Here is a 71078-nt window from a genome sequence, read left to right as displayed (position 1 = left end):
TCATCTCTTTTGGATCAGCCGTATAGATAATATCGTTATCTTGCTTGACGATTTCACCACCCCAGAAGGTGTTCACGTTTACGCAGTATGCTGCCATTTTTCTGTGTGTGATTTTGGGTGTTTGTGTGCTTCTGTATTTCTTGAAGAGTTTCAAATTGGGTTTACTATGATGGTTGTTGTGTTTAGCTGTGATTCAATATACATGGGGAGCTGCAACATATAAAGAGAAATCCTGCACACCCTTCCACTATATCTTGCTGCAAAAAACAGGCTGGCTAGTTGAATAATTGATGCTTCACAAGTGTAATAATGCATTGGATGTGACCATACGTACACACCCTTCAAGAAAAATCTAATCAACTTGTAATGCATGCACAGAAGAACAGTAGCTGCAATTTATTAGGATGTGATACGTATCCAATATTACACACTCTCACTTGAAAAAATTTGTTACATATTGCCCATCTAACATACTCAATTATTATTTCAAATCAGGACATTTGTGATCAATAAAATAATCACAATTGAATATTTACGAAATAACACAATCACTTTATAGTGTTTATGATTTTTTACTAAATAAAATAATCACAATTTTTAGTTTTTTAAATTTTTTAATAAATAAAATAAACTCATTTTTTTAATTTTTTTAAAAAAAAACATGTTGTGTGCGCCCCGACCGGGGGCACGTGTGGCTATTCACCACAATGTGTTCGCCCCAGGCAGGGGCCATTTTTTTCTTATGTGTCCGCCTGAGATATAAATATTTAGGGTGGCTAGAGCATCTCCAAGAGGCTCTCTAAATGAGCTCTTAACTTCAAATTTAAAGAGCAAAACGAAAATTAGAGCTCCAATGAATTTCTAGAAACTCTTTAAAAATTTAAGAGTGCTCATCATCTCTCCTCTTTTTTAAAGAGCATGTAAGAGCTCTTAACTTTTTTTCATGAATATAATATTGATTTCTCTCCAACTTTACCTCCAACATTTCTTTTTCTTTTTTTTACTTTTTTCTCTTATTTATATGAATAAAATATTAATAAGGAGCAAATATAAAGAGGAGTATTGGAGTTGAAATCTTTTTCAATATCTTAACTCACTAGGAGTCAAATATTATATTTATATTATATTTTAAAGAGTGATTAAAGAGCACCATCGGAGATGCTCTTAGTTCTGTAAAACGAATAAAAAGTATGGTTAGTTTTGTAAAATACTTGTTCAGGGTGGTTAAAATCGGAAGGAGCCCCTTTTTGGGCATCGGGTGTTATCCGGGACTTTAATTGGGTTGAGAATTGAGCCCCGTTTATTGTGCGTGTATAAAAAAAATACACAGAGTTCAGTTTGCCCTAGCCGTTTAAACTTGTTCCGTATCATCTCTCAGCTCTGCATAAACTCAACTTATCTCCGGTTAGAGAGAGATGGGGAGAGAGATGACACCGAAGCAACAATCACCGATGTCCTACACAGTGGAGCAGCTCGTCGCCGTCAATCCTTACAATCCTGATATTCTCCCTGATCTCGAAAACTATGTCAATGAACAGGCACTCTCTCTCTCCCTCTCCCTCTCTCTCTCTCCCTCTCCCTCCCTCCCCCCACACTCTCCTCTCTCTCTCTCTCTCTCTCTCTCTCTATTTATTTATATAATTGTTGCCTAATTTGTGCTAATTGTGATATTATAAGAAACATGTTATGTTACTGATGTTAAATTGTTGATATATCTGATTGATTGTTGATGAATTTCATTTGTTGTGGATAAGATAATTTAGAAAAAAAAAATGTGAGATTTATGTTAAGAATCGATGTGCAAGATATGAGATTGTTGGATCCAAATCGGTCTTTATTAAACTTAGAGAATGTATAGTTTGATCTTTACGTGAAATGTATCAAATCTGTTCTCTGTCATGAGAGCTTATTTTAATTATTTGACTTGATTTAGGTGAATTACTTAGGTTATATGACTTCATTAATGCTATAATTTGATGTTTATGAGAATTTTGTTTGTGATAACACGTGGCTAAGCATAATAGCACAATATTGTGAGACCAGAGTATGAGTCATTAACAAATTTTAGTTATCGATTATGTTTCATTGTGAATTTGGATATTTTAAAAATGTTGTTAAGATTATTTGAAATTTTGCTACTGTTGTGAATAAACTGTAAGTACTTGTATATATATCAAATTACTAAAGATTATTATTTTATTTATTTATTTTACTTATGGGCTAAACCTAAACACCTTAGCCCAAATGATTATGATCTATCAGTTATCAATGTGGGAGGAAGATCTGAGTAGCACTGAAATAAATTTTTCACAGTAGTTATACTGGTAGCTATGTTACTCGGAAAAGTGTCCAAATTTGATACGTGTCCGAGCGTCGGAGTCCGCAATATTTTGAAAATTTTATATGTTCTTTTTTATCTAAAATAAGTGTTTGAGTGTCTATCTCTATGTCTGAGTGTCGAGTATCCGACACGGGTACTCGAAGCCAAATGAAGAGTCCGGATAATGTAGCCGGTTAGTAAATATACATTATGTTATTGCCATTCTAACACCACATAATCATATGAAACTGTCTTGTGCAATGCACAAGATAAAAATCTGAGAGATAAATTGGCAAGTGAAACTCTAATGTTGAATAGAGAATTACTTTTAGGTATAGTGCAGTTACTTGTGTTCATTTCGTTCCATATTTGGCCCTCGTGCATTTTATGATTTTTTTTAAAAAAATTTGGAGCTTGATTTCTCTGCTCTGCTATATAAAGTGACTGATTGATGGCGCCCTGATTTTTGGTTAACATTTTTTTGAAGATTATTATAATTATGTGAAACTGTGCAATTCTGACAAAAACATTACTTTCTGATGATGGGAATCAGGTCTCGTCACAGACATACAGTTTAGATGCCAATCTGTGCCTCCTTCGCCTTTATCAGGTAGGGCTGGCTTCTTTTCTGTTCAATATATGTGTGGTTGATCATATATGTGTATATGCAGTTACAGTATACAGTTTTAATTATTACTTTACACAGTTATTAATAAAATTACTTCCTTTTGAAATTATATTAAATAAATTTCAACTTGTTATAAATTTAGTAATTATTTTGTGATTCATGAGATGATTGGGCCTGAAAATGAGACAATTTATTAGACTTATCGTGGTTGAAACACTGAAAGTTAATTTATATAGCTAACATGAGTATTAGCCCTGTATATTTATGGGCCCAAATATAGGTACACTTAAGTAAACTCTTTTATCAGCAGTTTTTTTTATTACATTTAGATAACTATACATACAATTCCCATGCTTTTTCTTCTTTATATTCTCCAAACAGTATCTATCAAACAAAGACAGAATTGAAAATCAAATTACTGTCAAATGATAATTGAGACAGATATTATGAACAAGAAGCATGTGTGTGAAAATCTTATGGAACGTCACTTCCTGCTTTTCTGGTTGCCCCCCCCCCCCCCCCCCCCCAACACACACACACACGTTTCTGGTCGTGTCTGTTTGGGATGAACGAACTGGGTCGCCATACATGGCCATGTCCTGTGTTACTTGTAACAATGTTCCATCTTTCTGTCAATACTTGTATTTATATATGCTGATTGATTGAATTGTCTCTGAATTTTTGTCTTCCCCTTGTACAAACACTTCTAGCAAAGAATGTTACCATTTCCTTTACTGTTTAAAATACTTTTTACTATTGTTTAGTTTGAAATTGAGGAAATCCAAATATAAAATTACAATAAACTTTTTAGTAATTTGTCATTAATATTATCATTTTGTTACTACACTATTATAGTGATACATTTATTAAAAAAAATGTTCTTGATGATACAGTTCGAACCAGACAGGATGAACACTCAAATTGTTGCCCGCATTTTGATCAAGGTCGTGATACTTCCCATAGCTAATATCTTTCAGTTTATAATGGATTTGATCTGCATCTGATACTCATTATATATCTGTTCCTGAGCAGGCTCTCATGGCAATGCCAGCCCCAGATTTCAGCCTTTGCCTCTTCTTGATTCCAGAAAGAGTGGTACGTACTGAATTTTTTTTGTAATTCTAATTGTTAATTTGGCACTGTTTTGTTATATTTGGTTGTATAAAAGATACTTTAGGCCGAAAAATATCACTGCGATGTTACTTATCAGGGCCGTTTGTTCGCGTAATTTATGATGCAACACTAAAGTATAATTGTTTCTCTTGATTATTGAGTTAATACTAGAGTATATTTTTTACTCTTGGATCAAGTACCCAATGAGGACTATTTGTATTCAGAACAGAACAATCTTAATGCCATTTGGTTAGGTATGGCTGTCCATTGTCATAAGCTCACTTGTAAACAGTGCAGGGAAATAAGATAAAGAGATAGGCAAGGGTTTGTTAATTTGCTCACAGAATATTTACTATCCCCTGGATTTTCGAAGGCCTGTAAGAAATATAAAGCGTCTGGACTAAGCATTATTCAAGAAAATATCTCAAATTCAAATTTCATTAATTAGAAAAGACAATTGTCAAGATATAATATTATTACGGCCTTAACTTTAGAAGTTTCTATATTCCCACCTCATAATAAATTACTATTAGTTCTTTTAGTAAAATTGCTATAATAGTATCCTGATTTTTTTGTGTTTGTATATATCAGCAAATGGAGGATCAGTTTAAAACTCTAATTGTTCTCTCGCACTATCTTGAGGTCAGTTTAGATTCTTTCTTAATTATGATACAGCGAATTCCGGATTGATAAAAAATACTAATTTATTGGATTTCGGCATATTATTACTCACTGTTCTAATATTTAATAACTTCCTTTGCAGACTGCGAGATTCCGTCAATTCTGGGATGAGGCAGCCAAGAGCCGCCAGATAGTAGAAGTCGTTCCAGGTAAAATGAATTGCAGAGTAGTGGCTTTTTAACTAGTTATATTGCTTAATTTATTTCCGACCCCCGCCCCCAGGCCAACCCCGCCCAAAATAAGCAGAAGTATGTATCTAAAATATAGGCCTCGTTTTGTTCCTTTGTTGACCTTGTAGTTTCAAAGTGGTTCCTTTTTCTCCTTTCAATGGCATATTATATGTTTGTAATGTTAATACATAAATGTATGTGATTATGATATGTAATGTAGGTTTTGAACAAGCAGTTCAAGAGTATGCTATTCATGTATTGTCCCTGACTTACCAAAAGATTCCGAGGACTATACTTGCCGAGGTATGTTTTGCTTTCTTGTGACGTACATATTTACTTTATGAATTTTTTCCAGATTGAGGAACAATTAAATATAAATAATATTGTCCACAAAGTTCATGTCCTATATAACAAGTGTATCTACTACCTTCAATGACATCAGGTTGAACAAATTAAAGATGACAAGATATCAAAAGTTTTTGTAATATTGGTTGTAGTCATTGACAAGCTCCGAAATTCTGCTGGAATTTAACTTTATTTAATAATATCTGAATTTTTTTAAGTCTTCTTGAAGCAATAAGTGAAATTTTGTAAATTGAAAGTTCTCTGATAAATGGGAAAATATCTTTTTTAAGCTTGTGGAACTTTTAAACCAAGGATCAATTCTGTTGCTTGTCAACTCACTAAGGAATGTGGGGCATGTTGCAGGCAATTAACTTTGAAGGCCCTGCTCTGGACAAATTTATTGAGCATCAGGTGGCAACTTCTGGTTGGCTCCTTGAGAAAGGTCATGACAAGAGTCAACTTATTGTCTTACCTTGTAATGAGTTTAACCATCCAGAGCTGAAGAAGAACACTGCAGATAGCATCCCCTTGCAGCACATTACTCGTATTTTTCCCATTCTTAGTTAAGTTTGAGACTGCGCAGTTATGAACTCCTGATTTCTAATGTTAAAGCAGAAGCTTGTCAAAAATTGATTATGTACTCTACATCTTGTGATGTACCTACTAGTGGATTTATTTGCATCTGGACCAAATTTTATTTCTCTCAGTTACTTGCTAATTCTTAGCGTTGGGCAATATTGAAACTGTCCTTTCCAGTAGTTCTGCGGCTGTTTTTTTGTTGCAGTTTTTATTGTTGGAAGAACTATTTGGTATGGTTTCAGCAACTACCCCAATCAAATGAGTTGGCCTACTCGTTATCAAACGGGGTCAGGGGTACTTTCAAGAAGAGATGTATCAAGGTGCTGGGCCAGCCGAAAATCTTTATCTGATGATGATTTTTGAAGTGCTTATGCTTGAGTTTTCTTGGCATTAGGAGTGGACATGCGCCCACCTGCACCCATCTTTTCTTGCGAAAAACAGGCAACTCTTTCTTCACCTTTGTAGTGTGTTTAGTTGATGAATAAAAGATATTTGTAGTAGGAAGATTTTGAAGTAGAAACAATGGGGAGCCTAAGACGCCCGCCAGACGAGTCTGAATAAAAGAGTAGGAAATTAAGTGGCGTGCTGGCGTACAATTATTTGGCTTTGAGTCGCAATATACACTGTTTTAACATGCACATCTTTTAGATATGTTCATCCTCATTCTAAGCATTTTCTTAATCTAAAACTACCAGAAGTAGAAGGTGACATGGCACTGTTAGAGTGACGACAGAAGGATAGACATAAGCAAGAATTTTCTGAATGTCCCTGTGGCTATTACAACTCCCTGCTTCAATAGAACAGAATACCAGACCATTTATGGACAATAGGAATCATCTTCCCTGACACATGGGTTTTGATTATATCTTCATATTAACTAGTATCTCCACATTTATTTATTAGAGTTAAGTTTCATGTAGTCCACATATTTACTGTAGTACCGTAGATCACGTATGTTCTGCAACTATAGAATGACATAAAAACATTGCAAAATGTATGAAACTTGTTATTTTGTGAAATGGGTTAATGCTCTATTTGGTCACTGTACTGGAGCAAAACTTTCACTTGGCCTACCGAGTCAAAAAACATTTCAGTCAAATAATTGTACCATTTAAAACTTTCAATTAGGCTATTCCGTCAATTTCTGTTAAAAATTTAACAGAACAAATCTCCACTCCCTTCATCTTCTCTCTACCTCTCATACTCCACCTCTGCACCCATCTGCAATCAGTTGTTATTGTGCCATAAAAGAAGCTACATGACTAATACTATATGGAACAGTCTGCTTAAGAAAGTCAGGTGGGTTGAAAATCAGTAGTAACTAAAAATTGATTTTGTTGTCACGATTCAGACCAAAACTCACTCACCCCTCTTTCATTACACATGGGGATTTGAACAAGAACCATGGGGAAGTAACCATTAGCACCATCACCAGGTTCAAGATCATCAGCCCCGTGTTTTAAAACATGCTTAATCTCTCGCTTCTCTCTCTAACCACACGCACTCTACACTTAGACAAACCCACCACCACTTCTCTAACCACACGCACTCTACACTTAGACAAACCCACCACCACTACTGTCACAGTTCCAGCCGCCACAAACTCAACCACAACACCGCCACCAACAAGAACCCTAATTTACACCCGCAAATTTGAAAAAAATATGCAATTCCGTTAAAATTAACGTTTGCCGTTAAAGTCAAAGACATGATTAACGGCGCTGAAATGTTTTTTAAACTTAGTTACCTTATTGAAAGTTTTTAGGTCGTTTATTATTTAAATGAAAACTTTTTTGACTCGGTAGGCCAACTGAAAGTTTTGGTCCAGTACAGTGACCAAATAGAGCATTAACCCTTTTGTGAAATACATTCTATAAATATCACTATTTCATGAAAAATATTGAAAATCATTTATGTTCGAGAAGTAGAACACATATGTTCTGTAATATGTAAATATGTTCTGCAAACTTAACATGTTTTGTAGAATAATGTGTTTTTCACTATTTAACTTGTAGAATGTTTAGGATTGTCAAAATTTTTAACAAAATAATGATGTTTATAGAACATGATTTGCAAAAACATTTTGCAATGTTTTTATGTCATTTTATAGTCGCAGAACATACGTGGTCTACGGTACTACAGTAAATACGTGGACTACATGGAACTTTGTTCTTATTTATTAATATCGATCTTATATATTCTTCCGCAATCTTCTTTACATATCTTTCTTGGGACGTCTCTGATAAACTAGAACTTTTTTTCTTGTAGTTTCACCATTAGCTGTATAACAGGCACTAAATGTGACTCAATAATTTCCCAATATTATTTGATTACTGTTTTGTGGTCGCGATCTGCACAAAACACAGGTTGATTAGTTTAAACAACGAGGAGCACATGCGACTTGAAACATCTGCATCCCAACTACTACTGCTAATGGAACGAGTATATAGGCAGAGTAAAATTTATTTGTTATGCTATCTAGTTTTTGTGATGCGATGTTAGCTTGTTAGCCACATTAATCAGTGAGTCTGCTTGAGACCTATATAATTTGCCAGCTCTAGTTTGATCATAAAATAACACTACTAATTTGTGGTTGTCTGGAAAAGGAATAGAACAATAGTGAGGTAGGATGAGATTAGTAGTGTTATTGGATGATTGGAGACCGTAAGTTCTGCAATATGCTCTGCTCATGTTTCTTAATTATTAGTAAGCACAACATATTGCAGAGAATATATTGGAAAAAAAAAACATATTGCATAATACAGTCTCTGGCCAGTATTCCACTCGAATAAATATAAACCCCAATTTCTTAATATTTTATATAATAACTCAATTTCTTAATATTAAAAGTTTGGTCGGTCGGTACTTGGGCCAAAATACGGGCCTATCTATATAACTAATTATTTTTTTTAATTTAGGCCAAATTACGGGCCTATCTATATAACCAATTAATAATTCTCTTAAAATCGTCGGTACTTGGGTCAAAATACGGGCCTATCTATATAACTAATTATTCTTTTTAATTTGGGCCAAATTACGGGCCTATCTATATAACCAATTAATAATTCTTTTAAAATCGAAACAATAAAAGTTTGATATATCAGTATTTGGGCCAAAAATACGGGCCTATCTATATAACCAATTATTCTGGACCTATCTATATAACCAATTATCTTTTTTAATTTGGGCTAAAGTACGGGCCTATCGATGTAACCAATTAATCCTTTTAATTGAAATATATTACCTTTTTTATATTTCTAACTAAAAAACTTAATCTTCTAAAATAACATTAAGAAACATGGTAATTACTTTTTTTAACTAAAATATATTATCTTTTCATAAATTTTCTAACTAAAAAATTAATCTTTTACAATTAATACGGACATGGGCGACATATTTATACGTAAAGATGTGAGTCAAAAGTCTAAACGTCAAATAATAAAAAATAGAGAGAGTATTATTATATTGGTCGGGCGGTCGGTACTTGCACCGAAGTACGGGCCTATCTATATATAAAACCAATTATTCTTTTTAATTAAAATAAATTATCTTTATATATTTATTAGCTAAAAGAACTCAATCTTCTAAAATAATATCGAGCAACATAGTAATTGTCTTTTTAATCAAAATGGGTTATCATTTTTAGATTTTCTAACTAAAAAATCGAGTTTTTACAATTAACACGGACGTCATATATATTAAAAATATAATATCATTAAATATAATTATTAATAAATAACATGTGATATTATTAAACCAAAAATACATTAATAACATTATTTTTAAATACTCTAATGATCTCACATTAAAAGAAATATTACAAATATGTCATATACTATATATTATTACAATATTAATAAAGCCGAAATAAAAAGTTCACTTGGTCGGTCAGTTAGTAAAGTTGGTGAATGGGTTGGTATTCGACCCACGGAACTCTTGAATGTATAACATGTTATACTATATTTTTTTTATCATTTATTAAACCAAAACATTAAATTCAAATTAGTATGATGGGTCGGTATTTGGTTTCATGCGTCTCTTTAAACTATAATATGTTTTATACCATATTATGAATTATTAATAACGAAATATTAAAAAGATTGATTGGTTAGTTTATATATGAGTTTATAGGCCTTCTTAAATTATAACATGCAAAAAAAAATATTTTAACATTCTCATTAAAATATATATGTTCGACCTAATATTTAATTAGCCATTTGACGGACTTAACTATGAAGAATTTATCCAACTGCTAAATAAAATATTTATTTAACCACATTATTCTATCATAATTTTATTTTTACAATGAAATTAGATAAATTTAAGATATATAAAATAAAATAACAAATATGTTAACCGCCCGTGCATTGCACGGGTTATAAGCTAGTCAATATACTTATATAAAGGAGAAGCGAGGGGCGTGTAAGTGGCGTCTCTCATATCGCTCCGTTCTATTTTTCTAATTTTCTGAAATTTTTGGATGAAAAATATTAAAAATTAGAATTACCTTTTTTAGTTTCGGGTATATTAGAAGCAAGTTTCAAAATCTGATTTTGTGTCAGATTATTTATAGAACATAGTAGTTTGAAAATTTTAATCTGATTTTGTTTCAGATTATTTAATTATGAGAAAGGGTAGCACACAAATCTCTCTGCACCTATAAATACCCATGTAGATTGTAGAGTTCTCTTGCTTGATTTTTAACTCGATGGTGCCGTTCTTCTGCAACGATAAGTGAAGGTTGTTTATATAGTATTAAAAAAAAATAAAGCTAGCTGCAAGCAAAGGTAGTTATAGATCGCTATGTGGGAGTCGACAAATTCAAACACGGGAAAAAAATATAGTCTTGACATGATATTGATAGATGATACCAATAAATTAACTATTAGTAATGTATGTTTGTTTGGTTATTCTTTTATAATATTTGTTTTGTTCATCGGACATGTTTGTTGTTGTTAATTTTTATATGATTTACTTTGTATACAGGAAAATATGATGGAGAAGCGAGAGGCGTGTAGGTGGCATCTCTCACATCACTCCGTTCTATTTTTTTAATTTTCTGGAATTCTTGGATGAAAAAATATTAAAATTTAGAACTACCTTTTTTAGTTTCGGGCATATTTAGAAGCAAGAACTCCGTTCTTTTTTAGTCTCTCTGCACCTATGAATACCCCTATAGATCGTAAGGTTTGGATCATCAAAACACAACCTCTTCTTTCTCAATACTATAACCTCACGGATTTAAGTTAGATGTTTTTGTGCACGATTAATTCAAAAAAATTGGCGGAAGGTAACAATGTAAGAACATGATTACTTTAAAAAAAAACACACAAATAAAATTAAGATTCGTCGTGTTTTAAATTGTTAATTATGTGTATTGATTTATTTTCATTTTTTAATCATGAATTATAATCCAATTTTTCAATTTTATATATTAGTCTTGGTATTACATCAAGATTTTTATAATATAAATTTATTTTATCCTACAAATATTAATTTTGAAACGTTAATATAGTTTTTATAAACAACCACAAAATTATTTTATTCTACAAATATTAATATTGAATTATTAATATAATTTTTATAGACCGCCGCAACGCGCGGCTTCTCAACTAGTTTATATAATAACTCAATTTCTTAATATTTTTTTATATAATAACTCACCACGTCAGTGTTATACAAGAACATTGTTAATCATTTCGTTTTTTATACTTCCGTTTCGTATATTTTCGTGTTTCTTATACCCGAAGATGAAACTCGTATCCGTCCATTATTAATTTCGTGTATTTAATTTGAAACCCGTATGTGATTTGGAACGTTTCGTGTATTTTTCATGTACATTACATATAAAATACATTGATATAATTTTAATCAAAAAATAGATTTAATATATATTTTCCTGTATAATTTTATTAAATGTGAATGATATATTTATACTTATATACAATTCCATACAAATTTGTTAATGTATCTACAATAAATATCTACATGTACATATAAAATATATATTTTTATATAATTATATATTTAATATATCACAACATATATATAATAAAAATTATGTACAAATATTTCGTGTATTTTCATACACCCAAAATGAAAACTCATATCCGACAAAAAAATTATGTTGTAATTTCGTGTTCGTGTGTCGAAAAACAAAACTCATATCCTTTTTTTCGTGTCGTTTCGTGTTAACTACGTGTCAAATTGCCTGGTCTAATCCTGACTAGTAAGATCGCCAACTCTAAAAATTTTAGGCTTAATTATCAAACTCATCACTCAAGTCGACAAAAAGTATCAACTTCATCACTAATCTCTACAGAATCTCACTTGACTCACTAAATTGATTTGACGGTATCAAAAACATCACTGCCCTTAACTTAGCTAACAGAATGATAAACATAGTGACAGCTGGGCAGTATAGATGGCAAGCGATGATGACAGAGCGACAAGTAGCAGAATAGAAGGCAAGGGCCCAGTTAATCGTAATTTTTCAGGGATGTTTGCAACAAACAAAGACATGGAAAAATATTTGTAATTTTTTTCAAAACTAATATATTTATCTTAATTATGTATTCAGGAATAAATGAGAAAAATGCAACAAAATATTTCAATACTTAAACAAGAAATTAAAATTATTTTGAATAAACTATTTTGTAAATAATTTACTTAGCTTAACTATATAGTTAAAATATTTCCCTTGTTCAATAATTTACCAAAATAAATTATCCAAATAAAATTTTCGTGGACAATTATCTTAACTATTTTTGGGCAATTTATTTTATGAATAATGTACTTGGCTTAAGTATATAGTTAAGATAATTTATTTCTTGGATAAATTATGTCTGAACTTTTTCAGATGTAAAATCTAAACCTCTTGTTCATGTATTGAATTATTTTGTTTCATTCTTCTCATTTATTTCCAAATATATAGTTAAGATAAATATATTAATTTTGGAAAAAAATACAAATATTTGTGCATATCTTTGTTTGGTACAAAAATCTCGGGAAAAATTAGAAATAGCTGGCCATTTGCCATCATTGTGCTAGCTGTCGCTCAATCAACCAACCATTTTTTGTCATATGTATTGTCGAGCTGTCACTCCGTTTATAAATTCGTTAGCTAAGTTAACGACAGTGATGGTTTTGATACCGTCAAATCAGTTTAGTGAGTCTAGTGAGACCCGTGCAGATCAGTGATGAAGTTGATATATTTTATCGACTTGAATGATGAGTTTGATAATTAACCCACAAATTTTACAATAAATGATTAAAATATCAAGTTAATTGATATAAATAATAATAAAACAATTTTAAATATTGTTATGAAGAAATAAATAAAAGGCCTCTTAAGTTATGTATCAGATTGAAATTATGATCGCCTGATCGGTACTACTTTAAGATCATATTTTTTGAAAAAATTATTTATCTTAAATTTAGAAAATATAATTATATAATATTTTAAAATTCGAGTACTTTCCAGCAGGGGGATGACTCACTTGTCGCAGGCTGGCAACGTGAATTTTTTTTGGGATAAGTTAAAAAATTACTCCCTCCGTCCTAATCAATTCTTTACACATTCCTTTTTGAGATATCTCATTATTTCTGTACATTCCCAAAATAGTAATTTTTTATAATATAAAACACTATTACACCCACTACATTCTCCCACTATCTCTATTCTATAATAATAAAAACATTATTATACCCACTATTTTCCTCAACTATCTCAAATCTATTATTAAAAAATATATGGGTCTCACCATTTTACCCACTTTCCATCTAACTTTATTCATTTCTTATACTTTTTCTTGATCTCCGTGTCCAATTCCAATATATATAATAATTCACTGGGACGGACGGAGTATCATCAATCATAAGAACACGTAAATAGAAGACGTAAATTTGAAAAGAAAAAAACCCCATACCGTTTAGTCGATTAAAATTGACTAAAATATAGTCGTAGATATATGAGTTCCGGTGTGCTCACCGTGGCTACACCTGCCTAAAAATGAAGCTCAAATCACTCCTCACACCACTCTTTAAAACTCCTCGAAAAGTGCTTAATCAATTAAGGAGTTTTAGCAGCGACAGAGAGTGTATGAACTACGACGTCGTAATTGTGGGCGCTGGACCCGCTGGACTCTCCGCCGCGATACGATTTAAGCAGCTGTGTAGACTGAACGACGTTGATTACTCCGTCTGTGTTGTTGAGAAAGGCGCTCAACTAGGTATGTTTGCGTTTTTCCCACCTCGGGATGAGTCAGAGTCGAACCCGTGTGTCCCGAGAAAACAGCTTGTGTTTAAATTTTATTGTCTATATGTTATAAGCATGGTATTAGAGAAATATTTTATTGATTTTGAGTATTTAGAACGTGAGCGAACTTATTATTTCGAGTTTTTGTTAATATCTTGATTATTAAAGAAATCTAGGTGATGTTTATTTGTTGCCATTTCTCTTCTTATGGAAGTTGTGCTGTGCCACTATTGAGATTGCTATGAGCTAATGGATGGAAATAACCCTAGTACTAGAATTATGCTTTAATTTTTAACTTTGGATTTATTATATAAAGTGGTTGATGTTGATCATATTTTTAGTCAAATGAGAAAGCAAAAGATGTTGTATCCGAGAACATGAAGATGACGATATTTTGTTTTAGTGGTTGTTTAAATCAAAGCAAGGAGGAGTGTTAGAATTATGGTTTGATTTTTGAATTTAGATTTTTACTTTAATAATTTGTTGATGTTGACCAAATCTTTAGTTAAATTATATTAGGATTTGTTTTGAATTAAATTTGAACAGTAGCAGTTTCTTAGAAAGATGGGCTATTTCAGTGTTGTTCTTGGCTTATATATAGCCCACCCCGATGATCATAGTTATATATATGATTTCACGTTATATCTTTCTTCTCAGTTATGCTTATATACCCAATAGAAATAAACCTACACGTAGGATGGAATATTGGAGTTTTTAACTGCTGCTGCAGATGTATATAGCACCTACATTTACCTTTAAGCATTTAAATTTTGAAGATCAGTTGACAATTTAGGATCATTTTTGGAGTCGGTGCACGTATTTTTTTGTTGATGTCGGATCTTTTGTAATTGGGAAAATAAACTCTATCAATGTTGCTAAGAATGTCTGCTTATAATTTCATTTCATTCTCTAGGTGCTCATATACTATCAGGAAATGTTTTTGAGCCACGGGCACTGGATGAACTTCTCCCACAATGGAAAAAAGACGGAGTACTTTTATAATTGTTTTTCATATTTTTAATATATTTTCCATAGGCATCACTCTCCTAAAGCATTATTAGTTGGGATGTGCATATTCAATTATGGCCTGCTGTCCAGAACTAGAAAATTATCTTCAAGGCTGGTAGATAGGAAAGTCTCATAAAATAGTTTTCCTTTTTTTTTTTTGCCAGGATAAATAGTTTTCTTAGTTGTGTTTTTCATCGAACTTAATGAGAAGGGTACATAGTTTACCTGTTACTGTAAACTTCTTACAGTATTAGCCAACCTCCTAGGTGTTGGTAACTAATTTACATAGTTTACATGTTACTGTAAACTTCTTACAGTATTAGCCAACCTCCTAGGTGTTGGTAACTAATTATTAATATGGGAAAGTATTCAAGTTTGAACAATTTTATACCAGAATCCTGCAATTGATACCTGAGTTTTTGCCTGTTGCCTGATGAAAGAAAATAATATGCTGAATTCAGTATCATAATTTCCGGAATCTAGTGTATTAGATAGATCCCTGGTGAATTTATATTTGCATGAGGTTATGAGGATTTGTAGACTGAGCTATAGCATATATGCACCATCTGTGTGCAAGACTGCATGTATATGTGAGAATTGACAGCACAGTTCTGCCCTTGAATCTGGAATCTTACTTTATGCATTTCTAGATTTAAATCCCCTTTCACTTATTTTCAGGCACCAATTGAAGTCCCTGTTTCTTCTGATAAGTTCTGGCTACTTAGCAAGAATCGTGCATTTTCTATACCAAGTCCCTTTAATAACAAAGGAAACTATGTAATAAGGTAATCATAAGATGTGCTCAATTAATTGTACATCAATATATTGGTACCACTTTCTGTGTAAATTATATATAACTGACTTGGGGAAAAGAAATAGTGAATTGTGCAATTTTTTGTAGAATGAAGCTGATGTAACTTGTTTCGGGAAATGCCGAATCACTCGTGTTATGATTCTGCATTCTAGAAGTCAGAAAGAACATTCTACAGTTCCTTGAAATCGTGCTAATTATCCTAAAAAGATATAGAACTTTTTTTTCTTTTGTAAAGAAATAAATTGAATATTTGTTCATTATTTATATATATTTTATGTCTTAGAGAACACATACTACACATCCCTAGTAGAAGACACAAATCAGAAGATATCACATATCATTTTAGAATGATCTTCTTATGATTTGGCATTCCTTTTTTATTTTTTAAATGTAATTTAGTCTTAAAAACGTGTTTAATATCATAAAATATAAATTTCATTGCATTATTCTGTATTTTGGTAAAATATGTAGAGCACCTAGAAGACTGGAACAGAGGTTCAATGAAATATCAATTTGGTAACCCTGCATGATCAAACCATATGATTGAGTAACAAACAAAACTGACTTCATATTTGGTTATAATATTAAATATGTGCTTCTTTTTTTCTTGTTTTGCTAAACTAATATGTGTATTAATTTGTATCTGAACAGCAACGATTATTAAGTGATGTTTTGGCTTTCTAAAACTTCTTTTGATGATGCAATTTTATTGTATACTTTCTGTATATAATAGTATCACAAGGTCCTTATGTCTGCCATAAATTACATATGATGCAGTTTGAGTCAGCTCGTGTGCTGGTTAGGTGCAAAGGCTGAAGAATTAGGAGTTGAAATCTACCCAGGGTTTGCTGCTAGCGAGGTATCTATTCATTTATTTTAGAATGTTTTCATCTTAGATATTTGGTTCCATGCTATAATAGGTTGTATAATGCTTAGGTTTTATATGATGCAAATAACAATGTTACTGGAATTGCGACTAATGACATGGGAATTGGCAAGGATGGTTCCAGGAAAGATACATTTCAGCGAGGTGTTGAATTAAAAGGTGGGTTCTCCAAATCTGTTATTAATTTTATTTTTCCACCATAGAAATCTCTATGTTGGGTTGCACAGGTCCCCAACTTCTCCTTTTGGAACTTTTGTGATATAGTTGCTGACTTGCTGCTACTTTCGCTACAAAATTCTGCATCCATGATGCAATGGAGTTGGTTTGTCCAAGTAGATTGCCTTTTTGGCAGTGTAGAAGAAATGCATCACCTATGTATGTGCATGCATTGACATGTATCAACGTGATTACACAATTCTAAAATCAATAAAATATTGTTTGAAAGGCACAAGAATAATTCCACAGCAGGGAGATCTGGGCTCGGGTGATGACTAAGAAGTTAAATAAGAAGTGAAAATATTCACAGTTACACACAAAAGCTGCTTTTCATAATTTGTTCTCCTGACAATGACAGTGTGTATGTACTTGTTCTTTAGAAAATGAGTATTGTACTAATAAATTGTAAATTAAATTACAGGGCGTATAAATCTTCTTGCTGAAGGATGTCGTGGCTCATTATCGGAGGTGTGCAAATAGTCTTTTATAGAAAACTAGTATATATTGCTTTCCCGTCTCTCTACTAAGTTAATTGTGAGTAAGATTACTTATAAGTACTCTCGGTGCAGAAAATAATTAGCAAGTACAACTTGAGAGATAAGGCAGAAGCACAACATCAAACTTATGCTCTAGGAATTAAAGAGGTAAAAGACATCATAACTTGATTGTTATGTTCTTTCTTCCTTAATAAAACTAAATTAATATATATATATATATACACACACACACATATATATTATATATATATATATATATATATATATACGTATTATAGAATATTCTATTCACTTGGCAGCTTAGAAGTTCTAATAAATGCTGTAAGCTTCTTCATGATTCATAAAATATATAACTATATATCCTTTTGTGCCATATTTTCAGGCTCTCTCTCTCTGCAGATTTATAGTATAAATACTGAACCTCTCCTGTACATATCAAGTTCCTAAGTTAATCCTGAATTCTTACAATTAAAACATCAACAAGTTTGTCTCTGATTTTTGTTTGAGATTTCACTTCCACTGGTATTGTTTGTTATGAGCAAGTTGCAAGGTGCATAATTTAACCGTTTGGATTGGAAAAAGTTTCTTCGTTTAGATTTCTCTAATGCAAAAATATTTTATCTTCTTGAAAAACTTATACCTGTACTCTTCACCTGCTTAGGTATGGGAAATTGATGAGAGGAAGCATAAACCTGGTTCTGTGCTTCATACACTGGGTTGGCCCTTAGATCACAATACATATGGGGGATCATTTTTGTACCATATGAAAGATAGACAGGTACAGTTCTTGTTTCTGTGCAATTATGTGTTTTTAGTTTTCCAGTTGATGTTTTTCAGGGTTTCTTCAATTATTATTTTCTTTTCTCCCAAACCCAATATTAGAAGGGGATAGTTGTATATTATAACCCCCCCCCCCCCCCCCCCCCCCCCCCCCCGCTTCTTTTATGGTTATGTTGAGCTAACAGTGGACACAGAATCCATAAGTTATGTTAGTAGTCAACAGTAGTTAATGATTAGTTCCCACAGTTTTGCCCACTTTAAATTAAATCACGTTTTGATGAATTTGTAACAGTACAAACTTTCCTCGAAACTGGTGAGATGAACTACGATATAGATTCAATCACAAATAAGAACTAACAGATGATTTTCAAACGAAAATGAGACGATTCAAAATAGAACACACACTCAACAGCTCTTTTACTAGAAAAGGTACGGATAAAACAGAATGACAGGTACTGGGTGATTCGAGAGCCCCAGTATTCTCTCCCACTACTATCGTACTCACAACTTGCATAAAAAAAGATGAACACGCCTCTATTCCTTTTCTATCTATTCTCTCGGGCCCACTACACTAATGTTACCAGCCTCTTCTATTCATAGCACAATTCCCCAAATTGCCCTTACTTTCTAATTTCTTTTCTTTCGCCTTGTATACACTTTTATTTCCTTTGACCTTTGACCAGCATGCATCACAACTGGCTATATACCCTTTTTGGATCATCTCTGGCTAACCAGGACGAGTAAAATGTTGCACCTGTTAACTGTTTTCCAACTTCATAATATATACGCTATAAGCACGTTCGTAATTACTTGATTCAAAAATGATAATTATTGTAAATAACTAATTCTTGTCAAAAATCAGTAAGTGGAAGTTATACATATTCACTTCTGCCCCAATTTTATTTAATGATAGTTTACATTTTAATTGAGCTGTTGGTACATTAGAGGAAATAAAAGGGTAAACTTTCCCCTTCTCCCTCCTGGGAGAGTATAGCATGACACAAGTGAACCATAATTATAGAGACTGAACATTTTTAAAAGCGTTCAACTTCTTACAGCACATATTTTATATAAATCCCAAGACAAATCCGGATAATTAGTACAATATTGTGAGTTAAAGAAACTTTGCACTTATTACCTACTGTTTTGTATCTAGGTCTCTATCGGACTTGTGGTTGCTTTGGACTATCACAACCCTTATATGAGTCCTTATGAGGAATTCCAGGTAATCGCAGAGCATTCGTCATTTCTGATATTTACTTTTTCCTATATTTTTTTCAAATTAATTGTAAAACATATCGAAGGACATAGATTCTTGCATCTGATGTTGCGTTCTTTCTATCATACCACAGACCCACACACTTGCTTAATATTTGCTCTTGTACTCAAAGTGATATGTGAATTGAAGTCTCTATGAAATCCTGAAGCAGAAATTTCATAATTTCTGGTTTTAACTTAAATATTAATTGTGTTTATAACTTTACTATGCTAGATACTTTCGTGTGTATCATAATTTGGGCTAAGATTTTGAATAGATTTGCTAGATATACAGAATATAATATGTGTGTCTGCATATGTAAGATATTGTTTATTATTTCTCAACAGAGTTTTTGTTTATCTGTGACCGCTATTGTTGAGAATTTGTGTATAAAAGGAATTTCCTAACTATTGGCCAAAACTTTTACTCCTAATGTGAGTTTTCTGTAATAATTATTTATGTTCGTTATATTGAATTGGAAGCTGGTCTTCCTTCTAAAGTGAAGTTGCCAGCTAGTATAATCCTATCAGCTCCTTTATTTTCATTTGCATTTCAGAAACTCAAGAACCATCCAGCCATCAGAACTCTTCTCGAAGGTGGAACTGTTCTCCAATATGGTGCACGCACTCTAAATGAAGGCGGTTTTCAGGTGCAATATAGATACTCTCTTTGGTGCTTTACAATGCTCCCAAGGAAAACCCAGAACCTATCCTAAATCCATTCCACGTCCTAAAGCATCTTTTCCAAAATAGTTCCCATGTATGATTTTATATTATTTACACCCAGATGATTAAGTACTACGTCCCCTTTTTGGCACGTCTGTCCAAATATCTAAGTACCATCATTAGTAATTACGTGAACATATACAGATCAAGAGCTGAAATTTGTAGAGACGTGCTATAATGACTGGCTGTTAGTTATTACTCTTCATGGTATTACAATTACAATGTTTTTTGAATTTCAGTCAATTCCATACCCAGTTTTCCCGGGCGGAGCAATTATTGGATGCTCAGCTGGCTTTCTTAACGTACCAAAAATAAAAGGATCTCATACTGCAATGAAATCAGGTATGGATCTGCCTGAAGATGGGTGTAGGTTTAAGTTGAATATCTTTGTATTTGAAGTGCACCTTTTTTGGGAATTCAGATTTTAGTGTTTGTCATTAGAATGTGTTTATTTATATGTGAAACCTTTGAAGTGCTTCATAATTTACCCATAGGCTATAAACATATACTAAAATAATTTGGGTACTCCTAAAAATTATTCGAGCAGGAAGTTCAGACCTGGCCATTTGAAAATAGGACTCCTTGAGTTGCCAAATTAGACCAACTCATTCATGCATAATTTCATCTTACAAAAGTAATATATTTAGACATTTCAGGGTGCGACATGGGTGGCCCCTGATCTATGAATCCACCCCTGCAGGCATCCGACACGTAAAAATTCAAGTATCTGACCCAAACATAAAAAAATAAATTAACTGAAGTTTCACAACAAAGTATAGCTGTAACTTTGAATGCTGCATCTCAAACTCTTAAACATGCAGAATCGACTGACAGCACTTTCAAGACTATGGAGTGTTTTAATGCATGGGTAAACAGTTTTTCCTATCTGTGGATTAGTAAGGAGTAAAGTGCATTATATGCAGTGGCGGTGCCACATTTGGAAACCTGGGGACACGTGTCCCCAGGGACTTTTAAAAAAAATCAAATATTTTTCTGTGCATATGTTAGTAATTGGTGTTATGGTGCCATCGATATATCTCATTTCCTACCCTTGCTTTATCTTATTTTCTGCATATTTCAGGTAAAATAAGTTGTGATTATTACTATGTAAATATTATCACGATATTGTAATTCATATGAATTTCGTTCTAAATTAACTCTGTATGTACTATGGGGGTAAAAAAATTGGCCCCCATTAGACTTGGAGTGTTGTTCCACCACTTATTATACGTACTTGCAGTTTGCCTAGCATACCACTTAAATACCATACTTTCGAAACTACAATCAGAGCTTGTTACAGTTGCTTACATCTTCCCTTTAATTTGCAACAACTACTTTTCTAAGTTGGGTAAACATGTATGATACAAATGTAATTGCTGAAATGTGAATTGGACAATTTCTTTCCCAAGAAATTAGGTAAACTGGACAAAATTGTGATCTTTTAGTATTGCAAGTAGTAGTTTCATAAGTATAGTATTGCAAGTTGTATTTCCGACAAAGTGCAGCTACAGTTAGAGTAATGCACTTTACGCATTCATTTGACACTGAAGGTACTTTCACAATTCAATTATTTATTACAGGCATGCTAGCTGCAGATTCTGCATATAAAGCACTTCATGAAGGATTAAATATGAAGTCATACTGGGACAATTTACGGAAATCATGGATCTGGAAGGAACTATACCTAGCAAGAAACTATCGGCCAGTACGTTCTGTTTCTCACCTCATATGTTTGTTATACAATTATCACCTCATGTTTTTATGATACAAATCACACCCCTATTTTTTACTTTTTCCCCTAATAAATAATTAATAAAACAACAGTATTCTTTATCTTGACTACAACATAGTAGTACTGGTATAATAAAATTAGATCATTCTTTTTGGTGGTTTAATCTTGAAAAGAAACCTTTAATATGTAGAATAGGACATGATATGAATTCAACTAGGTTGACTGGATCAGTAAACTTCCTTCCTTCTCTGCCTAACATGCAGGCCTTTGATTATGGGCTTTTTCCTGGTTTAGCTTTAAGTGCTGTAGAACAGTGAGTTCTTCCTTTCTTACTATACAAGAACTGGCAGATACATTGAACTGTCATAAGATCTTGTAACATTACTTTCATTGATAAAGTATGACTGACTGCAAATTCTGCATGGCAGCTATATATTCAGGGGCAGATCCCCTCTAACTATGAAGCATGGAAAACCTGATCATGAAGCAACTAAAGTGAGTACTTTGTTCTCTACTGATCAGCAGAGTGATATTTACTTGCATAGAATTTTACAATCATAGATAATGAAGATTATTTTTTTCTCTAATAGAAGGAAAATTAAAATGTCAAAATTTGAGGGTTTGGGAAAAAAAAAGTCATTTCAGTTGCAGAAATTGAATTACCTGATGACACATGTTGAATTCTTATCTATGGAATTTATTGAACTATTTAGAATCTATACGCCATCTTGTAAGCATTGTCCAGAACCATAATAAAGTATTCTTCACTTCTGCTTCAACTATCAAACTTGTTTATACTATAGATTGACAAAAATATATTACATTGGTATCATCTATCTTTGCAATTGGAATATCAACTCATGATTTTGTCAGGAGTGAATTTATAATTAGTGCGAGTATTGAAGATACTGAGTACTGACTAATTGTATATGATAGAATATGCCTTAGTGCCAAATTTAAATTGATTCCGCGTCAATGTTAAAGTCAGGTACTTTTATTCTCAGGAAGCACAACTATGCTCGCCGATTGAATATCCAAAACCAAATGGAGTTGTCTCCTTTGATATACCTACTTCCCTCTATAGGTAAGCAATATATACAATTCAGATTTTCAAAGTTCACCAAGTTCTCTGAAATTTCTAATTAGTGTTTTAGAAGAAGTAGTAATGCAGCTTAACAGAACAGAATGAAGATGACTGATTGTCACTGCAGGTAAAGAAATCATATCATCTAAATCTAGAGGATATCAGGTGGAAAATTTAAACTATAAAATTCTTATAGCAAATTCAGAAACTATAGCAGAGATCAGAGCAAGCGTTAGTCTGAATCATATTAGCCAGTAGTATCTCTGTTATAGTAGGTGATTTCAAGACATTCTTCAGCTTTGGACACAGGAACTTTAGTAAACAAAATAGTCATCAATGAAATCAAGAAAGGAGGGCTAACCGATATCATTGTATTCAGCATCTTGTTTGTTAAGTCTTTACAGCGACTATATATATATATAAATATGTAAATTGTTTTTCTAAGATCCGTATGCTCGTGTTTAAAATTTGGCATGTCTTATCAGGAGCAACACAAATCATGACCATGACCAACCTGCTCATCTTCGCTTGACTGACCCCAATATTCCCTCACTCATAAACTTGCCAAAATATGGTGGACCAGAATCAAGATACTGTCCTGCACGTGTGTATGAGTAAGATACTTCACTGATAAGACATTTTTCACATAGTTTCTCTATGTTTATGGTAGTTATTATTATTATTCTTTTAATATTGTTCTAAGTACAGGTATGTCCCAGATGAGAAGGGTCAGTTAAAGCTGCAGATAAATGCTCAAAACTGCCTGCACTGCAAGGTAAGTATATACATCGACATAAGCTGCTGTAAAAACTTCATAAATTCATGTAAAACAGAAGAGACATATGTTCCATTTGGTTGGAATGAATAAAGTTGGGTAAATAATAGACTGAAACTTTTGCTATTCTGTAGGGAAAATATTTAACTCTTTATTCCTTCCAACATTCCATTTATAACAATATAAAGTAGGGCTCACTCCCACCATTTCTGTAATACATGCCCATACCCACGTTCTACTCATATTCTACCAAAACCTCAACATAGGCAATATTTTATTTCCTTCTTCCTTCCTAGTTCCCACTAGCATATTTGTATTCTACCTTTAAATTTGCTCGTACAATCATACCTCATTCCGTTCCATTTCCATCCAACCAAATTAGTTCGTAGACATCATTTCTGGCCCTCGTTTTGCATGGTAGACATACAAAGTATATGAGATTTGTTTAGCTACCTACTAGAACTGAATTTTGTTAAATTTTCTACTTAAAACTGACTATATTCCAGGTTAAGGCATTAGGCAGTCTGTAGTAACTGAGTTTTTAAGTGCTTAAGATTCGGTTCTAGATAATAGTCCTCGGCTTAACAAGATTGGCCCTATGTGACATTTTTTATACCATCCTACTACACATGGAATAATTTGCATAAAATATCTAAATACTGAGCATACTCGGCTGCTTGATGCCCTTTATAGTATATTGTCTACAGGGATTATTAACATGTTATGTTGCATTTTGTAGCCTTTTTCTTGCTGTCAAGTTATGTTAAGACTTTATATATACTCCCATCTTCAATTTTTTGTTAGGCATGCGATATTAAAGACCCAAAGCAGAATATTAAGTGGACAGTCCCTGAAGGTGGTGGTGGCCCTGGCTATTCGATGATGTAGACTATGCAGTCCCTTTCCCAATACTTATTGTTAGAACATGCGCATTTGGCAGTTTCACACTGCCAAAAACACCTCATCGACAAATTTAAAGGTAACATAGTTGCGAAATGGAAGGCCTTAATAGAGGAAGCTGGTCGCAATGCTTAGGGCAGTCTGTCCTGAGAATGTACCATTTCTAAAGAAAACTAGAGCTACATATGTCTTTCTTCTGTTTAATGTGATTCCATGCAATACCCAGAACAATTACCCTCTGATTGAGAAGTTTACCATGAAGCGACATTTTAAAGATACAATTAGCAAAATATAATATAAAATTTAATGTATACCTTTCAAATTATTCCGATTTTCGGTTGTCCAGTAGTAATTTAAGACCTGCTCTTTCTTGTTAGTTTTCGTAGGAACTTCGTTCATTAAAAAGAGAATTACATGAAAATAGATGATAAGAAACAAAAAACGAGAGCATTTATTTAGAGCGGGTGACCAGTCAGTCTCCTTTCTCTTGTCTTGCAATCAAAGTTCCTGTCTTCAATCCTCTTAATCCCTACTGTTGATGATGTCCCAATATATATGTAACCTAAAAAACAAAAACAAAAGGTAAGCTTCGGACTCGATAAACTTTTGAGGAAGAGGTTCAGTCCCATAATTTTTTCTAAAAGGAAAATAATAGGCCTGGCAATTTGACACGTGACACGCTAACACGAAACAAAACGACACGAAAAAAATGGATATGGGTTTTGATTTTCGATACACGAAACACGAAAGTACACGAACACGAAATTACACGATAGATTTCGCGTCGGATATGGGTTTTCATTTGGGGTACACGAAATACACGAAAGTACACGAAATATTTGTAGATAATATTTATTATATATATGTTATGATATATTAAATATATAATTGAGTAAAAAGTATATATTTATATGTATGTGTGGATATAATTGTAGATACATTAACAAATTTATAGAGAATTGTATACAAGTATAAATATATCATTCATATTTAATTAATTTATAAAGGAGAATATATATTAAATCCATTTTTTGATTGAAAAATATATTAATATTTTTATATATAATATACACGAAAAGTACACGAAATATACACGAAACGATTCGGATCGGATACGGGTTTCAAATTAGGTACACGAAATTAATAACGGGCGGATACGGGTTTCACCTTCGAGTACACGAAACACGAAAATACACGAAACGAAAGTATACGAAACGAAACGATTGTCACATCTAGGAAATATGCATCTTGTATCCATCATATGTAGCAACTGGAAAGTTGTTGGAATGCAAATGCTGCTGGATAATCTTAAAACTAGTATGTGTGCCCGCTTCGCAAGGGCATGCAAAATGTTTCTAATAAAAAATGTTTATATAAATTTAATATTACCTGAAGAAATTGTAGAAAAAATGTTGTTGTGTATATTAAATGAGAAACCATCATGAAGCGTTTATTTGAAATTAATTTATATAAATGTTATTAAATAGACTAATTTTCATATTTTATAAAAAATTGTTTGTTATTTATTATGTAATTGTTTTTTCATTTGCAAACTTATTTTCTTTTTGATAAGTTATGCGGATTTTGTTACAGAAATTTAATTTCTCTTTTGCAGTTCAATCCTACACAAAACTGACCAAAGTTTAATTACACCAAAAAGCAGTATCGGGTACCGTTATTCATTATAGCCTATGTTTACTTATTGACTATCCATCACTTAATGTTTTAACCCTCACCTGATTTCAAGCATAACCCCTATTTCTCTTGTCTGTCTCTATCTCTTTCTCTCCCAATTTCTTGTTTGATGCAAGTAATATTTCACAATTATTTCAGTTATCTCTTTCTCTCCCAATTTCTTGTTTGCATGCAAGTAAGATTTCACAATTATTTCAGTTGTATGCAGTCATGGAATGCTCGGGTGCGATTGTTGAGAAATTCATGAAGTTTCTTACTGCTGAATATGACACTAAGAAGGATGAGAAGGTGAGTACGTTATTTGCATGTGGTGATTTTAATAAGTTCGTGCCTTTGAATTTCTAATTTTTTTTACAGAAAATTCCTACAGAGATTCTGAGGAAATATGGGTCAAGGGATTCAACCATCTTTCCTCTTAAAATTTCGTAACTGGTATGAAATACTCGTTGTTTTTAACGAAGACATGGGGATTGTTTATGCGCTTTTCTCAATATTCTACGATTTTAATTTAAAAGGAGGCGAGATGTTGCTTTTCAAGTTCAATGGGTCTCGTGATTTCAATGTCTTTGTAATAGGAAACGATCTTAGAGAAATCGAATATCCTAATGTAATTCACATCATGCAGAAGAAGTGATCGCGAGTGGTATGAATTTCTTCTCAAATGTCATTTTTTTAAGAAAGCAGTCCTATGTTGTGTCGTTAGTGTCAAAATTTCATAACTGAAGAGAAATATGATTTTTATAAATTTTTTGAACGAAAAGAAATTAGTCCAAAATTTAATATATGTTTTCTTTTGTTTTTTTCTTTCGTTGATTCGCAATATGGACACAAATGATTTAGTAAAATTCATGTATTAGCATATTTCTACAAAAATATCATATTTATGTGTTTTAAACATGAATATAAAAATCGAAACTAATTAATTGACCTATCAATTCAAGATTCATATAAATATTTTTAAGATAAATCGAGAATTAATTAAGAATTTTTTAATAAATCAAGAAATTTTAGAATACTGATTTGAATAGTTAATAAAAAAATTTAATTTCATTTTAGTATAATAAAATTAAGTTTATTATACACTAAATAAAATTAATTTTGAATAATACTTTTTTATACAACACATATTCACAATTATGATTCAAGTTAAAAATATTTACAACAGAAACAACACCAATAATATTAAAAAGCATTAGTCGGGCTTCCAAATAGAATTTTATATAATTTGTGGTAAAACACATAAAAATAATACATAGCGGAGGGGGCAAAAGTTCAGATTCATGATGCACTTTTTCATTATGATTGATGTGATAAAACCTATAAAAAATATATAAAAAGGAAAAACTTTAAATACATGACTTTTTTTATTGCCTAAATCCCTGGCCCCCCGACCCGGAGATTTTTTCAATGACTTCCTTCCCAAAAGAATCCTACTGCACCTGATCAAAAAAAAAAAAATCCTACTACAAAAGTATTGGTTTCTATAACTATCAAAACACAATGAAGAATTACACTAGGAAAGTCTTCGGCGTCGAGCATGTGTACAAATTGCCCCATCTTGGGCCGCTCAGAGGATGGAAGCCTATACAATGGAGGCACAGGATCAATGTGCGCTTCAATACTCTAGGTGGTGGATGTACTTCAATGAGATTATCTATTAACTCTTCTCAACGACGACTTGCAACCATCACTTTAAACCAATCAACCAAGTTCATTTGCAATGTGGGAATTAAAACAGTATGGAATAACATGGCAAGAATCCATATAATATAAGAAAGGGAGAAGGAATGAAAAGAATTGGTACTTACCTCTCCACTAATACTTATCAACCATGGGCATTTTGTGGAAACAGGGACAGTTTGCAAATCCTGGCAGCAATATTCATCCTTTATTTCCTAAAATTCTTATCTGTCAACAATGCATCAATGCTCTCTATCTTAAAATTGTTTTTTTCCTATACCCTGCTGTTATAAAAAAAATTCTGGCAATCAAACAATCTATAGTACTTATGCATTCATTGCACAGGGTTACTAACTACAATAGAGTACAGTTGGATTCTCGAATTTAATCAGGAGCAACTTCATTTTGTTTTCACCATTCCAACAATTACACATGACTTCATTAGTAATTAAGCAATCTAAAGGTCAGAATTATATTTAATAATCAAGGGTGAAGAGTCTGATTCATGAGCTAATCTGTCAAGCGAAAGCGCAACAGATATCTTTAGTCATACAAATTATAAGTATAAGATTGTTCGATTAAGCTTCAACACAAAAAAGCATATCATAAGAACCTTAAATCAGTCCAATTATTAAGTATATTATAAATCTAAAAATTCCCTCAATGGTGCACAAAAAAATGAACTTCTGAGAATATATGTATTTCATTTGTTATTAACCCTTCAACTAAAATTTCAAAGGAAACAGTTACAGGGAGTAAAAGAAAAAAACTCTTATTGTAAATAAAATAGCTTAGAGAACACAATAAGATCCACTTATTAAGTACTCAGTTTAAGATACTGTCTATAATGCTATGAAATAGTTGACTGTTTAAGAATCAGCCTGTCTAATATTTGATGTCAGCAGAAGAGTATTCACTATAAATAAACTTACCAGGAAACACTCCAGCAAACCCATCAGCTTTCTCAATCAGCTCATCTCTGTCAAAGGATGTGCAGAAGAATGATACATATTAGTTCCTGTTCCGAGTATGTGGAGAGTTTCTTTACAGAAGAGCCAGGAGACCGGTTGATAGAAAAAGACCAGTCTGAGGGCAGTCCTCTGAAAAGACCTGCAATTTCCAACCAAGAGATACAAAAAACTGATTTAGAAGAAGAGTTTAATAAAGAGTGGGGTAAGGATACTGAGTCGGGTAAGGATACTGAGCCGGGTAAGGATCTCTTAATTGACCAAATTTACATTTGAGTCATGATAATACAGTCTTCATATGACTTAAGTATTTTTATTTTCAATAGTGATCTTCTGTTTTGAGTATCATAGACCTTGAATTGGCAATACGACTTAGAGTTCAATTGGATCAATAATGAGTGCATGTCTCGGCTTTGGAATATTGGATGTACTCACCTGGCCTATCTAATTTCTCATCATTCCAACAATTTATATTATCTTAGTTTTACAGGTAATTTCACAACATTTTTAAGTTACGTGAACTGCTTTCTCATTAGAAGAAATGAAGATTCATGTACCTGAATATGCAGAAACTCTACTTTGCTTCAGCTGATGAGTTGATGTATATTGATGGCACAACAAAGTCTTCAGACTTCAGAATACTATTAAGTCGAAAAGGAACCAATGAACCATCAAACGCTAATTAAGGACCTTGTAATCACTATATAATTTATCAGACTATTGTAATGATCAACTCCAGCCTGATTCATTTTTCCACTTCCATCTGATAAACATTAACACAATTATTTACTTGTTAATCAACCGTCTAAAGAGATAAGAGTATAAGAAATGAAAATGGTCATATTCTCGCCATTATATTTCTCAAATAGTAGGAAACAACAACTTACAAAGGGCAAACTATGAACCGCACTAACCTGAAAAAAATTCCAAACCAAGCAATTGAAAACCTGTAAGCATCCATACCCATATCGTTCATAAGTTAAATATCATCCTGTTTAAATAACTGGCTCTATTAGTACTACAATTCCTACTACTTATTCTTGTTTAAAGCTACTTAAATTATTATTAGAATGAGTCAATTTACATAGAAGAAATGATACTGATTGTAATGGAGTGAAATATAATGTGCATGCAAATATATGGATGTATGCAAGTCTGTCAAGAACATCATACACATTAATGAAGTAACTCGCATCAGCAAGGCATTTCACTTTTGCACTCGTGGGTAAAATAGACTTAAATTTATCACAATGTAATATGGAAACTAATCCACCCAGCCAAGCAACCCGAAATTATTGCCTGTGATTAATATTTTTACAAAGTTCATAAGAACATCTAAGAATAAAAGGGAAGCACTAATCAATACCTGGAACATACAATTTTTGCATCCTTCATTCCTTTTGTTAATAGGTGCAGCATCAAACCCTTGGACATATGATAAGCCAGAGGATTCCCATCCAGACATACTGTAAAAACATATACATGTATATGATCAGCAAATCTTGTGATCAACAAACTACTAAAGAACAGCATCCTTGTAGACTAAGCATCTATTAAAGAAAATGAAACACCAGTGTTTCTGAAGAAAGTCTCTATTGAGGCATTTTAATGATAATTGATATAAAAAAAATCAGGGCGAACAAAATATGTGATATGCAATAATAGTAATTATATGCTTCTGATTTTCTTCCTTTATGATTTAGGCAGAGATGTAAATTCTTTAGATCATCTTTATTCCCTGAAAGTGCTGAATCTCATCGCGAGTGTGTTTCTAGGAAAAAAATAACAAATGCATTAATTATAATCAAGCCTATCGGGTGCTATGGGATACCTATGGAAGTGCAGCAAAGGGAAGAGCTCTAATTTTTAGAAGAAATATGTTTCTAGCTTGAATTAGAGCTTTATTAGTATGTACTCGGGAGAATCTATAATATCAAATCATACACACAAAACTTAAAGACAACTGTACAAATAAGATGACTGAAAGACTGACCTCGCAGATGGACATGAAATCATGGTCAGATTCTTGATCTCGGAGGCCAAAGCCAGGAAAATTGTTTCCAAATTCTTTAAGAACAGCTGCTTTTTCATGTTCACCCACAACAACACCTGGATTTTTTACAAATCCAATATCTCATCCTAATTTAGAATCTTGTAATTCTGTGCCAATAAAAGTGGTAGAAGTAAGACTAAGAGGATATACCATTTTGGCAGGTATTAAAGTTCAAGCTCAAGAGTATGGAAAGCACCACTCTGAAATGCATCTATTAAAAAGGTTAAAACAACTGACAATGTGAAGTACAAATACGACGATGGTAGGAATTTAAACAAATAAAGTTTTAAGAACCAAGTACAATTAGGTCCAAAACAAAGTTCTTTCCAATAATCTAAGAATTCTATTCTTGTTAATATGCATCGCAACAACTAAGATTCTCTTATAAGAAAATAGCCTATTAACCTAAAAATGCAAACTTTATGATGAAAGTCTCATCTATGCAAAGCTTGATGCTTACGTAATATTGATTCTGGCTTATACTTTTTACTGGAAGAATGTTGGCACTACAGGATCAGCCTGAACTTATAATGTTGCATTATGATATACATAGGGAAGGCATAGTAGCAACATAAGCCAATGTCCAGATTAGAGATGGAGTACACATATACTTTCATGAGATAGAACTCCAGCATAACAACCTTGTTAATTTTGTTGCTAAATCATACATATTTATAAAATTAAGCTCCAAATCTGCCAATCACATCAGCTGGAATACAAATTTCCATATGAGAAATTTTTAAGATAAAAAAATTGAAATCACACAAATAGCAAATAAGAGTACCCAATGAAAGATTCATCTTAACTTTTATGTAAATCTGAAAAAAAATTAAACAGAACTGAACTTGCATATATGTGAATCTAAAAAGTCTTTCATATAATCACATATATACATGAATTGTTTATAAATTAAATCAAAGAGAGAAAGTACCAAGTACTATAGGAGAAAGTACCTGCAATTCATAAAACAGAATATCAAACCATTATGTTATATAATTACTGAATCTGCAAAAAAAACAAAGAGAGAGAGAAAAATTTGTCTTAGGACTTATGTCAAACACTTAGAAAGCATGCTAGAAAATACTTCATAACCATACACTTACCCAAGAATAATATCCATAGCAAATGTATATCTGAAGGTGACATCTTCACTTTCTTAAAATCATACCAATATAGACCTGAAGTAATGGACAACAAATCATCGATCGGCAAACTTCATTCAAATTCATACGAACTGAATTAATTTAATTAAGTGCGGAACTCATATTAGCGAGGTAGGAAGGGAGGATAGAGAGAGAAGAGAGGGGAAGAGGGAGAGAGATATATTTAATCGGAAAATTGATTCCAGAGGTGACGCGGTGAGAATTTTCAGGTAGAAGGGCGAGAGACAGAAGCTCCGCTCGTCGACGGAGCCCTAGTATTTTCAAATTAAAGCAACTGTACTGTGTTTGGTGCTCATGGACAGAGTTAACAATGCTGAGGAGGATGTGGTTGGGAGAGCGCCACGTATAGATGAGTGACCGTATAATGTAATAAGTGAAATTGTAGAGGGACAAAGTGGACATTTTGTATCAAAAAAGGCAACAGGATTTATAAAGTAGAGAGATTAATCTAAAGATCTAGAATCAGATTCAGAATGCATAGTTTAATATTAGTTAAAGCTGTATTGATTTTATCAGCGTAGCTGTGGAAGGTTTTTGGGTACGTAACATTACCCTTTATTTTACCCAATAAACCAGTTTTTAAGAGTAGATTTGAACAGGTGCTCCTCTATATCTTCAAATGCTGCATGAGTTGGCCACAATGTACTATATATAATTATCAATTTACCGGACCTCTAAAATTTCAAGATATCATTTGTGGCAAAGAGTGGATTATTAGATGGCTTGTGACGAGAATCTCATCATAAGACATAATTTTAATCAGTATTTTAGTAAATACATGAGAATATGGGGGAGTCTTGACTCAACTCAAGATCCCTCATCATCCGAGTTTTGATACCAATTTCAATAATATCACCAATTTTAATAAATGTGAATATCAGGAGGTTACTTGTTGCTGGGATTGACACCATATTAAGTGACAAAAAAGCCATATAAGCGAAGTTATATAAATACCAAGCAAGTGGCAAAGAGGCTATAAAAGGGACAATTCCTTAAAAGAGCAAGTCCAAGAGTGTCCTAGTTCAAGCCCAAATATAATATAAAATATCATGTTCAAGTAATTTAGGACATACTTTAGTAATTTGAACTCCAACAATGTGCCTTATTCTCACAATATGTCTAATATTTTGTTATTAAAGACTATCTTCCATCATTAAAGCATAATATAAAAGTAGAGAGAGAAAGAGAATGTTGATGAGAATTTATAATAAAATATAGAACAGGGCAAGGAGAGATGTGCCCCAAAAATAGGACTTGAGGAGGTTGTCCTAGTGATATAGGGCATCACTAGGACATTGTTGTATCAAGTTTTTTCATCAATTAACCTAAATTATAACTTAGGACATGAGATAGGGCATCTCTTGGACTTGCTCTTAACTATAAATACAGGCTCCTTGTAAGATATACTTGTAAGAGTCGTAACACGCGACTGAAATTTGTAGCAAAAACTAGATGCACAAACGGATCTGACAATTCGTGTCTGTGTATTTTTCGTGTCGTGTACTTTCGTGTCATGTACCTGGTACACGAACACGACACGAAATGAATTCGGTTTTCATAAGGCTGATCTTGAGCCACCATCCAAGCACGAATATCTTCGTTTATCTGAAATCCAAACACGAACACGATACGAAATAAAAACGAAATAACATGACACGAAGTACACGAAATTTTTGTGTGCTTAAAAATACACGACACGAATTGAATACAAAAAATACACGAAATGAAATATACACGAAAAGTACACGACACTAAATGCACATAAAAATACACGAAACGATAAAATAAAATATTAAATTACATTTTAATATTTTAAAAATTGATATTTAATTAAATTTTATATATTATTTGATATTATATCTATGTTATTTATAAAAACTACTATTACAATTAAATTCTATATGATAAATAATGTTATTACTATTTATTATTAATTATCTATCATTATAATGAATTAATATATCTTGTACTTCGTGTCGAGTACCTGATGAATAAACCCAAAACCGACATGAAATTAAGTCTTGTACTTTCATATTCGTATAATTTCATGTCGTGTACTAAAAAAATAAACACAAACACGAAATTTTCACGTCGTGTCGAAAATTGTCGAGCCACACATGCAAATGTATTCATGTCACCCTATCGGGCATCCTATGAGCTTCACTATTACTCCTTCCTTCTCATTATAAAAGCTTTTGATTTTTTACACGTATTTTAAGATATTAAAAAGTCACATCTAAACATCATTATTCTTTATAAAATTTATATCAAATAAAAGTTTAAATCTTTTATTTGATATAAGAATATTTTTTTTTATTGAATGTAGATATTTTACATCTCAATATATGTGTCAAAAGGTCAAACATCAGTTAAAATGAGACAGAAAGTATTTGTTTGTTGTCATATACTCTTCCTTCTTAGTATTGTATCTCGATAGTCTGATGTATCTATTTTGCTCAGATGACGAGATTATAGTATATCTGTCAACATTTAATTTTAACATGAGAAAAAATATTGCTGTATTGTATCTTGATAGTCTGATGTATCTATTATTCTCAGATGACGAGATTATAATATATCTATCAACATTTGATTTTAACATGAGAACAAATATTGCTGTTTAACAATCATAAAATAATTAACTGAATAAGACTTGAAATGCTTTAAGAACTCAGTTCATCATAAATATTATAACCAGCATTTACATTTATGTAAAATTCAAAGCAGTAAAAGAACAAAATATCTATTAGACATGCAAAAATGTAAAAAATAATAACAGGTGGCAGAAGCAACACAGGGAACTCGGGTGTACATGATTCAGACCACAATCAAACGATGACTATTTTGAACTCTTTGGCACGATGAATCAATGTACTTGCAAAAATGATCGAATGGGCTGCTACACTTCTTTTATATGATAATTTTGTATAAAACAGAATCTACTACCAGTTACAACATCTTTTTAAGCTAGCAACTGATCTCATCATTTAGAGTCAACTGACTCCCAAAGCTCAGGTTTAGACTTCAGCACATCAATCTGATCCACAACGAGTATGCATGTTTCATGTCTATCATCTTATAGAAGACTGTCCAGCTGAGCTTGCAGATCATGTATAGAGACCATATCGATGACACCTTTTAGTTCTTCAGACGAGTATTCTGATTCTAGAAGCTTCTGGACTTGAATATGAGCTTCTACAATATTGGTCCTGCATTAAGGAAAAAAGAAATTATACCAACTGGTAGACAAAAGTAAAACCAAACAAATCCAGAATTCTATGGTGTAAAATGATATGAAAAGGTATGAAACTGAATACCTACATTAAATCCGGTTATCTTATAATTATTATGGGCATGGGACTGAAAGAAGACTTACTTTATTGGTTTAAAAAGAATTGTACGCGTTGATGAATTTTGCAAATAAAGCTTCATTTTCTCCATTACTCTCGGGAGTTCTTGCTGTAGGGCAGCACTAACCTGATTCAAAAGGGTGTTCAATCAGAATAACAGTAGAATAGTGCAGAAATGATTGAGGTCATCTTTAATCAAATAAAACAATCATTAATCATTGTGTATTGTTCCACAGGATAACAAAAGTATAACGCACTTGAAAAACTTTTAACATAAAAAAAAAACAAAATCATAGCACAATTATAACTTCTTTTGATTAAACCTACGATTATTCCTAAATCACTAAATACATATCTCTCTGCGTTTCATTAATTTTGTTTTATATCAGTTCAATTCTTATGTTACCCACACGGCTGGAAGTGTCCAAGAGTCGAAATTCACAATATTTTAAAAAATTTGCATATACTTGGCCTAAAATGAAGTGTCCGGTATCCATGCCCATGTTCGAGCGTTTAGTATCTGACGTACATTGATTTATTTAGTTTTGGCAAACTAAAAGAAAGTAAATTAAATAGATTATGCTAGATTTCTATACTAGTTATCAAGACATACCTTTTGAACAATTTCAGCAACTGTAGCTGGTTTAGCAAAGGCATGATCTTTGAGAGGTCTTGCCATGACAGACTCAAGTTTTGGATTCTGCGTGCCCGAGGACAGTGCAGCTTTCACCGCTGTCACCTAAAAGATGTTTTCGAGTGTAAACGCAAAAGAAAATTCTACTCAAGCAAATATTGAGTTCAAAGATTAAGCTATAAATCACCCAGTCATACCCAGATGCTTAATATTAGGCATATAGCTGCTCACTGAGCTGCAATATGTAATTGTCATTAAGGATTACATTAAGATTATTGTTGCTACATGCTAATTTCTTAAATATAGGTCATGCCCCAAGTTATAACGTTTAGAGCTACCTGATCATGTTCAGTGCACAGAGATATCAGGCTACCTGGTCTCTTAAATAGTTAATATAATTAAAGCTAATCTAATTAAACTTACGTACACTGAACCATAACATATATAATACCTTTGTTACAAAGGAGAGCATGGGGTCCACAAGAAGCTTAGTGACGGACATTATAAATTCTTCACAAGTGGCCTTCAGATTTTTCTCTAATTCCTGCGATATTACATATTTCAGTAATGTGTTAAACTTTGACAAAAAGCCATCGCTCTGGGTGGGATTAGATGCATATTGTACCCAAAATATTAATATAAAAAAAAAATACTTACCTTGGGGGACGAGAGTTTGGCACGCATTCTAATGCTCCAAAAAAAATCAAGGGGAAAAATACTACTCCCTCTGTCCCCCTAGGTAGTTTACCTTGGGGGACGAGAGTTTAGCACGCATTCTAATGCTCCAAGAAAACATAGTTCCGTAACTTATTTTTTAATTTTTTTCTTTTGAATAAAAATTTGATGTTTGAATTTTTATACACAAAAAGAAAATCTCAAAAATAAATTACGGAACTATGTTTTATAACAGCCATAAAATGCGTGTCGAGCAGTGAAAAAAAACTGTAAAGAAATGAGAGGGACGGAGGGAGTAATTAGCAGAGGGACTAAGAGCATCTCCATGGATGTTATGTATATTTGTTAGCTACAATTTAGTATATGGATAATCATCTAAAATTATAGCTAAGAGGTTATAGGTTCATTCCATGGTGTTATGTATAATTATATTATCTAAAATTATACATAATAGTTTTAGAGGTTTTACAAATGTAGCTACCCCAATTTTAGTTATCTATATTTTTTTTGCTAAGGGGTAATGGTTGGAGTGTTAAATTTTCTATTATCTAAAATGTGCACATAGATGCCATGTAGGTGCCACATAAGCAGTTTTACCTAACAGGTCTAATGCCTTGGAGTTGCTCTAAGATTAAATTATTTTTATTTTATCACACATCTACTCATAAATTTTCATTACGAGACATTCTAGTATTCTACCACTTGAAGGGTGAGGACTGCTATGCAAATTTCAAGAAGTACAAAACACAAGAACAAGTTTAGATTTTTCCAGTGCACAGCTACCAGGGAGCAAGGAGGTGACCCCATATCGACCAGAAGCTCTTAGGTCAAGTCACCCGTGAACCAATCCAGTAAATAATAATTTCTTGGGTTCGAAAGGATTCGTTCGATACATATCAGCCAACTAATGCCAGATACGTAAGGTTCAACTTTGATACCAAAACCTTGACTAAAAAAAAAAAAAAAGAAATTAAAAGTAGGTATCTGGTCAGGCTATTCATAGCATTGTCAAATCGACATACTAGACTTACAAATTTGGTTTATTTTGCTAGTGTGACCATAATGAAGGACTTTTACTGACAAAATGCAAATGAATTTTAACTTTCAAGGTAAAATGTTATTAGCTATATAAAAACAAGTTACCTTCTTAGCATCAATTTGACTTTCCAGGACTCGGGGAGATAACGTTCTCGCCAAAGAAGTTGACCTTGACCAATCAAATAGTGAAGCCTGACCTCGAAGAATCCTTCTCAGGTGATCCTGGTGATAGACGGATTAATAATTATTATTAAAGCACTGGCCATTGTCTACATTTAAGTATCATGTTCAGGACTATTTCAGGTAACTGCTTCTGTCTACTCCATCAAATAGGCAAGAATTCAGCTCTCACGGGGTAATAACAATTGATATGCATTGTTTTTATATATCAGTGTTTTACTATTTGTCCTGCATCACCATCACATCACACAGTGAAAATGGTGTAATGTTCACAGTCGCACTCTTATTGACAAGACAACATAAGATCAGGGTTACTTACCAATAAATGAGAAAAATCAAGTTCCTTGTGGGTAACTGAAAATTCTATATCAAATGGTGCAATCTGAACAGGGAAGAAGGAAAAATATATAATAAGCAATCATATTTCCATAGTGAGTGCACGATTAAAAAAATTTAGAGGTAAGGAAGTAACCTGTTCTCTAAGGATAAGAAGATGCTTTATAAGAAAAAGCTGCCCATCCATATGCGATGATCTTTTCATAATAAGTTTGCTTGCTTTCTGTAGCACACATGAAACAACCAATTATGACAGAAAAATGAATAGTATCAAAAGAGTTCCTCCTTAGGGACCAGGAACAGGAAACGAAATTATTATCACTGAGATGAAAATTCATGACATCGTACTTGGATGGATATGGAGCAAACTTCTACAGCTTCCTGATCATTAATAATGTTAAAATTAGTAAAATAAAAAGTTCAAGTATTGGAAACGCGGATACTTGGTATAAGTGCTACTCTAAAAAGAAAGAGGATGGGGAAGGATAACTTAATTACCTGTGCCAAGCCAGTAAAAACTTCTTGTTCCAAACACTGGTACAACTTTGATAGGCAAGACACAGTTTTCTCAAGCGGAGGGTACCAAAATTTTGAAACATCTGCACTTCGATTATCCTGCGGTTAGACAGAAAAAAATTGAATGGTATATATGAAGTTCAATGGATCCTAAGATCAGAGTTATTTTCCCCAGATTTTAACCAATATGTGACCCTTTAAACTAAAAGTAGGCAAATGAAAGTTGGCAAATCTATTGAGGTGATAACACTAGCTTTAAAAGCAGCAGGTATAGACAAGCTTCCAAACAAAACAATGATAGAAGGGTGGGTGTACAACATACAGATATAACTTCTGATTTCAACTCAGCTGACTGCTCCAGCTTTGCAGGGTAGTCCAGATCTTCATCAAAAGGAATATAATTTGCAATCTATGACATATACAAGAGAAATAAGCCATTTAGCGGGCTGGAGTACATATCAAACCACAATATACTCATGCTAAATAAGAGAAAATACTATTAGGTAGATGAAAATTATTAGTCTATGCTCTAGACTTGGATGCAGATCGTTAGGTGGTTGCCTTTAACTTTTCTTGCTGAACTATATGCGTAGTATATAATTGCCTACAGAAGTTATACTGATGAGGTACAAGGGTCGGGTAGGGAGCATAATCAAATGATACCATGAGGCCCACCCCGGCTACCAGGATCATTCTATCTTATGTTTAAAGGGATAGTTTTATGAACACTGATCCGAAAGAAAAGTTCATAGCCACGAATGTCCATAGAATCCCTTACATCCCTACAAATAAATTATGACTTAATGTAAAGAAAACACTAACATGAGGATTAAGATTATTATTTTATGCATTTTAAAACCCTAGACTTCATTGCAGAGTGGATATTGGTTTAACTGTTGCCCAAAACTTTGAATATTACAGGCTTACAGCCATAGAAGACTAAACTGATGAGATTCAAGTTTCAGGTAGCAGACATAATTAATTAATTTCAAAAAGCCCTAAACCCAGATAAGATATTGGTCAATAACATGATTGAGAAATTAACTTTCAGAACATATATATTACAACTAAAATAACATAAACATCCTAAGACACGTAAGATCAATAAAAACACTCCACAAAATCTAATAAAGCTATTAAGAGAGCAATAATGTTATAAACCTATAAAAAGATAAGATGCTTTGACGACTTGGCAAGATCAATGATGCTTAAAAATTGAATCAAAATAACTCAACTTTATTGGTCAAGTTGGACATAAGAGATCTGTCACTGCTTCTTTACGATTAAGATAATAAGACTTTTAATGAGAATAATAAATGAAAACATATAGATTATTCACTAGTCAATTTTCAACTATTAATAAAAGATACTTATGTCATTCGTACCTAGTCAGGTACAATTATAGAGAAGGAACACAATTAAGGATAAACTGCTATATATGCTGTTATGGAAGCGCAGCATTAAGTCATATCCTATATATATGTATTTAACAAACAGCTCATAAACACTCCCTCAATTTTTGGCTTCAAAATTTGTTAATAGTTTGAAAAACTGTTGGCAGCTTTGGTGTTGATTTCATTTTTGCTAGTTTTAACCTTAATTTGTTAATTTTCTAGTCATAGTCTATATTGTAAGAGAAATATAAACATGTTGTGTGCATTCAATTAGGTTTTAATCAAAAATTTCATTCTCTCTTTTCTCTCATCTTGCTCTTCATAGTTAATTCTGCGATTTTAATAATATTCTGTATAAATGTGATTTGTATACCTCATCACGGATATGTGTTCTAGCACGAAAGGTCAATCTCTCATGAACATCTGCTAGAATTCTATCTAATGTAGGACGTAATCCAGCAAGTGATTCACTTCGTCTGCTTAGTTGTTCTCCCAAAACTTCCACTTTAAGTATCTCCACGAGTTCACAAAGAGTGTCAATGTTGGTTTCGTGTATCAGTTTCGGGCGCAATGTGTCATAAAGGTAAGTACACCTGTGACAAATTATAACACAAAAATGAGAAGACACAACAAAAACTTATGAGATAAAGCTAAAGCTTAACTAGCAAGCATACCAGATTCCAAAAAACAAATAACTGAGATAATGTCAGAGATGTGAACAATTAAGTAAAGTGCATAGTTCAACAGTCAATTAAAAGCTGAAACAGAACAAGGATTATATTATTCACATTTAATGTATAGCAAATCAACAGCAATCTAGAGGTTATTTCTCAAAATTTTGGCATTTGCACCACACTCAGTTGCAAATTATTTCTACTTCCTGATAACTTCTAGTAACCTAAATTCAAGGCATGCACTAGTTACGCGACATTAGGCTTCCATATTAACATTCAACTAGGATAAATTTCCTGAGGTTTTTAAAAAAATTTAAAAAAAATGAAACATACGAATCTAGTGCATCACTCACATGAATGAGATTCACATTTCACCCAGGATAATAGAAATCCTTCCTGAGGTTCGCAAAAGATATCTAGTTCAACTCAAAAAACAGATAAAACATATGAATCTAACGCATCACTCACATGAATAGTTTAGGGAACCCCGCGCCTCTCTCTCCCATTTTTGATGGTACTTCTTTTACTATATATACATATTTTTGTAACGCAAGTGTAAACTCAAATAGGAAGACGACTATAAATTGTGGAGACGATGTATTTTACACTACATCAGAACCAATGGTCCTGTTTGCATATTTTTCAGAAATAAGTTACTTATTTCAGAAAAAAGTACATAAGTGTACTTTATTTTTAAAAATAAGTGACTTGTTTCTGCAAATAAGAAATGTTAAACACCTATTAAATACTTCATACTAAAAAATATTACGTAAATGTGAAATTTTTTTCCGAAATAAATCCTTATTTTCACGAAAAATGAGTGGGACCAAACATACCCAGTAAAAGATACTCGTAACACATTAGTTACAATTTAAGGACAAGCTATGAAATGTGCACTTTGGAAGCCCATCTTTGTGAAAGCGATAGCTGCTATAAAGTTTGTAGGGTCATAAGAAGAGCACCATTTGTCTCCACACATATGCATGGTGACTAATTACTGGATATAATGAAAACTCGTATGTCAAAATCAAGAACAAGAATAGTGACAGAACTCACAGAGGATCTATTAGAGGAGCTAAACTTGAGATATCCTCTGAAGAAGAAGGGAAGAAATGATCAAATAGTTGATGTTCAAGCTGACAGACCTGCAATTTCAATTGTTTAGGAAAAAAAATTCAAACACCATATACTTCATACAATGATATCAACAAAGCCCGTGATCCCTACATGTGTGTAATAACAGCCGAAGGAGCAAACCAGGGTAGTGACTATTAAAATCAGAAAACAATGATATATACATACGGCCAATATTTTGGCAAGGCATAGATTGGACAAGTAGGGAGTTCATGCCCAATATGTGTATATAAACTTTAAATTTAAATATAAGTATTAGTTAAAACCAATCAAGACCAGTCCTTGAAAAAGTATTGACTTTAATACACTAAAGAAGTTAGATCAAGGTCACCTGCATTAGGTATGCACATCCTGATCTTGTCAAAGATGGCAGTGCCTCTTTCTTAGAAAATACTGATATCCGCTGCTGCACAATGTCTTTTATCTAGTTGCAGTAAAGAAAAGAGAATATGTTTAGTTTAGCATTAGCGAATCATGTACAAAATTACTATATATTATAACAATTGTAGAGAAGCAGAACAAAGTAGAACATGTGTGGATATACCAAGGACAGCCGATGTTCACAGTATAGTCTGTGGCAATCAGCAAGAATTTGAACATACTCTCTTCTTTGTGATCTGCTTTCAATCTCTTCCAACACTGGCTTAAGCTGCAAATACATTCAAATGTTAGACTCATTTCCTTCTAGATGTGAAACATGCTTTTGCATGTAAATGATTGATATTTCATCATTATTATGCTTTACTGTTCTAAGCAAAAATTTCTTCTCAGAGATCTATACAGCAGGTACAATGAGAAATAATACCTCACTTGCTGCTGCCTTGAAGCGAACATAAATGATGGATGCCTCTACGCCCTCAGACACAGATGCTTTGCTGCCACCACTGTTCAGCATTGCTGCCTGGACCTGAGTACAATGTGGAAAAAAATTGACAAACATTCCACAATTTATCCAAAACGAAAATCTGCATACTTTAAAATGAATTTACCTGAGAAGTAGTATTCTTCAGAACAGAAGAAATGTGAGTACGAATCATACTCAGTGCTCGAGACTGTAATACATGTCAGTAAAATAATAAGATTTTTGGATAATTTAACCAACAATAATATAGTGAAAAATGCAACTGTTTAAAAATGAAGCATAAAAAAAAAGCCGCCAACTAATAAATGAAGTGCCACTTAAGTACCTGCAGCTGCCGAAATTTAACCAAGTATACACCAGATTCAGCATACTGAGGATTACTTTCAACATATCTACATACAACATGGAAGATGTGTTCCATTAACATCGTTACACATATGACAAGTTCAAACTTATATTTGGGCTAAATGTGACGAAGGATCCAGTAGGCAGTAAGTGCAAGTATCATCCTTTCTCAAGAACTGTGATATATTAATAAGAGGATATCACTGTAACCTTAGATAAGTCAAACTCAAAGACAACAAATGGTCTAGTACACTGAGCACTTACGATATGCATTCATCAAGTCTTTTGAGTAGTGGAAGAAAGTTTTCGTTTGCAACGTTCATAGTTGGAGAATAAAAACTGTTGGCAACCTGGAAAACAATGAGAGAAATTCAAAATATTTGACTTCCAAAAATGGAAGTACGCAGATCTGGTTACAACCCAAGTAATGTTGTTTAAACTAAAGTAGGAGGAAAGACAAATATACAGTAACACTGTCTTTTCTCAGATTTCCTTGAAGCTTCAAATGCAGAAGCATTTCGTCATACAATATAGTTTTGCTTCAGTTGGAAGAAGCTAACATAAGAAAGTTCGTTTCCACTTTATATGGGAGAGGTAATGAGTTTAAACATTAATAACAAAGTAAATGGGGTACATCTTTTCATGTTGTAAAAAGGCCAAGAACATGGCTTAAATTATTTCACATACTGTTTAACTAGTAGAAAAGTCATGTAATTATTCTGTAAATTTTCAAATTGGGGAACCCAAGTCACTGATGGTTTCATTTAATGTATTAAACGTAATTCTGTTCCTCTAAAACTCACATGATACAATTAACACTCAGTACAGCATGGCCATGGTACATGAGTATTTTGGTAAAAACTATATAACATAGCTTCCAAACCTTACATTCTCCAATTCATCAAAGTAGTTGAGCTTGCTGCGAAGTGATTCTGCAAACTCAATCAGTCTTTGCTTCTCAATTAGCTGTTACAGAAACAAGCACTTCATTAGTAAGACAGGTATTAAAATCATATAGACGTGCAAATATCAAAATATTTTTTTCAGGGGTTGACAATGATACAAAATTTGATTTTCTTCTTTATATCTACTTGTGTAAGAGTGAAAAACCTGAACATGCTACAAGTAAACCAGATAAACATAGACTGCACAGTCTAATGAATGACACGTGTTTTTTAATAATCAGAATGTATCTCCTTAGCATTATTGCACATATTGGTTGTTTCAGTAATAGTACCATTTTCTATGTTCACAAATGAACCCACACTCGTTTATTTGTGCTTGATCTAAGGAATTATTAATAGGCACAAGATCCTATATTAGTATATTATTTTAAATAAATATGAGAATCCATCCTTAGCATTATTGCACATATTGGTTGTTTCAGTAACAGTACCATTTTACAAGTTCACAAATGAACCCACACTCATTTATTTGTGCTTGATCTAAGGAATTTTTAATCGGCACAAGATCCCATATTATTTTAAAAAAATATGAGAATCCATCCTTACATGTTCATAAATGGTCATGATTTTATTTCAAGCTTGTTATTTTAGATAGAATATGCAAGTCAACTAAAAAGACAGATACAATTGGAACTAGAAACCAATCAAGTAGACTGGCAAATGTAAACCTCCACATAACTTCTTATCTAGAGTCATTAAAGTTATATAACAAAAACTAAGCAAACAAATTACCAGTCTAATCTAACAAAATAGAGGGACATACCAATCTGTCACATGCATCATGAAGGGTTTTCGTTTTTGTAGCTACTGCTTGATGTTGCAACTGTAAATCATCAAACAAATCAAGGGTTTCGTCCACCTGCAAAACATTAAATTGTTCAGCCACATTTAAATATATTTTTACATTTAGTGGTATAAACATATCGAGTATGATATCAATTGATAAACAAAATTTTTCTACCTGTTGAAGTATATTATTGCATGTCTGTATCCTCTCTGTTAAAGTACTCACATAATGCTGATACTTCTCTTCTGTCTATGCAAATATGTTAAAAAATCAGATGCAATAAGAACTTGTATCACTTTTTTTCCGAAAATTAAATGTGCAAAGAAAATATACATTAATCTTGATGTTCTAACCTCTGATTTCATTGCCGCTTCAAGATCTATAAACCAGTTATAAAACTGCACAAACGAAAAAGTCTTAATCTACGAATAAACTTAAAGTATACTCCAACATAAATGAGACTCACAGAAGGCTTCAGTCTACTTATAAGTGATACTTGACATAGCAGATTCCATCTTTTTAAGTTAATAAAAAATCATGCTTTACAGCAAGCCAAATACTTACATACAGAAATGTACAAGCAGCTTCTAGCCTTGGCGATTAATTACTTGTGATTTGTATAAATGCATAAATCAACAAGCTAACTAGATGCAAGACAGAGGGAGAAAAAACCTACTGTGGACAGGGACTATGGCAAGGCATTTATCCATTTTATTTTACTAAATTGAGCAAGTAAAAGAGACTCAACAAGCAGCAAAAAAACAAAAAAAAAAATAGAGACTCAACATTTTTTTTCAATAAGTTCATAACCAGCACATATTAGTATAGTAGTTTAAGATATCCAGTCATACAGAAGACTCTTCTTAGATTATTATACACCAACAATTTCTGAGATAAAAGTAAAAAAATTGCAGCTTCTTATGCTAAAGATTATGATAGAGACAAAAAACATATAATCAACAAAGATATTAGGGCAGAGAAAAAAAAAGGAAGACCATTATAAATCATTATTTGATATAGAAGTTTGCAAAACATTTCTGATACTCCCTCTGGTCCACAATGTAAGTGGCTTGACTCTTGGGACACATCTCAATGTCTTGACTACATGGTAGAATTAAAAAATTCCAGTTTTTCCTTTCTGATTAAGACTTAAGAGTATGTACACGAAATTTTAATTCAGATTTTTTTTTTTTATAAAAGATCAATTTCTACTATGTAGTCAAAACACATTGAGATGCATGCAAAAAGTCAAGCAACTAACACTCTGAATCCAAGGGAGTACTCTATTTAGTTGAAAGGAATGATAATTTGTATGTATGGAAAGATATTTTAATTTTCATTCATATTTCCATTCGCTTCCTACTAATTCAAACTAAAGTAAAAACCCGCCAATTTAAGAATGTATGCTCCGCCCTCCTACCTATTCAATTTCTTCACAATCTTCATCATAGAAAATTAGCATTATTTCATTTTCCCAGTCCTTCTTCATCCTTCGCTTCCACCTTTAGTTTTGTCTATAACATTATATTTCTATTAATTCTATTCTTCCTAAATGAAACTATTGGTTTTCTGATAGATGAAGACCATAAGGATCAAAAAGTGAAGAAAAGAAACCGTTTTGTTACCTGATTTGTATTTACCAACACTGCTTTTATATCCCCAGATTCTTCCATATTGCTGTGCTTGGTTGATACAGACATCCCATTACATTCCCCGGATAAATTATCCTATGAGAATCAGAATCATAGTAATTAAATTTTAATCAATACATAGTTTAAAAGAGATGCTGTTGTAAGCATGTGCAGTACTCACGGGCTTAGCTGGAAAAGGCCGTTCCGCAACTGCATGAGAAAGCGCGACAATTGCAGCTTGTTGCTGCTCTGTCATTGGAGCATTCTGTACCAAAAGAATCTCCATGGTTCATTAACACATTTACAATCACACTACAAGATACAGAACTACATACCAGATAATAAAAACCACGACACAACAGATGGCTAGCAACAAATATCACAAATGTACAATAATCAATATCATCACAATGCATCAGTCTTGATCGACTTGTCATACTAATAATCCTCAGCATCAATTCCTTTTACAAAAAAATCAACAACGAAATATCTACATCCTTTACAAATTCAGTTACGAAACAAATCTCAAGATACAACTTACAATTAATCTCATGTAACAATCACTTAAGTATTATAATGCCCCTTGAGGATACGTCAGTGGACGTGTGTTTTGTATAAAAATAAGTAACATAGAGCAAGTCCAACAGTGTCCTATTTCGAGCCTTAAATTTAATATAAAAATTATGTCCTAGTAATTAAAGACATATTTAACAAACTCCAACAATGTGCCTTATCCTCAATATATATTTTATATTTTATTATTAAAGGTTTACATTTATCATTGAAGGACAATATAAAGTAGAGAGAGAAAAAGAGTATGTGTAATAATTTATTACAATATATAAGATAGGGCAATGAGAGAGGTGCCTTAAAAAAAAAGGTTTGAAGAGGCTGTCCTAAGACATCACGAGGACTTTGTTGGATCGACTTTTTTTACCAAATGCCCTAAATTCTAGTTTAGGACATCATATAAGGCATATCTTGGACTTGCTAGTTTAAAACAAAGCAGTATTTTACATCTTGCTGTTTTTCTAATGAGGAAAATCAATTCTCTCAGTTGTGCACATTACTAGTTCATTTACGAAAACCGAACAATCAGTGTGTTACCACAATCAATCTCTGAATTGTGTACATTACTAGTCAATTTACAAAAACCGAAACACACAGTATCTACATTCCTCAAAAAGTCTCGAGACGCAATCGACAATCAATCTCAACTAACAATCATTAGTTCCTCATAAACCACTATCAATTCTATCAATTACACATATAATTCCCCTTCACTTACAAAAACCAAAACACGCATATCTACATTCCTCAAAAAGTCTCGAGACACAACTCCACTATCATGATGCCTATTAAACGTCACTCAATTTTCTCGAATGCTCACACACCTGCTTCATTCACGAAAACCGAAAACTCCATCACCAAAACAAACCGACATATATAGATTCCACAACAAGCCTCCATATTCTTCTGACATAGATTTAGAGATAACTTCGCCAATAAAAATAAATCAAATTGGGGAAATAATCAAAATTATAATTATGATATATATGTATATACCTGTTCCCAAGAGGAAGCGAAATTGTAACCTTTAGAAACAGCAGCAGATCTGGGAACACTTGCTCGATTCGTCGCCATTTCTTAGATCCCAAACGATCAGATCGAGCGCTATTTATACACACACACGCTGTATGTATTTTCTACACAGCTCTTGCACAGTAAAAGTTAAACTGCATTATTATTATTATTTGGGAAATGGAAGAAATGTTTGGAGTGTGGTTTTAGCATTGTTTATGAAATGTCTTTTTTTTATTAGAATTTAAGTGAGTTTTAAAATTTTTGTTAAATGGGAATTTATGTCTTAAAATGGATGGCTCAATTTTTAGTTTAATTTATCTTAAAATAATATTATATATATGTGTGTGTGTGATAATTTCAAATTTTAATTAATTACGTGTACTAATATTTTAAAATAGTATGTCTATGGTATTTTTAAGGGCATATTTTTTCGCCATTAAATATTGGAAAAATTACTCACACTACCTTTTTAAAAATTAAAACTATAGTTATTATAAAATTTATTTTTGGAATTGTAATTTTTAAAATTTCATTTTCAAGAATATGATTTACAACTTTTGTAATTAAAAGTGCAATTTTTTTTGACAAATGAAAGAAGATTTTATTGAATATGATACAGCCAGGACAACACCCAACTACGGATACAATCAGATGTTAAAACAAATAATATACTAAAAATAATTAGATACAATTAAATGATTTGTTTAAGCTTTTTAAAATAGTTGGATGCATGCAGCCACTGATCACAGCAGAAAAATGAAGCAAGTTAATTATTGAAAGCATGAGTAACATAAGACAGATAGCCATGACAAACATTGTGATCTTGAGCCATTTACAAGGCTACATTTAGCTAGATAAAAGAGGTATCATTGCAAGAAAATTGCTACACAACTCGGAAAATATCTTGTTTCTGTCAGTTAATGGAGAAGGATTCTGCAGCAGCTGTTCCTCCTCGTATCCGTTTTGGCATGATTCAGCATCAGACATGGCTGCTGCCACATTCGAATTAACAGTATCGTAAGAACTTGTGCTCCAAGCCAAAGATGTTTCTTGTAGATTATCTAGAGCTTCAGCATACTCTGCCATGCATTCTTCTAAGCATTTAAACTCATATTCGGTTTGGTTAGGACTGTGCAATTTCACAAGATAGTCTATGTGTGCTTTTGTTTCTGTTGCCTTGTCTATGCTTTTTTCCAAGGCAATGGTGGCAAGGCCCTTAACATCGGAGTTCTGGCTACGAGGATCGGATCTTAGGGAGGATAAACAAGTATCAGAATAAGGAGTTCGGCTGCAGGTTGTTGAAACAAGGTCTTCTTGACATGTTGCAATTCTTAGTAACAACACTAAAGTGCTGATCAACAAGATGGAAACTGAATAAGACATGGAATGTATGGTTTTAGAAAGATTGTATTGATTTTCATTGAACTGAAGATTATATATACAAAGCAATTGCAAGATTATTCAAGTGAAAAGCCAGCAAAAATAAGTGATTAGCTCAATTGTCCGGCTTTGAACCCTTCAAATCAATTTTTTTTTTGTCATGAAATTTTGATTTATCTCTGTCCAGCAGTGTAAGTTCCAAATGACATAAAACCATATTCGAAATTAAATATTGGGTGCTTATTTAATTTTCGATGTGGCAGAGTGGCAGTAATGTTGGTAAAGAGCTGTCTGTATCATGTACAAATGCTAGAAGCTCATACATGGTCATAAGGCTTGAGCTATTGAAATGTGGCATGATTAAAGATCAAGTACTGTAGACAAGACAAATTTAATAGAAAGACTGTGTAGTCATGGCCTGCAAGAGTAACTTCAGTCGAGAATCAGAACTTTAGACTGAGAACTTACTTTTTTTTTTTTTTTTTGCTAATTACCCGTGATTCAAACTCATGACCTTTCTTGGAGAAGCCAAGAGCTCGAACCACTACATCAACTCACACACCCGACTGAGAACCTACTTTATATCTCAAACTCCAAACAGAAGACTCTTTATTAGGCAAATTCTGGATTGACTTTCTTCTATGTGATTATGCAGATCACCATCAGAAGAGGAATCTATATAATCAACAAAGGCATTTTCTTGAATAGATTTGTACATACTATATTTTGATAGCCATTTTATAAAGATAACGGATCATTCTTGATGATAGCCATCGACATTTTTATCTCTCAGGGCATATTGGCATGTATGGTACAAATTAAGTTGCGCAACTTCTAAGCTTGAATGGGCTGACATATGATCAACAATTAGTCATGGACATCTGGGAAAGCAAATAATTCATGCAAATAAAGCTTCCAATATTTCTGATAAGGCTTTTTAATTACACATGTTATTACAGTTATGTAGCACCATGTCCCAGGAAGTTGATTGTGTATTAGACATGAGAATCACTTGGAAAAACTTACAAATCTAAATGCAAGAAGAAGCTATTTGAATGCCTCCGAAAATATCACAAGAGACCAATATGTCATAATATGCATTGTAATAAAAGTTTTGTAAAGAATGAAGGCCTTGGGCTATACTTAGAATTTAGATGTATACATATCAAATACAGTCAAATTCCCAGGAGGTCACATATTAAGATCATAATTGTAAAGTCTAGCGTGATCCACTAGCCATTCACTTCCCTGAATAAGTCCCTCTACTGTAAATTTTGAGGCCTGTTGATCAGTGAGATTTCGTTTATAGCCATCCCATTCAACACGCTGATCTAGCAGTGAGCCTAGCCCTGAGTTCTGATACTCCCCATAGAAAATGGTTTCTGGTGGTGTAATATCTCTGACCCATTCAGTCCATCCCTGAGGATTCAATAATGGTCCAATCTTCGAGTGCATGACAACTGTTGTTGAATAGTCCTTCCAAGGCCTCCCCAAGTAAGTATCAGCTGTCACATTTTGGTTGTTAAATGTGGTGGAGAGATCACATCCCTGGATGCAAATTCCTGTATTTTGATTAGGGTCTGATTTGCTCTGAGCTGTTATAGCAATGAACTGTTTTGGAAGAGGCTCTCTTGGTTGGATTGTGCAATTCTGTAAAACTACAGCTGCATTCCCAAATATAAAATCTACAGTTCCTGTGATCTGACAGTCACGGTAGTATTGGCGGTTGGCATGCACGTAAAGGGTGTCTTGGTATGCTTCGAATGAGCACTTGTAGAAGATGGAATGGTCTGATGAAGAACGCATTGCTACGGCCTGTCCTTTCTCTGGCCCTGCTGTGTTTCTGAAAGTCATGTGCATTGCTACGAAACCTCTACCTTCTGCAACTGCATTAGTACAATATCAACAATTATGTGAGCAAAATGATCAGTACATTGTGTGAGATAATATAATTTCGTACAAAATGGAAGAAGTGATGGCCTTGAGTTTTTACTTACTTAAGGTGCCTGAAATGAATGTAGGTGTTAAATCCACGACGTTCAAATTATTGGTGATGATGGTTTTCCCTATTCCATCACCATACATGGTCACATTCCATTGACGCTTGCCAATGGTGGCATTCTCAACGTATACGCCTTCCTTTATGTAGATGACAAATCTGTAGCGACTCCTCTCAGGAATGTTTTTCACTGCCTCTCCAATGGTCTCGAAGTCGCCTGAGCCATCCTTAGCTACTGTCACATTAGGCTTTGGTAAATTTTTTTCTATATCTTGAAGTCTGCGGTTTGGATAAAACCAGCTTGGACTACCATCTACTTCTGAGTTTAGCAACTTTCTGTTCATAGGAAACCTGAGTTTGCTGAGTATTTTTGTAACAATTGCTAAACTGTTACTAGTAAACTCAGTGGAATTTCTCATTGCAGTTCTAACTTCTTCAGTTAGTTTCATATTACCCTGAGAAAACTCCTGTAGCCCATCTATGCATGTTTCCTGATAAGTAATGGCTGCACTGAGCCATGTCCTTATGTCATTTATAGTGCTTGTGCTTGGAGACAACTTGTTCTCAGTCTCCGCGAATCTTACAACTGACATGTTGACATAATCAATGGCATCCGAGATGATGCTTTCACAGCTACTTAATGCATTCTTTGATAAGGGACTATTAATAGAATTGGAGTCGGCCAGCATTTGAGTAAAAGAAGAGAACTCTACAAGTGCATTAACCGCGGCTTGGAGGGAGAGCACAAACAAGTCCTCTGGATTGTTTGAAGTAGAATTTGTGGCGCTCTTGAGTGAAGAAATGCTGGAAGAACAAGAGTCTGGATACAAGGTCACCTCACATATAGCTTTAATAGATTCGGTTGTGGGAGTTGAAGATGAGGAAGGGGGACTTTTGTTAGAGTTGTCATTCCTCTTTAGACCTCCAACCAATGCAGCTATAATGATGATCACCAACAGGATAACAGAGACAGATATGATGATTAGGCTCTTCCTTGCCTTCTTGCGAAGTGCATGCTCTTCTAACTCTCTTTTGAACATGTCTATGGAACTCATGTTTTAGTTTCTTTCTTGGTGTTCCAATGATTTTGAACCTGTTTATATAGGCATGATAACTCGAAAAAAGGCTACTAATTCATCAAAATAAGTGTCCCTTTCATTGACCAAGTCTGACTCAGATAGCTGGATTTGTTTAATGCTACCAATAAGCCAGCCATTTGTGGTAACAACACTAACAACAACAGTAACTACAATACTGCCAATTTTATTCTATTCATTAGCCAGTATCTTATTTTTGTATGGACAAAAAACCAAGTCTGGATCTTTGGCCTGTCCATAAGTTTCAATTCAACTACAACTATATAGAAACTGTGAGTGTTTACACAAACATATGGTGATTTGGAACTCATATGAGGGTCTGAGCTTATACTTCTTATTTTTGTGCTTTATTACTATTATTGCAGTGTGAAAGTTGGGGGTTTTCACGGAACCAGTCTCTTTACTTCTGAGAGCAGATTAAGGTCTGCATGCAGTTAAGTAATGCATATACTTATCCGAAAGATTATTAGTTGATCCTGGAGATTGTTCCACTTGTCTTATCTGTCAGGTTCAAACCAAGTTAGCTGATTAAAATTTGTATTACTAATTAAGCCATCTCCGAGAAAGATATTAAAGCCGGCAAATATTGACCTATCTTATTATTTATCTATCTATGGCGACAGGCTGATTACTGACTGATTCAACTAGAAACTCTACTAAGCTCCATGATTGGAAACCCCCTGAGAATTCAAACCTGATATACTCGAGCTGAATCATTCATTTGCTACACGCCTACACACATGTTTCAATGCATAATCTTAATGGGATTTCCCTCTTAAGGTCAATAACTATACAGACTAATGCAATCTCCTAAAATCTGAATTGAACAGAAAACTTAAGCATCTGATTTTCACAAAAATGATAGGGAGGTCCATGCCCTAGTGACACACGAGCGCGCTCCTAGTTTCCAAGTGTACATGTGGTGCATCATATATTTACATGGAGAAATTGATCAGACATGACTAAATCCTGACTAATTTTGGTTGAACAAGTCGAAATGTACAGGAGTACCCACGTCACCCTTTAACCAGCTATCGCCTTGTAGAAATGGACCTACTGTATATTTAACGGCCTCATCTTTGTTAATCACCTGAAAACCAGGCCACTTTACTCTGCTATTTGTATCAGATCCTGGTCCTTTGTTGTTGTATTCTGCATAAAACAATGTGCTTAGCGCGAAATCTCCATCCCAAGCCAACCATCCTTCAGGATCAATGACATCATCGATCTCCGTTTCCATAATAATTGTTCTTGAAAATTCTTTCCAGGGCCTGCCAAGGTAACTCTTGAAGTCTGCCTTGACAGGTTTCAGTTCATCATCAGCCATTATTTGACAGTTATGTATTACAATTCCAGTGGTTTCACGTTTGTCGGACCTTCCCTGTGCAGTTACAATGTTCTTTTGTCCGTCCATAGGTTTCTTAACGTAGATTAGACAATTCTGAAGGGTGGCAGCTGCATCACCAAATATGAAATCCACTGTGCCTGCAATGTAACATCCACGGTAGAATTGTCGATGGGCTTGCACATATAGTGTGTCCTGGTACCCGTCCATATGACAATTCAGGAATATTGAGCGGTCTGATTGGACTCTGAGAGCCACTGCTTGATGCTTTTCCGGTCCAGCAGTATTTTCAAACCCAATAGATTGAGCCATGAACCCGTCCCCCTCAGCCGCTGCAGATCAGGAAAAGTGTCTCGTGATTAGGCATGTATAAATTTTATGTTGGATAAAATTCTGTTAGTACAATGATTCCAAATTGTCTTCATTAATATTCTAGTGCAACCTACCAAATGTCGCCGTTTTGAAGGTTGGAACTCCATCAACATTATTCTTGCTTCCACTAATAATAGTCTTCAGGGATCCATCACCAAACATTGTGATGTTTACCATCTCTTTAGTTAGTACAACATTCTCTTCGTATACTCCTTCCTTGATAAAAATAACATACCTGGATAGACATGAGATACGACGAAATCATAGAATATAAGAATAATGTAGAAAGTATACAAAGTTTTAAGGAGATCAATTTAGAAAGGGGTGAAACTTGTACCTTCCTTGACGGTTTTGAGGCAACTTAGCCAATGCATCATTGATGGTGTTATAATCTCCGCTGCCATCTTTTGCCACTGTAACATCAGGCTTCTGCTTCGGAGGTTCAATCTTGAGTAATTTCCTCTCTGAAACGCTCAACCATGAAGGAAATTTCTCTTCTACCAAAGAACGCTTCCTAGAATCTGACCTTAGAAGGCGTTTAGGCATCTGAAAAGACGAAAGAATGGATGACATTTGGGAGACAATGGCAAGGGAATTGCTAGTAAGCTCTGTTGAAGTCTTCAAGGCCTTTTTTATTTCCTCCTTGCTTTCCCCTTCTGGTATAGCATCAATGCAGGTTTGCTGATAAGACATGACCGCGCTCAACCAATTGTTCAGTTCGCCTCTCTGGGAATCAAGCGCGCCTATGTCTTTTTCACCCACCGTGTTAGAAGAGATATTTAATTCGTTTACAGCATCATGAACAACTTTTGTACAAATGTCAAATGCTTCTTTCTTTTCAGGCGTGTCTAATTTAAATTTTGACGGATCCTTCATGGATCTGTCAAGCTCACTCGAGACAACAGAGATTGCAGCCTTGAACAGATCCTTTGGTTGAGTTGTCTCCGAGGGGTTATCCTGAACAAACTTTCCTAGGCTGCCCTCGCAGGTTGCCTTAAAATCTGTCGAAGCACACATAGTTGTCACCATCTTCGATGATACATTTACTTCTGTTTTATCCTTGTTTTCATCTGCCTGTTTGGCTGGTTTGTCATCAGGAGCCTTATCCTCTGGTTTTGGCTTATTTTCTGGTTCTGGCTTTGGTTCTGGTTTAGGCTTATCGTCTGGTTTAGGCTCGTCGTCTGCACTCTTCTTGGAATGTTTGGCATTCGTATCATGATCGTTACCATCATTTCCTCTACTTTTTCCGGTAACAACAACAACTGTAATGACAGCACCTATTACCAAAATACAGAAAACTAGGCCGATTATAATGTGCTTTCTAAATTTTCTCTGTTGGTCAATTTTACGTCGTTCGGCTATAAGATCAAAATCCTGAAATGCCATGGCAGATACTTAAATGAATAGCTTGATACACAATGAGCACCTCAGACAAGGTTCTCTCTGCCTTGGTTTCTAAGCCAAGACAGAGGCCAATATAACTAATTCTGCTGAAATATTTTTTTTTAAAGATTGTTATTTATGATCTTCCGATGAATCTCCCCTCGTAGATTCGTTAAATTCTGGAAACGAAATAAAATCATATTTGATTGTTGATGTTGATTTAGCAGAGGGAATGGATCGGAGAAAGTTGAGGGTTTTACTTTGTTTAGCAAGTGAAAAGTTTAGTGACCATGATTCTGCATGGCCCCTTAAGCCGCTCACCCGCTAAATCATTTCTTCTTTTATCTACTGCTGAAAACCCTGCACTCCACTCTTCTCATTCATTCATTATTTATTATTCATATTATCCTTACTATCAATATCATTAATTTGAAATTTTAAGTGGGGTGTATTATTTATAATGGACTAAAGCGTGGGATCATGGTTGTAGAAATCGAGAATCGAAACTAATCAGTTGACCTGCCGTCAGGATTTATCGGAGATTTTTAGCCAAAAGGGAGTGCAATCAGTAAATCAGCAATATAATAATTAATTGAGAATTTTTTAATAAATTGAGATTTTTAGAATCGGGATGAATTATTCACAGGAAATGGCCCAAAAAAAAGAAAGGTGACACCTGCAAATGAACAAACACAGGGTTTAATGCACAAGAATGCAGAGCTTTCATTAAAATCATCATCATATGGAAGAGAAGTAGACTCAAGCCAGTCCTGACCAGCAATAAAGTTTGAAACAGTAAAATTTGTGGCGTCGACGTAATCCATAATGTGATACCCTGGCCAAGTTATTGTGCGATCAGTCGCAGAAGCAGGTTCATATCTCATACTCAGCGTAATACAATGTGTTGAGGCCTTTATGGTCAGTCCATTTCGTCGATCCTTCTGGTGTGATAAAATCATCAATGTATGACTCCAGGTAGACGGCTCGTGAGTACACATTCCATGGCCTCACTAAATAGCTCTTGACGCGGCTGGAGTTTGTGTACAAGTCTTCTGTGGCGAATATTGAACAATTTTGCATTGCAATTCCAGTTTCCTCGTCTACAGAGTCTCGCGACTGGGCTGTAATTACAGTGAATCTATGTTACCCGGACTCTCCATTTTTGTGCCTATACCCGTGTGCACCGGACATGACATGGGTGTGGGTATGGAATCTGAGTCGGATCCTTCGTATTACAACCGGACACTTCACCTTGTAACATCCCAGGTCAAAATGAGAACTTAGGTCTTGTTTCAACTTGTTTATAGAGATCAAGATCCACGAATGACTTGTTTTTATGTTGTTCTGTTGATTTTATGCTTCAATTTTCAGTGTATGTGATTTATGTGCAGTAGACACTATTTTTATGAATGTATAATAAATCAGTCTATATAAAGTTTTACTTGCGTGGAACTTAAGTGCCAAGTCCCCGTACCCGAGTCTAATTCCGGATCCATGTCCACGAATCCTAATTATCCTAAAACTACGAACCTGACTCTTGGATCTGTACCCGTGTCCGATACCCATACCCGTGTCCGGGTAACTTAGCAGTGAATTGTCCAGGCAATGGCATTTTCGACACAATGTTACAATCTTGAAGCATGACAGCTGCATTGCCAAATATGTAGTCTATAGTTCCATTGATTTCACACTCTCTGTAAAATTTTCGAAAGGAGTGTGTGTACAATGTGTCTTGGTAACCATCTATAGTGTCCCTGTACATGGCGGCTAAATCTGCATTGACACGTACAGCAACCGCTTGCTTCTTCTTCGGTCCAGCAATGTTTTCAATGGTAACGTCTCGTGCCAAATACCCCTCACCAGGCACTGCTAGTATATAATCCAAATCCCCAAAATTAGGGAGCAACAAAACGAAAAATTTAGTATACACATTGATAATATTCAAAAAAATTCAGAACAGTCTAAAAAGTGCAATAGTTACCAAGAGTGGCTGATCTGAAACTAGTCCATCCATCGCCTACGCTTCTGTTCCCGGTGACAAAAGTGAGATCACTTCCATCTCCGAGCAGAACGATATTGGTTTTGTAGCTGGGAATGTCAACATTGTCTTGGTAAGCCCCTTGTCTAATGTAAATGAATAATTCTACTACTAAGAATATTATTTGGACCAAAATTGATTGCGTCGCCAATAGTGTTATAGTTACCAGAAGCATCTGCAGGCACGGTAAGCAGCAGCTCAGTTGAGTCATAGCAGTCATCCAATATCCTTTGATCTTTACCTGATAACCACTGTGCCATGCAGTCGTGAAGAGAGTAAAAGGAAAAAGTTACAGCTAGGGGAGGAAGCCATGGCATGGAAAATGAAAGAACTCGGTGCAGGATTTGTGTGTTGAGACTTGAGAATAGCTTACAGTATGTCTCCGAAAAGTTTCACATCTCTCTTACCTATCTCCGAAAAAGTTGTATGAAAATCATTATTTACTTGGAGATTCTGGAGACCAAGATAAGTTGTCTGAAAATCATTATTTAGTTCTGTAACCAAAATATAGCAAAAACTTGGTTTCACCTGTTTTGCAACGATATGTGCGAGGTCCAGAACATATATAGGGGGCGTTTGGATGGTTGGTGGGAATGGGAATGGGAATCGGGAACGGGAATGAGAGGTATGGGAAAGAATAACCCAAGGGGTGTGGAACATGGGCGGACGCACAGCTTAAGGTATGGGTGCCGAGGCACCCACTGAATCTTCCACTAAAACAGAACTATAAGGTAATTTGTATGAAAAATCCACTAAATCTGATACAAGGAACCCACTAGTTCAGGAAAGCACTGTAAAAAACTCTATTGCTAGTCCTTTGTTAGTTTCGATTTTGTGTAGGATATAATATGCTTTTTAAATATATTTGTTTAATAATACTGTTATTTATTTATTCAACTGATTAAATTCAAATTACATACTTAAAATCTATTTTCCGAACTTTTTTTAATATATATATCCTATTTAAATATTTAAGTATTTTCTATAAGGAACCCACTGGACATAATTTCTGGGTGAAGGAATGATTTCAAAATAAGTTACGTAGTCTTTTTATCATAAAATAAGATTAAATCTCTATGAAAAAGACTAATGTTATTGTAATCCACGACATTTTGTACATAAATTTATGTTGTGCCCTGCACTGAAAATTGTCAGAAAGGTAAGGGGTTGAACAAGTGCAGTAATGGAAAGTTTGAACTGTAACCACAAAATAGTTCTTTAAATTAGATAGAATCCACAAATCTCAGTTCCTCAGAAAGGGCAAATGAGAAGTTAACATTTCAAGTAAGAAAAAAAAGAAGCTTCTGTCACACTTGATCTTAAAATACAAGTATGGTATATCTCTTTATTTTCTTTTTTGAAATGCCAACTCAAACTTAATATGTGGAGCACAATTACCTCCCCAAGACCTCTAACAATTACTATAAACAAAAAAATACAGAAATAAAAAGTGTACAACTGAGAAAACAGAGCAGTGATAACAGGGTTTTGAGTGCTCAGACCACCAATCCAGCAGTGTATTTTACACCAGTTGATGGCAACCAAGAATTACCCAGAAGAAATTGAGCCACTGTGAAAGCATTGGCCTCCGATGTAGTATTTAAGACGCGATAACCTGGCCACTTCACTCGGTTGCCTAAGCCAGCCCCCGGACCATAATTCATGTACTCTCCATAATATAATGTATCCAACGCGAATGTTGTGTTCCATTCTAGCCACCCTTCCGGCCTTATGGCATTGCTGATATATGACTGCATTACAACCGTTCTTGAATATAATTTCCACGGTCTTCCAAGATACGTTAACGTGGAATTTCCAGTTGAATTAGATACCACATTCGGCTCCACTGATATGTTTGAGAACTGAATAGAGAAACCTGTAGTTTCTGCTGCTTCTTTTCGGCCTTGAGCTGTAATTGTGTTCTTCTGATTCGGTAAGCCCTTCCGTGCCAAAATTTGGCATTTTTGAAATACTGCAGCTGCATCGCCAAAGATAAAATCTACCGTGCCTGTAATATGGCATTCACGGTAGAATTGGCGTTGTGAGTGAGCGTACAGTGTGTCCTGGTAACCCCTCATTGCACACCGATAAAGAACTGATAAATCAGAGTCAGATCGGAATGCGACAGCTTGATGGTTTTCAGGTCCTGCTGTATTCTCAAATGTCATGTCCCTGGCTATGAATCCACGACCCTTCACTCCTGCAGACAAAACATTATCCTATGTAATTTACACTAGAAAACAAATATAACAATATATTGTCGGCTCTGATGGGATCGGATCGGATTCACTAGGCCAAAGGTCAAGGACTCAGATGGGCAGTTTCTCATACGTTTCTATATAACATTTATGGCACATATGCCATGGTTGGAAATGTCCACATGGTTTGGTCCACTAGTAAAATTGTGATAATAAAAAGTTAAGCTAATATTGACGATGATCTTCCATATGATTACAACTTTTCATGGGCCAAGTTTGAAAATCAAGCACACTTTAATCTCTTATGTCCTTACAAAGTAGTTCCCAATTTTTGACTGACCCATGTTCTACTGTGTTCAAATGATGAATCTGTTTCAGTAGTCAAAATTACAAAAAAAAAAAAAAAAAAAAAGGTCGAATTTTGTCAGAAGCCTTCCAAACATTAGGGGAAGGTCGAGATATAAGCAGATTTTCTCTCTTTCTTGACTGAGACACTGTATTGAGGATCTCAACTCGTAACTTAGCCAGATCAGGCCATTTGTTAGGTACATACATACTGCAGGATTGAACTATCTCTAAATCAAGAAGAGGGTAAATTAGTCACTGGGGAAATAAAGAGCAACCTCATGGATTTTGAATAGTACAAGATAATGACAGCTCCTTTAACCATATAAAGATCACAATCTGGCGTAAGTACTGTCTCCTAAACAGGTTTAGCATATTCACTGAAATGTGGCCATCTTTTTCACAGACAGTTCAGATTGGTAACCATTATTTTTCAAATTCTATTTTATGATTCATGAAACAAAAGGTGTACAGGACCTGGGGATCATCTTACCTCAGTGATACCTCTTCTCTCTGGATAACTAAATTTCCGCCAATATATTATGGTTCGAGTCCTCACCTCTCATCCCGTACATTAGAAAATGAAATGCATTCAGAATACGTAAAATAAAATTCAGAAAACGAGTGAGGAATGATTTACCAAATGTTGCCGATCTGTAAGTGGTCCAACCGCCAATGAAGCTGTGATTACCAGAAATAATAGTCACATCCATGCCATCTCCAACTAACATTACATTCCATTTCTTCTTACTAATTTCCACATACTCTTTGTACACTCCTTTCTTCACATAAATCACAGTCCTATTCGTCGAATAGTCTGGTACCGCCTTAATAGCATCACTCAATGTGGTAAAATTCCCATATCCATTCACATCCACCACCAAATCCGCCACCACTCCATTAACCTGCAACAACTTCTTCCGGTCACTTGCCTTGACCCATTCTGGAAACTCTCTCCCACCAATCAACTTCCTCTTATGCATCCACCCTGGCATGTCACCGCGCCTATGATGACGCCTCCTGCTACCACTCTTTCGATCATGAGGTGATTTCACATTGGCAAGAATGACGCGGACTAATGAAGAAATTTCTTCAAGGCCAGATGCCACTAAACTTTTAACAAAGCCTCTAGTACCATCAAAACCTTCAACACAAGTATCTTGATTGCTCAATGCCGCGCTGAGCCACGTCTTCAAATCCGCGCTCAGATTCCCCGTGCTGTTGTCTTGACCTGTCAGACCAAAATTAAACAAACAATTACCATAAAAAAATGGATTAGTGAAAGATTAGGTTAATTAGTTTATACAACAACATGCATGCCAAATAAAAAACGAGTGATTAGCTTGAAAGCATTATTACATAATATATTCAAGGCTCTTTCAGCGTTATATAAATCTTACTCCCTCCGTCCCTTTTTATCTGTCCATTTTGGAAAAAAAAACACATACCAAGAAATACTTGATTGTATAAACTTTTTCATTAAATACCTCTAATTAATATCTTGAAAATGCTGGAATACCCCTACTTTATGTCTTGAAAACATGAATTCAACCAAGTTTTAAATAAGTCAAGCCTTGAAAATTGAAATTATGTAGATATATTTGAAAAACTATCATTAAATTAGTTTTGAAAGTATAAATGGACAGATAAATAGGAACAAATTTTCACTTCCAAAGTGGACAGATAAATAGGGACGGAGGGAGTACTTGAGAAAAACAAGAAAAAGCTGAGGCATCACAGTGAATCCATAAATTAGAAACAGAAAACATGTGAGAAAGTACTTGAATACACGCCCCACCCACCTAGTAAATGATCTGTCACCCCAACAATTTTAAGGGCTTTGGCATATAATTAATGGCCTTATCTCTATTTTGCAACTTCAACAAGTCATGTACTTAATGACCCACAAGGAATTAAACAAGACCAAGAATAGAGAATATTTGGGAATAATGTATAACTCTGTAAACTGTACTTAGAAACTACCTGCTCTACTTAGTTAAGAATTCCGAGACTCTGATATCATGTTAAGTTTTTTTGCAATTGTTAAAACTGACCATCGTGATGGTCAGTTTTATATATTAAACACGACCAATGTGCCTAAACTGGCCACGGATGTGAGTCGGTTTTATCTAAAACCGACTGTTTCTGGACGTAATTGGCCATTTTCGACGATCGGTTTTGTCCTGTTTTTTTAGTGAATTATATAAAATTCGAGATACTTGGACCAAAGAGTTCTGACATCATGTTAAGATGTTCTGATGATAATTATAACCGAGACAAGGAAAAAAAGACTTACTATTGTGGGGGTTCTGAGTGAGTAAAAGAGTGGAGACTAATTCATCAGTGGAGAGCTCAAGCAGATCAAGGCAATCAGAAATGGCATTGGACAGCCGAAAATCGAGGAAACCTCGGCTAAATTCAGAAACAATGGAGGTGACTTGTTGGACAACGTCAATGGTGGTCTTCAATGAGCTCAAAAACTCGGTGGCCGGAATGGTTAAACAGTCGGGCTGGTAAATCTTATAATCATCACCATAACTATCAAGTGGAGAACAAAAGAAACATACAAGTATCAGAGGTAGAATCATATTTTTCTTGGCTGAGGACAAGGCCATCACATATATATGTTATATTTAGTGTAATCTTTCCAAACTTGTACCAATAGGCTACAATGAACCAAGAAATGTGGAATGCTGTGTCAATATATGGGAGAGAGAGTGAGGGAGGGGGAGAGAGAGAGAGAGAGAGAGAGCAGAGGGAGAGAGAGAATACTGAAGAGCTGTATTGCATGGCTATATATACTACAATATGACTTGCACTTTTTTCCTTTGGTATGTTGGTGTATTGTAGTATCTCAGACGACAAATTAGTTATACGATGTCCTGAACTATAATTTTGAGTAATATATACGGAAATTCATTCCAGCAAAGTTTCTATTCATTGGTAGTAAATATGTAATGCCGAATTCATTCCTTATTTTATTTTAATAATTAAATATTCAACTCTCTTTTTCCAACTTTCGCAAACTTTTTCTCTTATTTTTTTTATTATTTTTGTTAAACAATTTCAAATTTAACATTACAATAATAAGAAGAAATATAAATAAGAATTAATATTAGAGTTGTCGATCAATATAAAATTCTCATTTTTCAGGACTTGAATTATGCATGAATTATTTAGAAAACCTTGTTACGACAGAGATGGTCTTCGACTTGGATGGAGTATATTCTTGTAAACTTTTGATTTCTTTTTATCGAGGACACTGCCCTGTAATTCAACATCTACTTAACATAAAATCATGTAACATGGTCATATTATAATTTATCCACAAAAAAACATGGATATTTAATTTTAATAACAAATATAGATTCCTAGTATACCAGCAGCAGCACACCAAGAAGTCGTTGGAGTGATATCTTTAAGATATCTTGATGAGATTATGCATCCTATATTGATGAGATAATAATATATAAAATAAAATATTTATGTCCAAAAATATGATATAAGATGAATATCCTATATTTTGAGAAGACACTTAAGTTTTTGGAACATTTTTATATTAAATTTCTTAAATATTAACTTATAAGGTGTTGTACGTGGTACAATATATTAAATATGTTGTGTGTTTGGATAAATTTAAAATAAAAAATGAAAATTTGAAAGTAATTTTATATTACATATAGTTTATGAGTTTTTAAAATGTAGTGATAGAAATAAGTTTGATAACTTATAATTTGAATGATAATGTAGGGGTAAGGTTGAATGGAGAATCATTAGACAGAGAACTGATAGAACATTTATCTTATTTCTAGTTATAGTTAGGCTTCAGCTAGAGCCGGCCAAACGGGCGGTTTGGCTCGGCCCGAACCGTTACGTAACCCGTATTTTAACGTGCCGGGTACGAACCGGCACGAACCGGCACAAACCGTAATTACCTGCGTGCCGGTTACGGTTCTCGTTTGTTAGATTCGAAACCGCCAGGAACCGGCCCGTTAAAACCGTCAGAAACCGCCTGGACCGCTGAAACCGCTGAAACCGATGAACCGCCTTGAACCGCTGAACCCGCGACCCGTTTAAACCGCTTGAACCGTGTTGAACCGCTGAACCCGCGAAGCCCGTTTAAACCGAAACCGTAGGAACCGTTGGAGCCCGTGAAACCCGTTTAACCGGGAAAAAAACGAGCCGTTGTGCCTGTGTATCCAACGTTCACCTGCAACTCTTTCACCTGCAACTCTTCAACAAGGCTGCTGTGGAGTCCTCTGCTGCCTCTGAGCTTACTGGCACGGGCAAACAAACGGCTACAATGCCGTTGGAGACACCGAAGGAGCCGTTGGAGGCTTCCTTATAAATACCGTCCCAGGCTCCCAGCTCAGTCACCTCACTGTCTCTGTCTTACTCGAGTTACTCCATCTCATTCTAAATTCCACTCTCTCAAGCTTATAAATACTCTTACTTCAAGTCTGAATTCAAGCAAGCTGCTCAAGTTTTTCCGGCCTCAATTCAAGCTTTTCCGGCGTGGTTTTAATATTTTCAGTTAATATTTTCTGTTGTTAATTATGGAAGGTCGAGGTACAATATCCTCTATCCTCTCAAGATTCCACTCAAAGTCCGATCATGGCGCCGCCCCGACGACCTCCACTCGCACCCGGTCAGGCAACCGGCAATGACGGCGGCGAAGGTATGTTCGATTTTTTTCATTTTAATTCGATTTTGTTTTAATTTATTTTAGTTTTCAAATTTAAATTATACTTTAATTTGATTTCATTTTAATTATATATTAGTTTTTACACGATTTTGAATAAACTGTTAGTTTTTGAAATTTATAAACTGTTACTTTTTGAAATTTGAAAACTGTTACTTTAATTTGATTTCATTTTTTCATTATATTAAAATTGTAATAATCGTTAGTTTTATATTTAATTTTATTAAGTTTCTAATTAATGTTCATTTTTTGTAATTTAGGTGGCAGTGGGGGTGCTAGCGGGAGCGGTGCTAGTGGCAGTGGCGCGGCTCGTAAAAAGAATTTAAAGTCACATGTATGGAATTATTTTTCGAGACACCCGACGGATGATCCAACACGAATTAATGTGCATTGTGAAATTTGTATACAACTTGGAAAAAGTCCCGAACCTTTTAGCATGCAAAAAGGAGGTGGCACGGGTACTCTTAATCGTCACTTAGTGAAAAAGCATAATATTACGAAAGCAAGCCACGAAAGTGGAGAAGCACGCGGGGGATCGTCTTCACAACAAACACAAATCGGTAGTTTCATGTCTTCAAATCCCGGTGGAGGTATGCCGTTCCATTATAATAGAGAAAAAATGATTAATGATTTTGCTACTTATGTTACCGTTCATTGGATAGATTCTAATTATGTGATAGAAAAAAGAATTATTACTTTCGATGTAATGGACGAGTCACACTCCGGATATAATATTAAACAAAGGATATTAGACACAATTAACGAATTCAATTTGTTTAACAAGGTATTCACAATTTCTTTAGATAATGCTTCTGCTAATAAAAAATGCATAGATTATATTAGGTCCGAGATTCCTTTAGTTTTAGATGGTCAATTCTTACACGTTAGATGTTGTGCTCACATCATAAATTTGTCGGCTCAACAAGGTATCTCACAATTAACAAAATTATTAGACCCAATTAGGAAAATGGTTAAGTACTTACGTATTGCAAGTTTATTCCGAGCTAGATATAAGAAATTGTGTAAGGATAATGGTTTAAGAGCTGAAAAATGGGGTATCGACACACCTACACGGTGGAATTCAACGCATAAGTTATTAAATAAAGCGATTAAATATAAGGTTGTCATCACTGAATTATATAATTCGGACCCTAACAACCAATACGAGGATGGTTTAATTACCGAATTGGATTGGCGATTGGCTATTACTGTACGTGATATTCTTGATTGCTATGCACATGCTACTAAAGTTTTTTCATATGTTTATGAACCGAATGTGCATCAAGTTATTATTGAATGTGTTAGTATTGTTACCACTTTACGTGAATATGAAGAAGATCGACATTTTAGTAACATTATTTATGATATGAAAGTGAAATGGATTGAATATTTTACAAATTTCCCATATATTTATGGTATTGCATGCCTACTTGATCCCGGTGTTAGACAAGAAGGTTTAGAAAACATGTTAGAACATTATTATAAGGTGTTAGGAGTTTCATATGATCATGTTTTATATGTTACTAATTGTCTCAATTTATTGCATCGTCTTATAGACATGTACCTTCCAAGTACTGAAACCGCTATACCACCAAAGACAAGTTCTTCAAATAGATTTAATAGTAAAATGTTAGGAATAATAACTAAAAAACAAAAGGTTAGAATTTCTACTACGTCTGCTCCTGTAGCTTCGGCTTCTACTACTATGCTTAGAGAATTTTTTTCTTATAACTATGAATTAGACGAAGATTTTGAAATATTAACATGGTGGAGAAGTCATGAGATACAATTTCCAGTTTTAGCTAAAATTGCAAGGGACGTATTAGTAGTCCCTGCCTCTACAATTGCATCGGAGTCGGCTTTTAGTGCAGGTAGAAGAGTTTTGGATGAGAAAAGATCAAGTCTCGCGCCAGATGCGGTAAAGATTTGCGTTTGTAAAAAAGATTGGGACCAAGCTGCTAAAAGACAACAAGGACTTCAAGAAGATGACTCGGACGGTGAAGAAGATCCTTGGATGTTGATGGATACTTCGTCGTCCGAAGGCGGCAATTCGACAAATGAACAAGAATAAATAAAAAATTTCTTTCGTTATGTATTTTTTTATTTAGTTTGTACAAGCGGTTTGTTCCGTTAATTTTTTTAGAGAGGAGTCCTCTCACATTATTTGTAAAACTTTTTTCTAATTTATAAAATTTACAAGAGGTACCGCCCACTTTTTACCATTTATTTATTAGTTTATAATTTATTATTAATTAAACGAAACAATAACATTTAACAAAAATAAATTGAACAGAAAAACAGAACATTCACTAAACAACATTCACTAAAAAACAAAAAAACACACACAATCATCACATGTCAATTCTCTGCACGTACGGTGGTCGGTGGACCACTAGCTTTTGTACTGTCCACTCAGAGTCAGTGTCCAGACGTGGCTTAAACCATTCGAACCGCGGTTGAACCGCGTTTGGAACCGTGACCCGCCAACCCGCACAACCCTCCAAACCCGTATAACACGGTTCCGGTTACCATCTGCACAGCCCGGCCCGGACCGAACCGGACCGCCAGACTTGCCGTGCCGGTTACGGTTCCAACGGGGACGGTTCCAAACCCGTTTGAACCGGCACGAACCGGCACGGCCCGCCCGTTTGGCCGGGTCTAGCTTCAGCGCAGAACTTCACATGCAAAAAATATCAATATTTATGTATTATATTTTAAAATTATTTTTAAACACACAACGATGAAAAAGCATGTAGAAAATATGTATTTAGATTTATATCCTAAAAATCTATATAAAATTTATGGTTCTGCAGCAGAACCTTAGTGATTCTATGATTCTATTTTAAGTACCGGTTATCTCTTGGACGTGAGCTATCATATAAAAATAAAGGCCATGTTTGGAAGTTAGAGGTTTGGAGCAAAATTAGAGTTTTGAGGTGTTTTAGAGTTTTGACCCCTATACTTCGCTAAAATTAGTGTTTGGTAGTTAGCGGATTGAAATAGAGGTTTGGATCCAAAAAACTAATTTTGAAAAGCTACTTTGAGTAGTTTTTTGGATTAGAGGTTTTGATTTGTGTTAGAAAGGATAATTACCAAACAGTTTTACATTAAACAATTAATTCAATCTGCTAGTCAAAACATCTACTTCAATCGGCTAGTCAAACATCTGATTCAATCCGCTAACTGCTAATCCCAAACATGCCAAAATAAATATTTAAAAAATACTTTCAATTAACCAGTAGTTTCATTTCTCTCAACTCTAACTCAGCTGAACTATTGAAAAAAGCCACTTGCTAGACTTAAAATCCAAAAACCACTATACTGCCCACATAAATCCAGACAGAACTCACATGTCATCAAAATTTGATCGTGTAAATTTGTCAGAATAAAAAGTAGATTTAATGATAATAAAATTATATCAAAGAAGAAACTATTTGTGAAATTGTGGGTAGAAATGCAGTTTAATGAGGCATTATGTTATGACTTATGTAGGCTAGCAACTAGCAAGTATTTGACGGACTTATAAATCGAGTGACAGACTGACAGTGAAGGTGGGGTTAGGTGGACTTTGTATTGAATGAATGAATGAATATTGTATGGATATATAGTATGTACCTAGTCCTGCATTACATGTGTAAGAGAGGGGAAGTGTGTCCCAACTCTGAATTATGTATAGATGATTAGATGCTGCTGAATACGCGTAAAAAAGGATTCGGGTGGCGGTCCTTTTGCTACATGTATCAGGGCAGAAAAATCCGATCCGAATGGATATCCGACCGTTTTGATCCGAATTGATCTTATCGAACTTGATATTTTGGATTTGGATTTGGATTTGGATTCGATTTTTAGACCCGAATGAGTTTGGATTTGGATTTTGATATTAGGTATTCCGTATCGAAACCCGACCCGAAATCCGAATCCGATCCGAACCCGAAACCCGAAAAAAAATCCAACTATATATATATATGTATATGTATATGTATATTATATGTATATAGTATACTAATACATGTGAATGTGTATATTCTTGGGTGATAGTATTTTTTTTTGTTTAACTAATGAATTACTTTAAAATTTCATACTCCATATAGTGAAGATTTGTGTTTAGAAATTATTAAATACGGTTCGAGATTTTATTAACGTGTAATACTTTATTATTAGTGTAGTTTAATTTTATATATAATGAAATTCAAGAGCGAAAAAATCAAAAATAATATTCTTACAATACTACTTATATTTTGGGATTCGGATTTTGGATAAACCAGAACCTGATCCGAAACCCGTGGATTTGGATTTGGATTTGATATGTGAAACCCGATTGGATTTGGATTTGGATTTTAAAAATAATTTGGATTTAAATATATCAGATATCCGAACCGATCCGACTCGTTGCCATCCCTAGCTAAATGTTCAAATTCAGTCTATCATCCTTTAGGAACGTTTGAAAACATGCATTTCATTTCAAATGATAGATTTCATTATTTCAAATGACAATATTTGAATTATCATTTCAAATTCTCAAATTTATACTAACATTTGAATAGTGTGGATTTCAAATGAAATCCAAATCCAAATTACCAAACAAGTTATTTGATCAAATCCAGAATTTCAAATGAAATCTTGATTCCCAAACAGGTCAATTTACAAATAATGGGGCTCCCCGATAAAAATGTTAAAGAACGCACTTTACCAGGTCATCCGTATTCTGAAAATCAATGATTAAAATAATTAATTAAACTCATTGAATATTGATTATTCGATGTATCATCTCATCAATTTTCAATTAATACTTATCATTATTGAAGTTTGATTCATATTTTTTACAACACGGTTAGAAGTTAAAAAATTTTAAATTAAAAATCCTTTCTAATTTAAATGATGTCAACTAAAGATCACTCAAATTTGAAGAAGAAGAAGAAAAAATCTTGTTATATATAAATAAGTTATGAAAAATTACATAATGTTCACAAATTTTTAGTGAAAATGATTTGTATTTTAATGTTATGAATTCACATAATGAAATGAATGAAGCCTAATATTTTCTTACAATGTAACATTCTTTTTGCAAGTTAAAAATAGCTAAGCTTTGCCCTTTATGAGCGCCCATTCTTGATTCTTTAACTTTCCTTCTTGCCTAAGCTTCTTGCTTCATCAACTTCTCATTATCTTTTAAAAATGTACTCCTCTATAAAAAGTACTCATACAACAGGCAAGCAAGGACACACTCTTATACATGCTGTTGGTGTTAATATATTGCTTTTGTATGTGTTTTGTAGTGTATCTGTATCAACTATATCAAGCACGAATGATGCTCCTGATCATTGCATGTTCAGCAATACACTGAAATAAAAGCATCAAGGTTTTAACATAAAGCTTTTGTTACAGGTATGTGAAGATTCGAAAATGGAAGGAATTAATAAAAAGAAAATAGGTTTTTTTGCCACTCAACTTGTTGTGCTTTTAGAAACTTACCACTTAATTAATTTTTTTTTTCCTTTTACTCACTAGTGTTAGGTTTGGATTTTTTTAGCCACCAACTTAGGTTCAGATTTGATTACCAGTTTTGTCACTAAACTTAATGTGTCTTTAGAAACTAACCACTCAACTATAATTATTTCTTAATTTTACTCACTAATGTTAGGTTCAGCTTTTTTTTTTTTGTCACTGAAGTTAAGTTCAGATTTGATTATTAGCATTACATTTTCTGTGTAGCATAATTAAAATATAGTTAGGCTTTAGGCAAAAACCGAACATAAGAGCAAGTCGAAACACACTGTAATAACAGCC

The 71078-nt window shown here is 33.9% G+C and overlaps 8 protein-coding genes and 1 pseudogene across 41 annotated transcripts; 2 read left to right on the top strand and 7 right to left on the bottom strand.

Moving 5' to 3' along the window:
- The first annotated feature begins 1256 nt into the window (after positions 1–1256).
- Positions 1257–5963, top strand: LOC108197293 (eukaryotic translation initiation factor 3 subunit K). Its single transcript, XM_017364871.2, has 8 exons — positions 1257–1538; positions 2874–2930; positions 3842–3892; positions 3981–4043; positions 4653–4703; positions 4825–4891; positions 5133–5215; positions 5621–5963. Exons 1-8 carry the CDS (start codon positions 1416–1418, stop codon positions 5822–5824), a joined length of 699 nt encoding a protein of 232 aa, XP_017220360.1. The 5' UTR covers positions 1257–1415; the 3' UTR covers positions 5825–5963.
- Positions 5964–13700: 7737 nt separating this feature from the next.
- LOC108199683 (electron transfer flavoprotein-ubiquinone oxidoreductase, mitochondrial) lies at positions 13701–25099 on the top strand. Of its 3 annotated transcripts, XM_017367617.2 has the most exons (18): positions 13701–14067; positions 15007–15083; positions 15780–15886; positions 16693–16774; positions 16852–16960; positions 17439–17485; positions 17587–17661; positions 18176–18292; positions 19451–19519; positions 20109–20201; positions 20517–20619; positions 21858–21982; positions 22273–22322; positions 22438–22504; positions 23014–23093; positions 23579–23707; positions 23802–23868; positions 24673–25099. In XM_017367617.2, the coding sequence occupies exons 1-18, from the start codon at positions 13848–13850 to the stop codon at positions 24754–24756; spliced, it is 1701 nt and encodes a 566-aa protein (XP_017223106.1). In that variant the 5' UTR covers positions 13701–13847; the 3' UTR covers positions 24757–25099. The 3 variants fall into 3 exon arrangements, 2 of the variants coding, with proteins under 2 accessions (XP_017223106.1, XP_063938951.1); XR_010286343.1 differs by lacking the exon at positions 24673–25099 and having other exon boundaries at positions 13723–14067; positions 22994–23093; XM_064082881.1 differs by lacking the exons at positions 23579–23707; positions 23802–23868; positions 24673–25099 and having other exon boundaries at positions 13723–14067; positions 22998–23093.
- Positions 25100–27725: 2626 nt separating this feature from the next.
- LOC108197094 (uncharacterized) lies at positions 27726–32672 on the bottom strand. 32 transcript variants are annotated; one of them, XM_064083358.1, is made up of 10 exons: positions 32268–32668; positions 32118–32169; positions 31315–31375; positions 31105–31220; positions 30489–30577; positions 30026–30058; positions 29669–29874; positions 29076–29253; positions 28272–28371; positions 27726–28153 (listed from the first exon to the last, which is right to left on the bottom strand). In XM_064083358.1, exons 3-7 carry the CDS (start codon positions 31315–31317, stop codon positions 29783–29785), a joined length of 333 nt encoding a protein of 110 aa, XP_063939428.1. In that variant the 5' UTR covers positions 31318–31375; positions 32118–32169; positions 32268–32668; the 3' UTR covers positions 27726–28153; positions 28272–28371; positions 29076–29253; positions 29669–29782. The 32 variants fall into 32 exon arrangements, 26 of the variants coding, with proteins under 26 accessions (XP_063939428.1, XP_063939430.1, XP_063939432.1 ...); XM_064083360.1 differs by having other exon boundaries at positions 27726–28045; XM_064083362.1 differs by having other exon boundaries at positions 28272–28358.
- Positions 32673–34986: 2314 nt separating this feature from the next.
- LOC108199731 (conserved oligomeric Golgi complex subunit 3) lies at positions 34987–48575 on the bottom strand. The gene is made up of 25 exons (XM_017367675.2): positions 48415–48575; positions 47030–47113; positions 46843–46944; positions 45571–45615; positions 45392–45466; positions 45194–45289; positions 44354–44431; positions 43730–43815; positions 43446–43512; positions 43248–43310; positions 43064–43165; positions 42803–42907; positions 42590–42682; positions 42181–42269; positions 40824–41043; positions 39379–39465; positions 39039–39155; positions 38889–38921; positions 38677–38763; positions 38524–38586; positions 38130–38246; positions 36763–36855; positions 36291–36416; positions 35704–35804; positions 34987–35536 (listed from the first exon to the last, which is right to left on the bottom strand). The coding sequence occupies exons 1-25, from the start codon at positions 48490–48492 to the stop codon at positions 35404–35406; spliced, it is 2340 nt and encodes a 779-aa protein (XP_017223164.1). The 5' UTR covers positions 48493–48575; the 3' UTR covers positions 34987–35403.
- Positions 48576–49278: 703 nt separating this feature from the next.
- On the bottom strand, positions 49279–49815 carry LOC108198068 (cell wall / vacuolar inhibitor of fructosidase 2). The gene has a single exon (XM_017365849.1). It carries the CDS (start codon positions 49813–49815, stop codon positions 49279–49281), a length of 537 nt encoding a protein of 178 aa, XP_017221338.1.
- Positions 49816–50898: 1083 nt separating this feature from the next.
- LOC108198067 (pectinesterase 3) lies at positions 50899–52900 on the bottom strand. Its single transcript, XM_017365847.2, has 2 exons — positions 51810–52900; positions 50899–51698 (listed from the first exon to the last, which is right to left on the bottom strand). Exons 1-2 carry the CDS (start codon positions 52864–52866, stop codon positions 51004–51006), a joined length of 1752 nt encoding a protein of 583 aa, XP_017221336.1. The 5' UTR covers positions 52867–52900; the 3' UTR covers positions 50899–51003.
- An 832-nt stretch (positions 52901–53732) lies between these two features.
- On the bottom strand, positions 53733–56200 carry LOC108198066 (probable pectinesterase/pectinesterase inhibitor 13). The gene is made up of 3 exons (XM_017365846.2): positions 54963–56200; positions 54700–54860; positions 53733–54585 (listed from the first exon to the last, which is right to left on the bottom strand). Exons 1-3 carry the CDS (start codon positions 56009–56011, stop codon positions 53882–53884), a joined length of 1914 nt encoding a protein of 637 aa, XP_017221335.1. The 5' UTR covers positions 56012–56200; the 3' UTR covers positions 53733–53881.
- A 428-nt stretch (positions 56201–56628) lies between these two features.
- On the bottom strand, positions 56629–58306 carry LOC108198065 (probable pectinesterase/pectinesterase inhibitor 12; annotated as a pseudogene).
- A 940-nt stretch (positions 58307–59246) lies between these two features.
- Positions 59247–63359, bottom strand: LOC108197632 (pectinesterase/pectinesterase inhibitor PPE8B). The gene is made up of 3 exons (XM_017365301.2): positions 62886–63359; positions 61230–61820; positions 59247–60246 (listed from the first exon to the last, which is right to left on the bottom strand). The coding sequence occupies exons 1-3, from the start codon at positions 63202–63204 to the stop codon at positions 59543–59545; spliced, it is 1614 nt and encodes a 537-aa protein (XP_017220790.1). The 5' UTR covers positions 63205–63359; the 3' UTR covers positions 59247–59542.
- Positions 63360–71078: the final 7719 nt, after the last annotated feature.

This window comes from Daucus carota, chromosome 8, assembly GCF_001625215.2.
Source record: "Daucus carota subsp. sativus chromosome 8, DH1 v3.0, whole genome shotgun sequence".
Classification (NCBI taxonomy): Eukaryota; Viridiplantae; Streptophyta; class Magnoliopsida; order Apiales; family Apiaceae; genus Daucus; species Daucus carota.
Note: the sequence above shows the minus strand (reverse complement) of the source record. Positions and strands in the feature narration are given on the sequence as shown.

Excerpts from the sequence above, each read along its gene's own strand:
- LOC108197293 (XM_017364871.2), top strand. The coding sequence starts at position 1,416 with ATGGGGAGAGAGATGACACCGAAGCAACAATCACCGATGTCCTACACA. Across the intron at positions 3,893-3,980 it reads TTGCCCGCATTTTGATCAAG|GCTCTCATGGCAATGCCAGC; the intron begins GTCGTGATACTT and ends GTTCCTGAGCAG. Across the intron at positions 5,216-5,620 it reads CGAGGACTATACTTGCCGAG|GCAATTAACTTTGAAGGCCC; the intron begins GTATGTTTTGCT and ends GGCATGTTGCAG.
- LOC108199683 (XM_017367617.2), top strand. The coding sequence starts at position 13,848 with ATGAAGCTCAAATCACTCCTCACACCACTCTTTAAAACTCCTCGAAAA. Across the intron at positions 18,293-19,450 it reads ACCATATGAAAGATAGACAG|GTCTCTATCGGACTTGTGGT; the intron begins GTACAGTTCTTG and ends TTTTGTATCTAG. Across the intron at positions 21,983-22,272 it reads TAGCAAGAAACTATCGGCCA|GCCTTTGATTATGGGCTTTT; the intron begins GTACGTTCTGTT and ends CCTAACATGCAG.
- LOC108197094 (XM_064083351.1), bottom strand. Across the intron at positions 30,059-30,488 it reads GAATGAAGGATGCAAAAATT|GTTTTCAATTGCTTGGTTTG; the intron begins GTATGTTCCAGG and ends GGATGCTTACAG. Across the intron at positions 29,875-30,025 it reads TGGTTTGGAATTTTTTTCAG|ATGGAAGTGGAAAAATGAAT; the intron begins GTTAGTGCGGTT and ends AATGTTTATCAG.
- LOC108199731 (XM_017367675.2), bottom strand. The coding sequence starts at position 48,492 with ATGGCGACGAATCGAGCAAGTGTTCCCAGATCTGCTGCTGTTTCTAAA. Across the intron at positions 45,467-45,570 it reads AAGCGGCAATGAAATCAGAG|ACAGAAGAGAAGTATCAGCA; the intron begins GTTAGAACATCA and ends ATATTTGCATAG. Across the intron at positions 45,290-45,391 it reads GCAATAATATACTTCAACAG|GTGGACGAAACCCTTGATTT; the intron begins GTAGAAAAATTT and ends AATGTTTTGCAG.
- LOC108198068 (XM_017365849.1), bottom strand. The coding sequence starts at position 49,815 with ATGTCTTATTCAGTTTCCATCTTGTTGATCAGCACTTTAGTGTTGTTA.
- LOC108198067 (XM_017365847.2), bottom strand. The coding sequence starts at position 52,866 with ATGAGTTCCATAGACATGTTCAAAAGAGAGTTAGAAGAGCATGCACTT. Across the intron at positions 51,699-51,809 it reads ATTCATTTCAGGCACCTTAA|TTGCAGAAGGTAGAGGTTTC; the intron begins GTAAGTAAAAAC and ends GTACTAATGCAG.
- LOC108198066 (XM_017365846.2), bottom strand. The coding sequence starts at position 56,011 with ATGGCATTTCAGGATTTTGATCTTATAGCCGAACGACGTAAAATTGAC. Across the intron at positions 54,861-54,962 it reads CCTCAAAACCGTCAAGGAAG|GTATGTTATTTTTATCAAGG; the intron begins GTACAAGTTTCA and ends ATGTCTATCCAG. Across the intron at positions 54,586-54,699 it reads CTTCAAAACGGCGACATTTG|CGGCTGAGGGGGACGGGTTC; the intron begins GTAGGTTGCACT and ends CCTGATCTGCAG.
- LOC108197632 (XM_017365301.2), bottom strand. The coding sequence starts at position 63,204 with ATGGCCTTGTCCTCAGCCAAGAAAAATATGATTCTACCTCTGATACTT. Across the intron at positions 61,821-62,885 it reads CACTCAGAACCCCCACAATA|GTCAAGACAACAGCACGGGG; the intron begins GTAAGTCTTTTT and ends TTGGTCTGACAG. Across the intron at positions 60,247-61,229 it reads TTACAGATCGGCAACATTTG|GAGTGAAGGGTCGTGGATTC; the intron begins GTAAATCATTCC and ends TTTTGTCTGCAG.